Below are 72,089 nucleotides of genomic sequence, written 5' to 3'. Positions count from 1 at the left end.
GGCACGATACAGAAAGACAAGGATGTTTGCTGAGATTAGGTCAACAACTGAAATTTCATGGTCAGGTGCTCAGTCTTTTGAATTTAGCTTGACTGTCTCATGTACAAAGATACTATATTTATTCAGCAAACATGACTTAAGTACCAATTGTATGCCAGGCGCTGTCCAAGACACCAGGAACACAGAAATGAAAGACACATAATCCCTGCCTCAATTTGTCACCAGTCCTAGGAGAGTAGCATATTCTCAGAAACAACTTCATAGTACTTAATTTATCTATGTTTTCCTAGATGACTGGAAGGACCTGGGACAGTCTCCAAGCAGAGATGAGTGAGGGAAAGAGTTAAAGAAAAATGCCAAAAGGGAAAAAGGAAGAGATACTGAAAGAGGTGCCTTCTTGCGGCAGCCTTCCCTGCATGGCCACATCGTCCTAGGATCAGCCCTAACCTAACCAAGATAACTGAAGTTATTAGTAAGGTGAGGGACATAAGACTGTTGGCAAAACACAGATCCACCAGAGTAGCTTTAGTCTTGGAAAGAATGAAAATATAATACTTCTTCTCTGAGTATTCATGCTCTTTAATATGTTTGTCCCAAATCCTTGCAATGAAAAAGGGCTTCTTCCTTTCTGTTTCCATAGACCAAATGAATTCAGAATCATCTGGTGTTTGTGTTGCACAATGTATGCAATGAAGCAGAGGTAGATGAAAGTAAAATACATCCTGTACTTCCTGCCAAGTTAGAAAACAGGCCCAGATAGGGGCCAGATGTGTGAATCACACCATATCATACTTTGCCATTCCAGAGCCCCGCTGCTCTGAGTCACTTAGAAATGGAAGCAGGTAGGAACTCATTTCTAACTTAGGAAACTAAGGAACTTTTCTGTAAGATGGAAGTACGAATTTTAGACTCAAGGAGAAAACCTGAATTTTCTGGTGCTGGGCATTAGGTTTACCCTCCGCAAAGCACTTAGAACTGCTTGGAAAAAGTCAAAAGACTTGTTAGACATCAAAAACTCAGAACAATGCTTTAATGATTTTAAGTGTAAATGAATTTTTGACACATATGGATTAAATTTCCCTTACAAGGCACATGCTAAGCACTGAAGAAAAATGTTCCTGACAAGTCACATGTTCAGTTTACCAAATGAGTGCAGACTATGTGATAGATCATCCATGAGGCCCAATTGTGTACCATCCCACAGGACACATGCTGCCTGCAGGTGGACACATCTCAGGTGGACACATCACAGGTGGACTCATCTCCTTTTCTCCGGGAAAACCAGATATCCACTTGCAAAAGAATGAAATTGGACCTTACCTTACACCATACACAAATACACAAAAATCAACTCAAAATGGATTAAAAATTTAAACATAAGACCTAAAGCCATACAACTCCTAGAAGAAAGCATAGGAGAAAAGCTCCTTGACATTGGTCTTGGTGATGATTTTTTGGATTTGACACCAAAAGTACAAACAACAAAAGCAAAAATAAACAAGAAGGACTACATCAAATTAAAAGCTTCTGCACAGCTAAAGAAACAACAAAATGAAAAGAAAATCTATGTAACGGGAGAAAATATTTGCAAACCATATATCTGATAAGGGGTTAATATTCAAAATATATAAGGCACACATATAACTCAATAGCAGAAAAACAACTAATCAGATTTTTTAAATGGGCAAAGGACCTGACTAGATATTTTTCCAAAGAAGACATACAAATGGCCAACAGGTGTATAAAAAGATGCTCAACATCACTAAGTATTAGGGAAATACAAGCCAAAACCACAGTGAGATATCACCCCACGCCTGTTAGGATGGTTATTATCAAAAAGTCAAAAGATAAGTTTTGGCTAAGTGTGGGGAAAGGGAACCATTTTACACTGTTGGTGGGAATGTAAATTCATACTGCCTTTATGGAAAATAGTATGGAGGTTCCTCAAAAAAATTAAGAATAGAATTATATTACCATATGATCTAGCAATTCCAATTCTGGATATAACTATCAAAGAGATAGCTGTACTCCCATGTTCATGTCAGCAGTATTTACAATTGTCAAGATATGAAAACAGCCTAAGTGTCTGTCAACAGAAAAATGGATAAGTAAAATGTATAAAATCTATGTATATAATGAAATATTATTCAGCCTTAATAAAAGAAAGAAATCCTGCCATTTGCAACATCACGAATAAACTGGAAGACGTTGTGAAAATTGAAATAAGGCAGAGAAAGACAATTATGGAATGGTGTCACTTACAAGTGGAATCTAAAAAAGCTGAACAGAACTTTTTACAGAAGCAAAGAGAAGAATGGTAGCTGGGGGATGGGGAAAATGGGGAGATGTTTGCCAAAGTGTACAAGAGTTCAGTTATAACATGAAAAAGTTTGGAGACCTAGTGTACAGTATGGTGACTATAGTTAATAATTATTGTATACTTGAAATTTGCTAAAAGAATAGATTGTAAGTATTCTTGCCACCAAAAAAAAAAAAAAGGTAACCATATGAGGAGATAGCTATGTTAACTTGATTGTGGTAATCATTTCACAACATGTATGTATATACAATCATCACACTGTACTTTATATACAATTTTACTTGTCAATCATATTTCAATAAAGCTGAAAAACAGTAGGAGTATAATATTAAAGGTAAAAATGAGATGAAGTAAATTGGAATGAAATTAAATGGAAAAAAAAAACCTATGGGCTATGAACCATAGACTTGTGAGTCCTTTTTTTGGTTCAGTGGGTCCTAGAATGACCCCAGAAACTCAGAAGAAAACATTTTGAAAGCTGATCAGTCTAGGTTCAGCCTGGGACAAAAGACTGTCTTTTTGAAAAAATATGGATACACCGTAAGGGCTGCCATATAAATTGAAAATCCATAACTTTGTGACATCATAATTTATGTACACAAGAGAAGGTCTGCCAGAAATATGTGAGTCCAAAAGATCAATAGGGAACAAAATTATTCTGGGAAAAAATAAGTTTTAGGTTTGTATCAATCCACAGTAGACAAAACAGTCAACTATAGAAAGTAACAAACTAAGGTTTCTTAGAAAGTAACAATAAGGTTGACACATTACAAACCTGGATGAGTGACTAAATATCTGAATCTAAAGTGAAACCTGGGTGAAGGTATGAGATGCGGTGCCATGAGATTTATAGACTATTGAAGAGCAAAAAACAGCTGCAGAGTTGTCCTGTTATTCTCCAGATTTAATGTCCCTAACACTTCTCCAAACACATATAAAAGCTGTGAAAATGCAATAAGAAAAAAGTCAGGAATCGTTACATATTAAATGGGTTTACTGTCTCATCTTTGGATTCAGCCTGATTTTTATTTTCATATCTTCTAGAAAAGGTAATCGTAACACTTACTAATACCTAACAGTCTGCCCTAAGAATTTCTATGATAGTTTGTGTGAAGGAAGGAAGGGAGGAAGGAAGGGCTAGTAACGCACCAGATTTGGAGCATTTGAGGAATTATAAGTGACTAGACTGAACTTAAAGCTTTACCATTAGACTGTGTGCTTCAAAATCAGAAGTAAGATGAAAATATAGGGGAAAACTGAATAAAGCATATAAAAGTAAATATGAATGATCTGTTTCAGAACATAATTATTCTTATGGAACAAACCAGAAGGGAGTTTTAGATGGAAGAAAAGGTGGGGAAATCCCAGCTAATTAATTTTGATTTTTTTTCTGGTAAATTTTACAGTTTCCACACTAAATTTCTAAAAAATTTTAAACTGCCCACACCATTCCCAAACTATTTGATTTCATGTTTCATCATTTGGTGAGTTTAATCAGTTCTGTAAAGGAAGCAACAAATGATGGCCAAATGAAAATATAAACTTCAAGAGCTTGGGAATCATTAATGAGGGGTCATGCTTCTTCCCAGGAAGCCTGCTCAGCTGTGGGCTCTGGATACGAGAATGAGAATCTCCTCTGAATTTACATAACCTTAAGTTAAAGAATGAAACACAGCTAATAGGAGAGAGCCAGATTAAAAAGGACAAGCTCTCACTAATTACTCAGCCAAAGTTTTTATGGGAAGTAGCAATAAAGGTTTCATGTATTTCACACTTCTCCCTAGCATAGGTTTTACCAAATTTTAATAAAGACACACGGAAAGATTTCTTTCTGAGCATTAACTTAAATCTCATTTTCAATTCTTATTTTTAGACACTGAGTCCTGTGGTTGGCATTACAGAAGTGTTTCTGGAGGGTGGCCCTGTTACTGATGATTTTTAATGGATGCCAAAGAAGAAAAAACATTCTAACTTGGAAAGAAGAATTCAGGCCAAAGAAGAAAGCACAAGGTACACAAACCATCTATGTTAAACAAATGCAGCCATGCTGAAACAATATAATTTGTGCTTCAGACAAAAAAATATTGTAATTTTCTTATGGGTTACAGAAAAATCATACAATAAATATTATAGAAATGATGCTTTTTGGTACTGGGGAAAATTAGAGCATTTGCCTCTAACATTGTGCTGTGGGCACAGACCTATACCTAGTCCCAAAGCCTTTTTTTCTTGCCAAACTAAAGCAGATCCATGAGCTGGAGCAGGTGGGGGACGAGGCCTTGGACACTTGGGCATGTGAGCAGAGATGGGATAAAGTAATGAGAATATCACACAAGAAAAGTCCAAAGACCTGGGATTTAGTTCCACATATGCCATTTGCTAAATATGAACCATGAGTAGGTACCTGTCTGAGCCTCTACTTCTTATTAATAAAAATGGGATGATAATTCTTGCTCTCTCAAAGTCCTCAGGAGGATCAAGTACCATATCAATTACAAGGTGATAGTAAATTTGGGGACTAATAATAAGCCCCCAAACCTCTTAAAAAAGAAATATGTCTTTCTGGCTTAATAAAGCAAGATAGAGCTTCAGCTTTCCAACAAACTGTAGCAGAACAAGTAGGAAAGGTATCAGAGGTACCAACTAGTGTTTAAGAACTGCAAGATAGTAAGAGTGAAATTTTAATTTGATTGTTGGGCAGAGTTAATGAATGTTTCTTTGGTGCCCAAGGCACTGACAGGTAGTTGATTTAGCATTTAGGCAGACCCACAGGCACTTTTAGTCTCATATAGTATCACTCAATGCCATGTCACAGATGACATAGAGAGTCTTACTAGACTCCATCAACCTGAGTCTTTCTCAGGCTCCATCCTTCTCAGTCTCACTTGGACAAAGCTCTCAAAAAAAAAGTTTGGCTTATCTGAGTCCAACAGGGTGTTGAGTTTCTTGTGTCAGAGCTCTAGAAATAAGACACTATTCTTAGCTAGGATTACTTGGGAAATGTTTAGCAGTGATTGTTAGCTATTCTAGGAATGACACTGAATTTGGATGGGATCAGGTTGGCGCCTCCACTAGAGGAATGTCTGCTCTGGTGAGGAAGGGAGTATGGGGATTGTAACTTCAGTTTGAATGTTTTAAATCATCCTGTGGGTAAAGAGAAGTTCCTGCAACCCAATTCCTCAACATAATTTACCCGTAGCTCTGAGTTTTCTCATGAAAGGTGAGGGGTACTTCCAGTCAGCAGGAGCCTAACCATCATGTTAATTGGTTAAATTCACTACATCGTCCACTGCTGAAAGACAAAAACTTCAGACACAAGAATAATCACTGGACACCTTCCCAAAACACATCCCACATAGCTCTGTAAACAGCTTACCATAATACCTGGCACCCAACACTGGCATCAGTGTGCAGCCTACTCCAGTGTCTTAGACATCACAGGTAGATAAACTCAATCAGGAAACCAGAGAGAGAGGCTTTATGAAGCAAAAAACAATCTTAGGGCTCAGTTGACATCAGAAGGCAAAACAACATGTAGTCAAATTTTGCCTACTTGACAAATCTACATGGAGTGCACTCTGGACATGAAAAATAGTAGATCACAGTCCATTTCTAGGCTTTCGTAAATTCACAGTACATATCCAACCTCTCATATTCTTCTGCTCAAAAGACTCACATATAAAAGTCCTACATAAATTCACTTCAATAAAGGGTCCCTGGGGCTTCCCTGGTGGCGCAGTGGTTGCGCGTCCGCCTGCCGATGCAGGGGAACTGGGTTCGTGCCCCGGTCTGGGAGGATCCCACATGCCGCGGAGCGGCTGGGCCCGTGAGCCATGGCCGCTGGGCCTGCGCGTCCGGAGCCTGTGCTCCACAACGGGAGAGGCCACAGCAGAGGGAGGCCCGCATACCACAAAAAAAATAAAAAATAAAAATAAAGGGTCCCTTAATCTAGATGAGTATAGGAGTTAATATTTATAAAGCACCTAGAAAAATCCTGAGTACATAATATTCTTTATATATATAAATGTTTGTTAAATAAAAAATTTAAGAATTTAGTACATCTATTTTTAAAGGTCAGCATAATTATAAACTCCTTGGAGCTTTTTAAAGATTTTCCTACTGTTCTATTGGAGTTCTAGGAACATACTAGACATGTAATAAACACTGCTTCCTAACTGATTCATTTCAAATATTTATTGAATACCTGTATGGTTATTCAAAATTAATTGAACACTTCTGAAATTTATTTTCAGTGCCTAAGCTTTATATGAACATTCAGTCAAACCAATTTATTAAAAAGCCTTCATGGTTATTTCTTTACTCCTGCAGATGTTCATTATGCATCCTGCATGTCACCTGGCAGGGCTCAATCCCGCATCTAATTCATCTCAGACTCTGTGTAGCATCACACCATCAATGGTGGAAATGGCAGCCTTGATGTGGTCCTTCATAGCCTCAGATCTGAGAGGATGAAATAGTCAGAATACAAGGTTCAGGACACACCCCCAAAAGAAGAAGTCACTCAGTGTACAACCTGAGGGGTCAGGGGGGCCACTGCTCCTGAGATAGTTAGGGGCAAAGCTCTGTACTCTACACATTTTGGATTCCTTGACCCCTGGCGGTGTTACCTATTATATGGTCTAAAATAGCCCTCTTATTTAAGCAGCTTTACTCTGAGTTTTAAAAGTTATTGCTCTTTCTCCTTCTCAACATACTTACCATATTTGAAGTATAATTCTTCCTGGCAGGAATAATTATTTATAATATATAAAATAGACTGAGGTAGACAATGAGTTCCTTATGCTCACATTATCACCTTTAGTTCTTCTACTTGCTTTTGTTTTGTTTTGTTTTGTTTTTTTGCAGTATGCAGGCCTCTCACTGTGTGGCCTCTCCCGTTGCGGAGCACAGGCTCCGGACACGCAGGCTCAGCGGCCATGGCTCACAGGCCCAGCTGCTCTACGGCATGTGGGATCCTCCCGGACCGGGGCACGAACCCGTGTCCCCTGCATCGGCAGGCGGACTCTCAACCACTGTGCCACCAGGGAAGCCCTACTTGCTTGTTTCTTTCAAACATTTCTCACTTTCCCCATCTGAATTGCTCATTTCTAGAACTTCTCTCTGTCCATCTGCTTTTCTTGAGAATCAACGTTCAGGTTAAAAGAGTCATTTTCCCAGTACATAGAGTTTGCCATTCATCAGTGTCAACATAAGCATCAGCTTTGTGTCCAGTTCATCAAATTTTAACCTCTATCCCCTCTTTCTCAAATGAGCTACACTTTCCAAACATCACCTCCCAAGCTTCAGACTTTTCTGGCTGCCTCTGCATACTGGCATTGGAAGGCTCTCCTAATACGCTTCTTCACCCAATGTCAGTTATGTGTTATTGTCTTCTTTCAGCAAAACATTTCTAAAGATGTTCAATAAGCCTGCACCTCACAACCTCTTCAATGCCTAGGACATCTGTCTCTCCACAATGTGGTAGACATCTATATAGTCTCAGCCCTTGATTCTCGCAGTGTGTCTCCACCCATAGGTCAAAAACCCCATATTGTCCAGCACATCCATAACTCGCTTCATAGGTCATATTTCATCAAATCTTAAAAAAGATGCTGCACCAAAATCTAGTCAAATAATCTACTGTTACTCTCTTCAGTCCCCTAACAAATCTATTGTACAAAGAACAGTTCTCAGCATATCCAGAGAGTTGTTCATTTAGAAACACAACTATGGGCAAGATTATTATCTCCAATTCATTAGTGGCAAGCCCAAGAAATTCAAGAGACTAGAGAGGGGTTAACACATATATTCCTTTCAGAAAAGTGATTTCCTTTATTTCATTGGCCTTAAGGCATCTCTTTTACTCCTCATTCCACAGAGGAGTAAAATCAATAAAGATCTCAGAGAAAACACAATTTTTTAGACAATAGAAGAAATGGAAAGACCTCAAAACAGAAGACCTCAGAGGTATTTTTCCAGAGTGTGTATTTCCCAGTCTGGTGTGGACATTCCTTCAATCACTAAAAGACAAGGAGATTTGCACTTTGCTTTTCCTTAATCTGAACACAATCATCACCTTCATGTACCCAACAAACACATAGAGCTACATTCACCCTCCAACAAAAATAAAGCCATCCCTACCATGAGCTTCCCAAGGATAGTTACCTACTCTTCCACTCACATTCCCACCATGTCACCTTTCCAAGCCCTCTGCTCTCCACGTTCAAGGGTGTGAGCAAGGAATAGGTGGGCTCTCACTTTTATCACCCTCACTTCCACCAGGATTAAAGAATCTATAATATAATTGAATGGTTCCTAGATTTGTAGAATGTCTGAATTCTAAAGGTAACTGGAGATTAGATGTTCAATAAATGTTACCTATTATTCCACTAAACTCTAAGCAAGGCCTGTATCTGAATTTTCTCATCAGTGTATCTCAGCATGCACCAGAGTATCTGGCACATAGTAGGTGCTCAATATCTATTTACTGAATTAATGAACAAATAAGTAAATGAATGATGAATAAATGAGAGATCACTTATTCCAAATATCTATTTTAAGGATGACAAATGCTATATAGCATTAATAACAGACACTTCATATTTACTGTCTTACAACAGTCTTACTTTCAGTCTTAAATAATATAAAACTAATTTAAATGACTTGCCCAGTTTCTCACAATTCTTAATACCAAAATTTCAGTGCTCCTAATCTAAAAAAAAAATGCCACAGTTGGGAAATCAGCTCCATCAAGAAGGTATTAAATATAATAATAGGGCTATATGAATCTATATGAGCTTATGGGCACAAAGCCCAAAATCAAAAGTATGTGTGATATATTAATAAACTATATAAATATTAATAAAAGATGTACTATAATTTAACATATGCACTATAATTTAGATGATATTATGATACTCAAGCATTTGATAATTCCTGAATGCATAATCAGTATCACCTTGATATTGATAAGAGAATGCCAAGCTGATGACAATTTTGCTGGTTAGTCAGTGTTTGCATATTGATCATTTGTTTCAAATTAGCTGTAAAAGCAAGATGTCCTTTGGGAAAAGTACAAATAATGGGGTGATTAAAAACAAATAAGGTGTTTTTATATCAGTAAGTGAAATACATATTTCTATTTCAAAATTGCGGTATTCAATTATTCAATGCACTGAATTCAATGCAGAATTCGATATACTCACTAAAGAGGAAAGTGGAGAATTTCAGCAATTATCCACCTTTTGCAAAAGGGGAAATATGTTTTGCTTATTCCATTAGATATCTCATACAAAACTAAGGGATGGTTTTGTTTCACCTGATCGGAGAAATAGTCTCAGTTTGCCCCTGAAAAGCTGGTAGTTATACGTAACGAGTAATCTTTATTCCACAGTAAAACTTAATTTTAGTGTGAGTCACTGGTCACCTACGTGTTACATTTATTACAAAATGCATTACTTTTTATTATATTACTAATATAATACTGTACTAACTATATTATATTACTAATCAAAAATAAAAGAGCATATAAAATGAATATATTGATCTAGAGAGAGGGAGGAAATACCATTGTTAATTCACCCAAATATTGCATAGTAAATATCATTTTTTGACTCTAAATACAAATGAATCTGACTAGACACAAAATGCCTTACTCCACTCCTTGCTGTCACATGGACTTTGAGAAGTTCACCATTTACATCATGAGAAATAAGGCCTACTTCATTCTATTGTGAGTCAAATACCAGCTGATGGAAAAGCAACGAATCATTAACTTAGTCTTCTCTGAGTGAGGAAGAAACAGAGTGAGTGTGTTAATCCATCCACTTAAAAGGGAAATATTTTGAAGATTTTCAAAAGGAACCTTGAATCCCAAAAACAAATAAATGCAAATTTGGGGGAATCATTTATAGGAAAAGACTGGGTGTGTCTACATTTTCCTTACTGATGACTTCAACCAATCAATTTAATCGGCAAAACTTGCTAGTAGGACAGAACTGGAAATAAATTTACTTATTCTGACAAGTTTTCTATTAGAGATATCAAGGAACAACTGATGTCTCTTGGAAATAACTAAAGACAACACCCTCTTTGGCATCAGCTGTGTGTTTTCTTTGGTTTGATTTTCCCTGGTTTTCCATGGCAAACAGTATTTGCTTAAAGACACCTCTCCCTGCTCCGCCTGACTATTCTCCATGGGAATCAGATCTCCCTATCTGATGATAAATCTGGTTTCCTACAGCAAATGGAGTTGATACCCTAAGGCCTGTGAGGCCTGTTCCCCCAGGGCAGTGAGTCTACTGAACAGATGAACCATAGAAACAGAAAATGTTTTCCATCTCCAAAAGCAGATACAGAAAACCAGTAGGAAAGAAAAACCCTTGGTTCTGAGATTGTAAAAGTTGTTTCAGAGAACATCTGCTGCCTTCTAAAGAATATATTATGGAGGACATGATTTCTTTGTCTCAATGGACATCTCCCAAAGTCGATGCAGCAAAACCCCCAAAAAGCTGTGAGTGTGAGGACACAGTGCAGGGGTCTAATTCAGTTTCTATTTTGACATTCAAACAAAGAAATGTAGCTGTTTGGGAGAACTCTCCTGACTACAAAGGAACCATCTGGGACTAATTATGATATCCAGGCTTATTTAAAACCATCATTTCATTTGTATTTTGAGTTTCTAGTGTAGTTAATTAAGGTTTCCCCTATCCCTACCATACCATAATCATACACACACACACACACACACACACAAAGCTTTTGCAGAGTTGTGTAAGGATTACCACTATGAATAGCAGTGAGTTACAAAATTCTCCAGGACTTCTTATTTATTTATTTAATTTGCAGAGTTGTATAAGGATTACCACTATGAATAGCAGTGAGTTACAAAATTCTCCAGGACTTCTTATTTATTTATTTAATCAATTTATTTATTTTATTTGATCTCCCTATCTGATGATAAATCTGGTTTCCTACAGCAAATGGAGTTGATACCCTAAGGCCTGTGAGGCCTGTTCCCCCAGGGCAGTGAGTCTACTGAACAGATGAACCATAGAAACAGAAAATGTTTTCCATCTCCAAAAGCAGATACAGAAAACCAGTAGGAAAGAAAAACCCTTGGTTCTGAGATTGTAAAAGTTGTTTCAGAGAACATCTGCTGCCTTCTAAAGAATATATTATGGAGGACATGATTTCTTTGTCTCAATGGACATCTCCCAAAGTCGATGCAGCAAAACCCCCAAAAAGCTGTGAGTGTGAGGACACAGTGCAGGGGTCTAATTCAGTTTCTATTTTGACATTCAAACAAAGAAATGTAGCTGTTTGGGAGAACTCTCCTGACTACAAAGGAACCATCTGGGACTAATTATGATATCCAGGCTTATTTAAAACCATCATTTCATTTGTATTTTGAGTTTCTAGTGTAGTTAATTAAGGTTTCCCCTATCCCTACCATACCATAATCATACACACACACACACACACACACACAAAGCTTTTGCAGAGTTGTATAAGGATTACCACTATGAATAGCAGTGAGTTACAAAATTCTCCAGGACTTCTTATTTATTTATTTAATCAATTTATTTATTTTATTTTTATTTTTGGCTGCATTGGGTCTTTGTTGCTGCGCACGGGCTTTCTCTAGTTGCGGCAAGCGGGGGCTACACTTCGTTGTGGTGCGCAGGCTTCTCATTGGGGTGGTTTCTCCTGTTACGGAGCACGGGCTTCAGTAGTTGTGGCACGCAGGCTTCACTAGTTGTGGCTCGTGGGCTCTGAGCGCAGGCTCAGTAGTTGTGGCGCATGGGCTTAGTTGCTCCGCGGCATATGGGATCTTCCCGGACCAGGGATCGAACCCGTGTCCCCTGCATTGGCAGGCAGATTCTTAACCACTGTGCCACCAGGAAAGTCCTCAGGACTTTTTAAAACTGGAAGTCATTTTCCAAGTCTTCTTCAACTGATAACAATAATAGTTCCAGAACAAATTAGTGGTTTACATCATTAGAGCATTACATCTGGACACCAAAAATGCAATGCACTCTTGTCCCTACAAGTGTATGAGCTTTTGCATTCAAGAAACACTCCAGATCCAGAATAAGTGAGACCCTGCCCCTCCAGTCTATTGAAAACCCTTGTGGGAGCCATGAGGCCACAAAGAGTTTATATATCATCTCCTTCTCCCACACAGTCAGAGACTGAACCAAATAAAATAAATCCTTTCTCTTGCAGGCTACTGGCTAGATGTAGAAGGCTCTGTGGTAGCATTCTTCCTTCCCATTCAGCTATATTTCAAATCTTCCCATTTTGAGAGAATAGCTTCAAAGAGGCTTCAGAATTCTCTAAAATCCTTTTACTTCTGTTTTTCAGTTACAAACTGAAAACTGAATTTGGAAAGGAGGTAACATGAGTTTCGGTGTATGATTCTCTCTTAAATCATAAGGAAAGACAAGACACCTTACTAAAGGAACAGGAAGACTGTCATCCTCTTTTCCTATAGAGTAGTTTCCTTTTCCCACAAAAGAGCTATAGTCAACATGCTGAGAAAACTCTAATGATCATGAGATTTGTGAATAAGTTTTTTGATTCTACCCTTCTTTCCTGCTGGCCATTTCTCTACCCCAGAGTTTGGTGAACCAGGAGAAGGAGGGAAAAGAACAACTTGAGTACTTGTGGATCTCTGGCAAAAGGTTTAGTGTAGGACAAGGTTCAACCTAATTTCTAAAATAAATTTTTCAAATATTACTGGTACAAACTCTGTCTGTTACCCATTACCATAGATACCAGGAATTAACTGTAATTTTGCTTCCATTTGATTCCCCGTAGGGACAAAACCACAGTTTTAATGCCAACACATGCACATTCTAACATTACAGTAAACGTTTTTCTGACGCATTTACAGATTCACAAAAAAAAAAGAGAGATAAACTGAAACATTTGGCTAAGGCTTAGTTACTTTGCTGAGAATCAGTAATATTTCAGAAAGTGGTACAATGTTGAAATTACAAAATCCATTCTTTAAAAACCCTCAGGTTAGAGTTTGAGTTACTAGAAAAAGAAAGAAATGCAAATTGTTTATTGTTTTCACATGTACAGTAAATTCAGAAAATTGTACTTCTTTCAAGAACCATATGGTAGAGAGAGACTTTCTTTTCATCAGGGGTGGTTTTGCTTATTGTGCCAAGAGCTAAAAAGATGTTTTTAATAACCAAAGCCAGTTTGTCATACAATCTGTCTGGATCTTGCTTGTAAGAGATGAAGATCCCTTGGGTAGGAAATAGAGGGTGATGGGGGAGTTGTCTGAGATAGAAAAGTTGTGCAAGAAACACAATCCAAAGGGAAGATCTTTAACTCATGGTTGATAGAAAAACTGGTTTGCATATTTCATTGCGGAACCATGGGAGGTTACTGAGGCTCCTTTTATAAATGTAACCATGTTCTTCATGAGGGGGAATGTGACAATGAATTGAGTGCTGAAAACATGTCCCCTAAATACCCAAGTTTGGTGCAAGTGAAGGATTTACCCAACAACAGTCTGAGAGGGCATCAGAGAGAAGATGACGGCTTTTTGAAAATGACTTTGAATCAAGGGAAGGCCAGAACCCTGCCTCGGAGGCTAGGAAAAAAGCATTCTTAGGAATGAGAGGGATCCTGAGAGGATCACACAGATGTGTTTCCCCAGACCTGTGTTTAAAAAAAGGACACATCAAAAACTAGTGCCAGACCATTATAAAGTGTTCATGGTTCATGGTGAAATAAGAAAATTAAGGAAAGTGTAGTGTATTTTTCATAAAGTTAAATAAGCTCACTATAAAGGTCAGTTCTTTATTATAAGAGTATATCCTTCCTACAGTTCTCAAGTTAAAATATGCTTCAATATATTACACTGAACCACAGGAAATTGCCAATATTCAACTGTTTTTGACCTACAAAAATGGCAATTTCCTTGGTTTCAATCTAACATTAAATGATGATTGGATATGGGAGCTTGTAATGGCTGTCTGTGGCAAAATATAGACCTGGCAACCATATGTCAGTACCCAGATTTATTTTTGAAAATTTTCTATTCCATAAAATCCATATAACTATAAATTGCTATTAGAGAGTGTCTCGTTCAGCAGGCTTCTAGATTTTGACTACTGTAAAATAAAACAAAACAAAACACAATTTTTTTAACAAAGGAAAACAGACCCAGATGCTGAGTAGAATGTTAAGGACACTGGAAGCTAGCTTCATAGGAAAGAGAGGCTGGAAGTCCTGAGTCTTGGGACACCAGGAGCATCATAAAGACATAAGAGGCAGGACTCAGGGCTAAGAAAGACTTTCCAAGCCCTGCCCCAGCCTGACCAGGAAAGGAAATTGCTGATTATTGTCATTCATATTCCTCCAATGGAAGGATGCAGAAGTTGATCCTCCACTGGAAAGCAAAGGTAAAAATCTATTTGGTAACTTGGTAAAAAAGGAGTTCCAGAAAGTAAGGTGTAGTTCCTGTCAGTAGTAGAAATTAAGAATATTAATGCAGTCCTCTGGTTCTTACAAAAGATACCTGCCCAATGTCAAAAAAAGTGGGAAGCAGCCTCATAGCACAGGGAGATCAGCTCCGTGCTTTGTGACCACCTAGAGGGGTGGGATAGGGAGGGTGGGAGGGAGAACACAAGAGGGAGGGGATATGGAGATATATGTATATGTATAGCTGATTTACTTTGTTATAAAGCAGAAAATAACACACCGTTGCAAAGCAATTATACTCCAATAAAGATGTTTAAAAAAAATAATTAAAAAAAATTTTTTTTTTAAAGCAAAACTGTTTTTGACCTACAAAAATGGCAATTTCCTCCTTGGCAATAATCTATTAAATGATGATGATTGGATATGGGAGCTTGTAATGGCTGTCTGTGGCAAAATATAGACCTGGCAACCATATGTCAGTACCCAGATTTATTTTTGAAAATTTTCTATTCCATAAAATCCATATAACTATAAATTGCTATTAGAGAGTGTCTCGTTCAGCAGGCTTCTAGATTTTGACTACTGTAAAATAAAACAAAACAAAACACAATTTTTTTAACAAAGGAAAACAGACCCAGATGCTGAGTAGAATGTTAAGGACACTGGAAGCTAGCTTCATAGGAAAGAGAGGCTGGAAGTCCTGAGTCTTGGGACACCAGGAGCATCATAAAGACATAAGAGGCAGGACTCAGGGCTAAGAAAGACTTTCCAAGCCCTGCCCCAGCCTGACCAGGAAAGGAAATTGCTGATTATTGTCATTCATATTCCTCCAATGGAAGGATGCAGAAGTTGATCCTCCACTGGAAAGCAAAGGTAAAAATCTATTTGGTAACTTGGTAAAAAAGGAGTTCCAGAAAGTAAGGTGTAGTTCCTGTCAGTAGTAGAAATTAAGAATATTAATGCAGTCCTCTGGTTCTTACAAAAGATACCTGCCCAATGTCAAAAAAAGTGGGAAGCAGCCTCATAGCACAGGGAGATCAGCTCAGTGCTTTGTGACCACCTAGAGGGGTGGGATAGGGAGGGTGGGAGGGAGAACACAAGAGGGAGGGGATATGGAGATATATGTATATGTATAGCTGATTTACTTTGTTATAAAGCAGAAAATAACACACCGTTGCAAAGCAATTATACTCCAATAAAGATGTTTAAAAAAAATAATTAAAAAAAATTTTTTTTTTAAAGCAAAAAAAAAGGGTATCTTTATTGGCCTTGCCAACCACCACTCAAGCACAACTGACTGGCCCACAGTGGACCAAATAGGATTCTCCCTGAATGGGAATTTGCATTTATGGAAGGTGAGCTAGAAGGTCCTGAGGACTGGAGTCTGAGCCTGCTATTTTGGAATGGGCACAATGAAGCTATGTGCCAGCAGAGAAGTGAAGAGACAAAAAGTGAAGCAAACATACAGAAGTGATGAGGTTCCAAACTATATTCCAGTTCTAGAGCCAGTCACTCAAGAAGACCTAGCTGGGTCTTGGGATCCAGACCCTTGGGATCCATGACATACCCCTGAGACTAATTTTCCTTTACTTAAGCCAGTGTGGGGGAGATTCTGAGTCCTGTAAAGAAAAGATTCCAGTTGAATTGTAAAGTGATCCATTTAGTGGGAGAAGAAACTGGATTATAATCAGAACTACCTGAGAGTAATATCAACCTGCCTATATATTCCTCCTTTTATATCTCTTCTCTTCCATATATGGTTCATCCTTTGCCTTTTCTTTCCTCTTATGTGGCAGGTGTGATAATTCAGCAGTGCATGTAACTTGTAATTTGGAAATGCTTCTAACCTTGATGACAAATCAATACACTTTGGCTGCATAACAAACCACTCCAAGCCATAGTGGCTGAAAACAACCAACTTTTAGCCATAATTCTGTAGGTGGGCAATTAGGTTGACTTCAGCTTGGCAGTTCTTCAGGTCTCAGCCAGGCTCACTAGACATCTGTGGTCAGCTGCTGGGTCAGCTCGGCACTGGCTAGTCTAGGGTGACCTCTGCTCAGATGGCTTCTCTCTCTTCCAGGTGGTCTCTCGCCCTCTAACAAGCTTTGCCCCCGTGATTATTTACTTGGCAGCTGAGCAGTGTTCCAGGAGAACAGGCAGATCCTTAGGCTCAGAATCGACCCAGCAACACTTCTGCTGCATTCCAAAACAAATCATCAGGCTAGCCCAGATTCAAATGCTGGGGAAATATACTCCACCTCTTAAGGTAAGCAACTGCACAGTTACATCACAAGGGATGCAGATAAAGAGAGGGGAATAATAGTGGCCATTTTGCAAAAAGTCCACCACAGGTGGCCTCCCAGGCTTAGGGTAGGGTCTATTAACAAAAGAGATGTGGAATGGTGCTTAGTCCATCTCTGCTCTAAGGCCCCAGAAGAAAAGCTATTTTCCATTTCCCTACTGGCTTCCTCCTGTCATATACAGAGTCATAGGACACAGAGGACCAAATTCAGGGCATGGGCTCACAAAGCCGAACTGTGGACTGGGATGGTTGCAAGACTGAAGACTAGAAACTGGAAAGCCTTAGAGATCTGGTTTTAATAGTCTAAGAGAAGACTCTATCCAAAGAACAGCATTGCAAACCCTGTCAGGGTGGAGATGTTGCATTGTGACCATGGCAATTTAAAAGTATCTCTTTAGGGACTTCTGTGGTGGCGCAGTGGTTAAGAATCCACCTGCCAATACAGGGGACACGGGTTCGAGCCCTGGTCTGGGAAGATGCGACATGGAGCAACTAAGCCTGTGTGCCGCAACTACTGAGCCCGCGTGCCACAACTACTGAAGCCCACGCGCCTAGAGCCCGTACTCTGCAACAAGAGAAGCCACAGCAATGATAAGCCCGTGCACCACAACGCAGAGTAGCCCCTGCTCGCTGCAACTAGAGAAAGTCCACAAACAGCAACAAAGACCCAGAGCAACCATAAATAAAAAAATAAATAAATTTATTTAAAAAATAAAAATAAAACGCCAGCACCAAAATAAAAAAAAATATATCTCTTTAACTATAAACTTCCAGTTATAAGATGAATAAGTTCTGGGGATCTAATGTACATGTTTATTATAACTAATAATACTGTATTGTATACTTGAAAGTTGCTAAGTAATTACATCTTCAATGATCTCACCACAAAAAAGATATGGTAATTATGCTACACTACAAAGGTGTTAGCTAACACTATGGTGGTAATCATTTTGCAATATGTAAGTGTATCAAATCAATAGGTTGTACACTCTAAACTTACAAAATTACTATATGTCAATTATATATCAATAAAGCTGGGATAAAAAAAGAAAATCAAAGTATAAAAAACAGTATCTCTTTGGTGTGCTATTTCAGTTGACATTCCTTGGCTACAAAGATGGAAGAGTGCATCTTCCTTAAGCACCTCTCCCATTCTTGCATGGACTCACAGTCTTTCCAGAACCACTAACACAAACTTTACTCATCCAGGCTACCAGTACCAAGGAGACCAGCAACAATGATTTGAGTGACACAGAGGATGGAGCAGCAGAAAATGTCTTACTGTCACATCTAACAGAACCTAAGAGCAAAATAAACTAGACAAGATAAGAGAACTTAGTTACTTCAGTGAGCTGTGGATCCTAAATAACATCCCAAATGCAAGTTTGTACATGAACAGCAAAAACCTTTGAAAATTTTAAGATTTTCCAGACACAACAACAGGAAACATTAATGGACACTTGGGGATAAGCAATAAGCAGTCATAAAATGCCCTGCATGTAGACTGGCATTTACCTGAAGTAATTTGAAAGACTCCAAATTTCCCAGGATTAGCTTGCCACAAAACTGAAATTTTTCATCGTTAGAGTAACTCCTTCTGTGACTTAGAGTCTGCAAGAAACCACTATAGAAATATAAATGTGTTTCAGATATATTTGAAAATAGAAGTCATGGATTCATTAACAATTTATCATTTTTCTATTAGAGTTCAAATCCTGAGCAAAAGAAGAATTTAAAAGGAAGGCTTGATGAAAAAAAGTTGATGGGACAGAGGAAGAACTCAGGAACCTCAGGTAGCCAGGGGTTTACATAAAGACACAGGGCACAGAAGGGGTAGAAAGAAGAGTCTTGCAATGACTTTGTGTCCTTCAATAGTTTGCCTGGAGCCAGTCTTGTGGAGAATGATGGAGACTGGGAAGGGGAGGAGGAGTGCACAGGGAGGGAGAGGACTCTACCCAGACACTTGGCGTTTCCTTTTGGGTCCAGTTTCATGTCAAGATTTCCTACTGCTACTGTGACAAATCACCCCAAACTTAGTGGCTTAAAACTCAAATTTATAATCTTATAGTTCTGGAGGTCAGAAGTCCTAAAATCAAGGTGACAGCAGGGTTGTATTCCTTCTAGAGCCTCTACAGGAGAATTTATTTCCTTACCTTTTCCACTTCTTAAGGCCACCTGCATTCTTTGGTTCATGGCTCCTTCCTTGTATCACTCCAGCCTCCACTTCCGTTGTCACATCCACATCCTACTCTCTGATTGTCTCTCTCCTGTCTCCCTCTTTCTCTTATAAGAACTTTGGCAGTTACACTGGGTCCACCTGGATAAAAGAGAGTAAGTTCCCCACCTCAAGACCCTTAACTTAATCACATCTGCAAAGTCCCTTTTGCCACGGAAGCTAACACATTCACAGATTCCAGGGGTTCGGACATGGACAACTTCGTAGGAGGGACATTATTCTGTTCACCACAGGGTCCATATCAAACACACACACCAAGAGTTTAGGAATTATATATCCTTCCCCTAGAAGTAAGTATAATTAGGAGTAATGAGAAACAAAAGCTGAAATCCTGGGAGACTGTGCATAAGGAGTCAGCTTGAAGTGTCAGTGATGGGTAAGGATGTTGTATGGAGCCTGTGGCAGGCTGCTCTTAGTGAATCACAATGAAGACCCTTAGGATTTTGAAGCAGAACCACGCTATCCTGTGCAAATAACTACTCTCCTTTTGAGAAACAGCTTTTGGCTTTCTACTTGACCTTAGTAGACCTGAACACCTGACCATGGGCCACCAAGTTACCATGTGACCTGAGGTGCCCATCATGAAGTAGATAGTCTGACTCACCAAGCCCATAAAGCTAGGCATGTACAGCTGCGGCATTCCATCATAAAGTAAAAGTGGTATATAGAAAGCAGGCTCAATAAGGTCTTGAAGGCACAAGTCAGCTGCATGAGAAAGTTGCCGAGATGCCCATGCCCCCACTCTTGATAACTGCCTTCTCTCTCAACCCACACCTATGGCCTTGTGGGGAGTTCTCTATGAACAGTTAACTAAGAAAGAAAAAACTCAGGCTTGGTTTACAGATGGTTCTACTTAACATATGCAGGCAGAACCTGAAAGTGGGTGGCTATAGCACTATAGCCCTATGCTGGGATGGCCTTCATGAACAGTGGTAAAGGGAAATCCTCCCTGTAGAAAGAACTTTGAGTGATGTACCTGGCTGTTCATTTTTCCTGGTAGGAAAAATAACCAGAGGTATGGGTCTACAGTAATTCTTGAGGTATGGTTAATGGTTTGGCTGGGTGGTCAAGGAATTAGATGAAACACAATTGGAAAATTGGTTTATAACGATCTGGAGAAGTACTGGATAAACATCTCTAAATGGGCACAGAATGCAAAATGTTTTGTCTCCCATGTGTATGCTCACCAAAGTGTGACCTCAACAGAGAGGGATTTTAATAGTTGAGTGAACAGAATGAGATATTCTGGGACTGTCGGTGAACTTCTTTCTCCATCTACTTCTGTTATTGTCACATGGGTTCAAATATAATGGCCATGTTGGCAGGGATAGAGGTAATGCATGAACCTAGTAAAATGGACTTCTACTCATCAAGGCTTATCTGGATACAGCACTGCTGAGTACTCAATCTGCCAGCAGCAGAGACCAAAACCGAGCCCCTAAAATGTCACCATTCCCTAGGGACAATCAGCCAGCTACCTGATGGTGGACTGATTACATTACCACTTCTGTCATGAAAGGAGCTGCACTTTGTTCTCACTGGATAAGCACTTACCATAGGCATGGATTTCTCTTCCCTGCCCACAATGCTTCTGCCATTGTCTGTGGCCTTACAGAATGCCTTATCCACCATCATGGTATAATACAGCATTGCTTCCAGCCAAGCATTTCACAGCAAATGAAGTGCAGCCAATAGGCCCATCCCCATGGAATTCACTGGTCTTCCCATGATGCCCATCATCCTGAAGTAGCTGACTTGATAGAACAATGGAATGGCTTTTTGAACACTCAGTTATAGTGCCAGATAGTTGACAGTACCTTTCAAAGCTATGGAAATATGGACCAGGAGGTAGTATATAACCTGACAACAAATGTACAGTCCTGTTTCTCCCATAACCAGGATTCATGAATCTAGGAATCAAGGAATAGAAATAGCAATAGCAGCTCTCACTAATACCTCTAGTGATTCACTAACAAAGTGTTTGCTTCCCATCCCTGCAACTTTAGGCTCGGCTGATTTGGAGGCTGTAGTTCCCCAAAGAGCAATGCTTTCAGCAAGAGACAAAACAGTGATTCCATTAACTGGAAATTGAGACTACCACATAGCCACTTTGGGGTCCTTATGTCTATGAATCGACTGGCAAAAGAAAAGGGTTACTGGGGGCAATTTTGTCCAGAGGACATTTGTGACGTCTAGAGACATTTTCTGTTGTTGTTGTGATAACTGCAGGAGGAGAGTGAACTAGTACCTGGTGGTTAGAGGTCAAGGATGCGGCTAAACATCGTACAATGCACAGGACAGCCCACTACAACAAAGAATTATCTAGCCCAAAATGCCAATAGTATGGAAATCGTGGATTGCTCAACTCACCCTGGTGACTCAGCGTCACTATCAAGAGGAAACTGGATTGCTGCTGCACCGTGGGAGCAGAGGGAAACCCTGGGAGAGCCTCTCAGCACTCCTTTGTTATGTGATTATAGTCAATGGAAAACTAAAACAAGTCAGTTCACGCAAGACTACTAATGGTCCAGAAACTTCAGGAATAAATGTTTAGGTTACCTCACCAGGAGAGGAACTCCAACCAGCAGAAGAAGGCAATTATAAATACCAGCTAGACCATGTAACTAACTGCAGAAATAAGAAGTATGGTAGTTGTATTTCTTCCTTATTTTGATATGAATGTATAGTATCAAAATACTATACACTAAACAAATACTTTTAGTTTCTTTCCTACTCCCATTTCCTGAGCAACTAACATAAGATATATGGATAACTGTTAACCTTATATCTCAGTATTTAAGTTACAGGATAACAAAGGGGGAGTCTGAATAACTTAAGAATGAACATGATCAAAAACACAGAAGGGAATTAGTATCCACTTAGGGGGGAAAGGGTTAGCATATTTTCAGTTGTACATAGGGTAGTTGTATCAGGTTAGGCAGAAGTATGACTTTGTTAATGTATTTATTTTTAAAATAAGTATAGTTTACAGAGATGTATATGGGTGGCAAGGTGACAATGGGCAGACTATGGTGGTTTTGTAATACATCAGTATATCTAGGCTGAACCATGTTTCCTAGCATTCACTTCCCTGTATGTTTCTGGTTATGGTGAACCATATTTGAGAGACCTATTTGCATGAGATTTAGAAGGTGGAAGTGAAGCAGCAGCCATATTATATTTAACCTTCAAAGGGTGGAGTCAGGTACATTTGTAGCTCAAGCACATTATCATTGATCTGCTGGTTTACCTTGTTGGCCACAGGGCAGCACCCAGGCCTGCAGCTGCTCTACCTTCTCCTGGGATCCTCCTTCAACATCTTCCTGAGACATTTGTTTAGCTCTGTAAAAAAGGGCACTATTTTATAAAGATGAAGGCAGTGAAAACTGACACAGGTCCCAGTTCATTCTCATGATCCTGGCTCCTCTTCGTGGATTCTAGCTTGTCCTTGCTCTCCCCCACTTTACATCCATCTCCCCTTCCCAATTCTTTGCTATGCAGACTTCAAGTTTTAGCATCTGACATGAAGACAACAGGCCCAGAGAGACTATTTAACCAGCATCCACAGTTGTGTATAATGTCAAATCTCTGTAAAAATCCCATACACACACACACACACACACACACAATTTATACAGGTCTCGTCCATGGCCCTAGAAGGGTCCCTAGCATTACATTCTCATGAAAGTATGTTTTTGAAAAAGTTGTAAAAATAAACTATTTCAAACTCAGTCAACTTTTAAAATTTTTGTAATTATTTGTTTTCTCTTTCTAAATAGATAATCACCTTTATGCCTAATTTATATTTATAATTTTATATTCATTTTCCTAAAGAGGGTCTTCTAAATAGTGCTTCAAAATCTGCATCTGTCCCTGCAGAGGTCTTCCTGCACTCGAGGTCAGTTCAGAATTGATCTCCCTGAAACCAAATCAGAAAACCCTTTTGCAGCTGCAGGGTGAAACAGATGCAAACTGAAAACAAATGGAGAAGGCTGGCAAGTCCTGAGTTCTAACCGCAAGGCATTTAAACATGAAGTGAACTCATTTCAGTCTGCTTTAAGGAAAACATCACTGTAAGAAGGAGGGCTGTACTGGAAAATCAGGCTCAGTCTTGGGAACATGCACATCCTCAACAAGAAGAGGGATGGAATCGAGGGCACAGGAGCTGCAGAAAGGGGGGAAAGACTAATTAATGTTAGAACATTTAATCCAAATCTCCACAAGCATAATCTCCTGGACCTTGGATCCTCCAAAAAGCAGGAAACTTTGTAACACATAAAGAGATTTTCAGAAGTCACTGAAATGATTCATTGAAGTAGGAACAAGAGTATGCCTTGTTTAAGGAGAAGAACTGAGACTACTGAGTAGGTTTCTAAATCCAATGCCTCACATAAACGTGACAACAAACTCTTAAGGCCAAAGATGAGTTTTGCTCAGAATGCCATTGCTGGATAAAAATGAACACTTTATCACTGTAATAGGGTTGGAAAAAAAATTTAGCTTCTTAAAAACTGTGATAATATGCATTCTACAGTTAAGTATTTTACTAAGAACACAAAAATTTCTTTGCTTCATATTTCCTAAGCTTTTCTGTGATAACTTTTGAAGAGTTAGTATGCATCTTTTACAGCCTAAACATATAGACTTTTAAAACATCTTTCAAGTTTTTTTAACATTGTAAAACCACATTCATCTTACATATGTACCAGATGGATGGATAAAGGAAAGAGAGAGAGAGATGGGTCAAAAGATGAAGAGATGTTATTTTAAACCTGACTGCAGTTTAATCCAGGTAGATTAAAAAGAAAGAATTCTGGGCTTCCCTGGTGGCGCAGTGGTTGAGAGTCCGCCTGCCGATGCAGGGGACACGGGTTCGTGTCCCGGTCCTGGAAGATCCCACATGCCGCGGAGTGGCTAGGCTCATGAGCCATGGCCGCTGAGCCTCCGCGTCTGGAGCCTGTGCTCCGCAACGGGAGAGGCCACAACAGTGAGAGGCCCGCGTACCACAAAAAAAAGAGAAAGAATTCTGAAGAGGGAGAAAGGCTCTTTTCTTTAAGAGCTACACCATATATTATTCCCTAACTTTCAGCAAAAGTCTGTGACACTCGTGTCAATGTCAGACAGCAGCTCCAGGAACTGAGAGCAATGGCAGAAGGTGAGGCCACCAAGGGGGTGTCTGAAAATCAAGAGAGGCAAGAAATCAGAACTAGAAGAAACAACAAGAATACAAGTCACTACTGCTCATGCCACCAATCTACCCTCCTGCTGAATTCCCAGCTATCTTGGGGAACAGACTTATTTCTCATATTAAGAAGACTCAAGCCACTCTATTAGGAGAGTAAACTAAAGGATGACTCCAGAGGGTTTGGGGACATCCAGGTGGCCACCATCAGGGTTACATGTGTTACAAAATAACAAACATTAGAACAACTAAATTTGACTACCAACATTTGTCCTATTTTTCCTTCATAAAATATCAGAAGGTCCAAACCACATTTTAAATTCCACTTATTTGGAACTAGAGGTTTTGCTCTTTTGGTCCTTATGAAATGTTGTTGATCTCATCTCAGTAACTGAAAGTATCATATAGCAAACATTTTAAGTTCTATCATAAAAAGAGGAATCTGAAATAAAGACAGATTGTCCCAAAGAGTTACAGGAAAACTGGATCTGTTCATTTCATTACCGTCTAACTCTTAAAGGTGAGGTCATGAAAAGCACAAGCAGGGATAGAGACAGAAGGGACAACTGTTCAGTATTCTCCCTGCAAGGTTGTTCCTTCTATGTGTCTCCACTGAAGAAGCACAAGTACCTTCTCCACCCCATCCCCAGAAGAAAATCTATAACACAGAGGACCTTGTTCCACCAATTTTCTCCCCTCTCTGGAGTATATATTTTTAACCTTTCTCTACACCCTGGACTCTATATCCTTCCTTCCAATTCAAGGGTTCCTAACTATAGAGGCAATCAACTTTATGGGATGCCCATACAACTTGTTGGCAATGATTGTTTATACTATTTGCATAAATCAGAGAATAGTCAAGGGCTGCCCTATAATAACACACTCTCACATTCCAATATGCTTTTTTAAGTAAGAAAGCCTCAGTTTGTTACCTGGGAATTGTCTGTAGCCTGTAGCTACCTATTTCTGTTACCCATGGACCTTTATGCAGAAGGGATCTCAGAAGACTACCAGGCTGTAGGGCCCTGAAAATTGGTGCACAGAGTAACAACATGTGGGCATGTCTATGGGAGAGTATTACACATGTGAACATCATTGTTCACAATGTCACAGGAGGCAAAAAAAAAAAAAAAAAATCCACCACAACCTCAGAACTGCTAACTTATCCTACAACATACTAAAGTTTCTTCTATCTTATTAAAATATGTTTTAAATTCTTTCTGAAAGACTGCTAGCTATAAAAAATTGCAACAAATAAATTTTAATTTTTCTAAACCTCTGTATAAGTCTGATTCCCAACAGGAAGCAGGCACCCTCAAAATAGGATAATTTAAGGAGGGTTTATTTACAAAGAAACCATTATGCAGGTCCCAGTAGGGTACAGGAGATCCATAAGGGACAATGCAGTAACCTGGGGCTACTATCAATGGCGTTGTTACCATCTCTGAGTCTAAAGAGACAAGGGAATAAGAAATTACTGAAAGCCAGGAGAGAGACATGTGTAGAAGGCCATGCTAAAAGAGGCAGTGACCTTCAGAGAAGGGATACAACCAGTCCAAGGTATTCCCTCCAGCAGAAAACTGGGGCAATAAATACCCTGAGTATCTCTAATCTCTCTTTTTCCATGAAGTTTGATGTTCATTGATGACCTCCTATTGATCAATCCAAGGAATAAACACTTCTTAAGTTCTTTTCTTACTTGATCTGTCTCCAGAATTTGACATAACTGACTACTCCCCTCATCCTGAAAGCCTTTTTCCCTTTAATTTCTAAGACGATGTTCTTTTCTTGGTTTGCCTTCTTTCTTCTCCGATTGATCCTACTCCAGCTCCTTTACAGAGTTCTCTTTCTCATCCTACTCCGTAAATAATGGCATTCCCCAGAGATCCATTATCAAACTACCCTTTCTCCTTGGCTGATCTCGTTCATTTCTCCATCACCACTACCACCTTGTTTTCAACCTTCCCCCTATGACCACTACTGCTTGTCTTAGTTTGGGTTTCCTGAGAAGCAGATCCCAAGACAAGGATTTGAATGCAAGCAGTTTATTTTGGAGGTGATGCCAGGAAACATCATTAGGGGAGCAGGAAAGTAAGACAGGGCAAACAAGGGAGTTACTAAAATGAACAATATCAAGCAAAGATGCCCCAATGGGCAAAAGAGCATAGTCTTTGAGGAGCTCCAGGAAATGGTGTAAACACTCTAGAATTATTCCAGTCAAGGAGAAAATGAGCTGGGGTATTTATACACAAGTCCTGAGAGTCATTATATGAAGGCTACTCCCAGGGGACATTAATTCCTCAGCACTTCCAGCCTGCTATGAACACAGGCAGAGCAGCCTCTGAGGGCAGTTACTGGCAAAGGAGAGATGGGCCAAGATGCACGGAAATGGTAAGGTGCAAAGGTGGACACTGACAGCAGCTGCTACATTTCCAAATTTCTATTTCTAGTCCAGACCTCTTCATTGCACCCCATATTCATACATTCAACCACCTACTTGGACCTCTGCTACAGGACCTGCCTACAGGAATCTCCCATTTCCCACTCCCACCCTCACCTGTTTCTCCCTGATTGCAGACATCGGCATTACCTTCCACCAGCACCCAAAATAAGTTATCTACCAGTCATTTGTGACTTGCCACCTGGTCTTTATGTCTTATTGAATCAACCTCTGAATCCTCCAAAATCCTCTCAGTGGCCTCTCCATTAACTCAAGTCATGATTCTAAGTCTTTAGTTGAGCACAATGATCTGTTTCCTCTCTCCATTTCCAGCTGCATCTCTCTTTCACTCTCCAAATACATCGTATGTGCCAATCCATATACATGTATTTATCATGTTCTCTGCACATGATAAGGTCCAATCTTTGCATATGTGTTTCCTTCTGCCATATCTGTCCCTTTCCATGTTACCTGTCTGGTTAACTGCTATTCATGTCAAACATCACGTTCTTGCCATATTTTTCCAGACCTCCCAGGAAGACAGACATCTCTTAGGCTGTGCTCCTGCATCACTAACAATTACAGGACAATAATCACATACTTACTAGGTCAATAATAAAAGTACCCATGGGAATAGTGTCAGTTCTTTACCTAAAGGTCAGAACATACCAGAAGTGATACAAAAAGACAGATACCTGATGGACAAACATAAAATTGTTCATGATAATACCAACATTAGATATGCAGACCAAAGACCTTCTTTTAATAGGTCTCTTCTTCAGTCAAGGGCTCTCTTCTTAAGTCATGAACAGACTCAGCTCCATGAGTCCACCATGATGGCTCAAGTAAGGTCTTTTTTACACCAGAACTAGATCATTTATTATTATTATTATTATTATTATTATTATTATTAAGATAAATAAGTATTCCAATGGACTGTCTAGCCACATCTACCATAGAACACTTTACCACTAATAAACATAACCTAATCTGATTAACACTCCTGCCCTTCAGCCCTTTAAGGCTGCTCTGCTGCTATTTGACCCCTGCCACTCCAGGATCCCAGCTTCCCTATGAGACTAAGTGGAATCCTTAGTTCAAGGATAGCACCTCTTACCTTCGCCCATAGACTACAGAGGACAGTTGCTGGAACACTTTTCAAAAATGCTGATACTATGTTCCCAATGTATTTCTCAGTGCTATGACAAAAGGAGTATCCTCTGGTCCTTCACAGAGGAAAATAGTTATAAGGATGGAGAACAGGTCATACATGATAAATCCATTCCTATATCCCAATTTTCTAAGTTAAAATTTTTTTTTCTCCATAGTATACCAGGAAATTTCTGGCCTATTTTATTTTGTGTCTGTCACTGTTGAGTTTCAGATTGTAATCAACCAACTGAGAAAACTGTTAGAAATACTCCCAGCTGCTCAAACCACCACAATTAATCCAAAATCTGGTAAGAGAACCTATCTCAAAAGATTCAGCCTGATCTAAAATTATACACCTCACTCTCTGAGCTAGCACCTCCAGAATCCATTCACACATATATTCCCCAAGTCTTATGCTGCATAAATTAGCAAAACCTTGCAATTTTATTCTCCCATATTTAACTTTGTAATTGGTTCCCTGGGATATGCTAGAATATGACACTAATTGTCTAGAAGCATTGAGGAAAATGGGCAAGGTAACTGTCTCTGATGAGGTCATCACAGGACCTTCAAGCAAGGCAAGAATCATTTCATCTCAGAGAGGATGCTTCTGCTAGCAAGAAAAACTTAATGGAGTTTGGGATTCAATATACCTTAAGTTGTCTAAATTCTCCCAACAGTTACCATTCCTATTCCAGTCTCCTTCTATTTTGAAACAAATGTTCTCATGTATATGTAAGAGACCTGGCAAGGCTGTGAATTCCACATGCAATGCAGTTTACCAATTTGCAGGATCAGACCTGTGTCTGATTTTCAACTATGTCAGCCCTTTGACAAAAGGTAAGAGATCCTTGCAGATCAGTTACAGAAACTCCCTGGATTTTTTTTAACCATGCCTTGAGCTGTGAATTTAAAATCCTGAGCTATTATTTTCTTTCTGTAAACCCTCCAGCACAGCTAGAAAGAGCTAGCCTACCTTACAGGGTTACCACCATACCCAAGATGACTATATACCCCAGTTTGCCTGGAGCCATCCCGTTTATGTCTGTTATCTTAGAATGGTCAATGACACTCACTTTTACTTTCAAAAGTGCCCCACCTTGAACAATAAATTATGTTGACCCTTCATGTACTTACAGCCTCTCACAGCAACCATTTATACCACCAGTGGACACTCAAAGCAACCAGAGTGAAAATTTCTTTATGGAATGGCATGGGCTCTCAGTTTCCATCCTCTAATGCTAACAAAGTCCTCTCTAATTTTAAGCTAAACAGAGTCAGATAATCAATCCTAGATTCCCATTTTCTTGAAGGTGTGCTCCCTGTAATCATCTTTGGTACAACTAAGTACATAAATTAAGATTCTTAGTTGCAGGCTACAGAATCTACTCCAGGTATTAAAACAGAAAAGATGTAAATCAAGTACGCTTCAATTAAAAAAAACAAAAAGGAATTCACTACAGACTAATAGGAGCTTACAGAATTCTGAGAGGGCTGCAACCAAATCTACATTCACAGCCAAGAATAATGCAGCCAAAAGAAATGTCCAACATGAGACTGCATTATCAGAAATCCCACAGTCATGATCAGTCCCACTTGGCATCAAAGATGAGACTAGACTAGATACCCATCACCACAGCTGCCCAGAGGATCCAATTTCTCTGTGCATGACCCCCTATCTTGCATTGTTCTCAACTGCTTTCGAGGTTTTGTGCAGGGTATCTTAGTAGAACCTAGCTCATGTGTGAAACCCTAGTTAGGGAAATGCAATGTAGTTTTTACACATAAGATCTCTTTAACACAGAAGGCATACTAGAGAAGCTTTGGTGAGGACGCAGGGTGAGCCATTCTTCAGTATCTGCCAAGAACTGAAAAGGATTATGGGGAAATCCATGTGGAAGAAAATGGTTATAAGAAGATCAGTGGTGGTTCCAGAATTTCTTTAGGGAATGCTATCTCACTGGAAGGGGACTTGGAGATGTATTTGCATAGTAAGCAAATTGTTTTTATTTAGCTTAGTTGTTTATTTTAAGTGGTACCTAGGAGAGCTGATGGAAGTCTAAATCAGACACATGAGGCAAGTCTTGGCACCACAATGAAATAAGAAAGGTAAGATACTGCCAAGACTATTATTGCTCCTTCAGAGACTGAATCGGGCTGCCTCTGAATAGCAAAGAAAAAGACAAGAATGCCCTTGAATAAAGTGTTCCACCATATTGACAGGAGTCTTCCCTAAACAGTTCTGTGACAGAGAAAAAAAAGACTATTTTTTAAAACAAAATTGGGACATAACTTCTGAGAAATGCAAACTATGTTACAAAATACTTTAAATTCTGAACTTCCAGATAACCTTATATTTATCATTTCTATATTTATCACATCCAAACTGACAAAGGCAAGGAAGACCAAGTGTGTTTTCCCTTCTTTATATTGCATCATTCTTTTTTTTTGGGGGGGGTGTCCCTAACTTGAAATATTCTTTTACTTTCAAGACACCTTGGGGCAGCAATCGTATTTATCTCCGTGGGATTCCTGAGATACCTTTATCATTGCTCCAAGTCTATCTAAGAAGGCCAGTGGATGTTCCAAAATGTATTCTTTGCATGTATTTCCTTTAAAAAAAGAAAATCAAGCCTTTTGGTGAAAATCTTATATCACAAGTCAAAGAGCACAGAACAGGAACACCTCCTTTCAGAGCCTATCATGGACTTCCTGAGGGAGAGGGACCTGTGCTGTTAAACATACATTTTGCAGATCCGTTGGCTTCTCAGTTCATAGCATTCGACTCCCTGGCTCCTCAGCAGCTCCTTCTCTTCTGATGCATCTCGAGCTTCCAACTGGCAGAAGTGAGCCGGAGAGGCAATGAAGTCATAGTGCCAGTCCAGACAGCGCAGGTAGATGAACATGTGCAGGGCACAGGCCAGCGCCAGCAGCAGGATCAGGGACATTGCCAGGCTGATTGGAATGGCTGGTGAGAAGGAAGAGGTGCAGTCTCGGGCCCTGGCAAACTGTCCCCCACTTAATGGTAAAGCCTTGGATCTGTCAGGAGAAAGAAAAGAGCTGAAGTGACAACTCTTTCCTCTGAAAATCTGCTTCACAGTTGGGCTAGGGGTTCTAGAGCCCTCGTCAGTCAAATTTAAATACTGGGGCCATACTTGCTGAATAATTTAAACACATTATCTAACAAATGTGTGTGTGCTCTTGGGGACAGTGAAACTTAATTTTAAATCAAGACTGACCCAGAAACTCTGGGATATATGGTTGTCATAATTAAGTGGCCAGAGAAATTCAAGGCTCTGAAATGAAACCTCTTTTATCTGATCCTTAGTTCACCTAAAACCAAGTCTGTTGTCTCTAAAATTCAAAGCCTACTCAAAATTTTATGTGTTAATATAAATTTCGCAAAGAATATTAATTCTCACTTTCTCTGCCTTTGATTCTGTTAACAGGAAGTAGATAGGAAGAGTCTTTTAAGGGAAGATATGATTCCCAGTGACGTAAAATATAGATAATAAAAGCTAACACTTGTTGAAGATTTTATTTTTACATACCAGACACTGCCTTAACTCATTTAATACTCACAAGAGCCTATGAATAAGTTACTATTTTATCCTAATTTATGGATGAGGAAACCGGCACAGAAAAGTTAAGTAACTTGCCCAGAGTCACACAGTATTAAGTACAATGAAGCTGTAATTCAAACCTTAGCAGTCTGGTTTCAGAGTCACTTCTCGGTTTACAACTCCATAACTCCTGATATATTGTGTCTCTTTTTCCCCCCATCACTAACTCTCCTTCTTTATCAGTTGTACCATGCAGACTTGGTACTGTTTTTGGAAGAGCTGTATACCACTTGCAGTCTGCTCAGAGAATAGAAAGAAAAGCTTTCTCATATGCGCAAACGAAGTGATTTAATTACTTGGAACTAGGAGAGGTTCAAATCGACAACTGGCCCCGTTATCTAAACACTATCACAATAAAGAAACAGGGGCTACAGAGTCTACAGAGTAATGATTCTAAATGAGAACAATCATTTGTAGAAGGCAGCTTCCACATTCAGCTGGCTTTTAGAATATAACCCTACAGTGTCACCTCATTCAGTCACCTAGTTGGTTTTAAAAGGGTACATCAGAAAATTGAATTATCCATGAATGCTTTACTGAGGATTCATTTTTAAGACTTAGGTGGGCACTTTACCATGTTTCCATGCTAAAACGATTGCAGCCACCCATCATACCATAGACATTAGGGGCCTTGCTTGCCCAACAACCTGTGCTTAGACTGAACCAAAACAACTACTGAAGGAGACTCTTGGCCTGGCTTTTAGGATACTTGGCCTGCCCACTCTATGAAGAGGAAAAGTGGCCTTCTCTTCAGGCACTGGCCTGAAGAGTCAAGCTCATCAATGACAAAAGATGGCCTCATTTGATGCTACAACTCCAGCCAAAGAGAATGTCCTCACATTGACTGCCACTTAACTCTTAAGACTTGACTGAGAACAATATCTGTGGAGGATGCCTGAGGGACACGTTGTCTATCCATATTCTGGACTAGAGATTGCAAACACTCTTATCTAGCCTACAGGTAAGTTTTGTTTGGCCCAGAGTTCTGAACATCCTGAAAACCTTCCCCAGGAATCTACATTTCTATCTTTAATTGAAAAGTCAGAAGATCCAGCAAGATTGGGCCTGCATTCCTACAAAGCAAACATTAGCTGAAGTTTTATAAAATATACCTATTGTGATGCCGGCTACATTTTGCCAAAGTCCCCAGGTGGCCCACCTGAGGCATGTGAGCTTTCACCTGAGGCACCTGAGTTTGCCATGCATGTGACATCACTCTATACTTTATTCCTAGAATAAACCAGATAGATCAGCAAGGCTGTAGATGTGGAATGCAGCCTTTTGTATGCATACCTTAACCCCCATCACCACCAGCACTACCTCGTCCCTGGACTGGGCTTGCTTCTGTATCTGTCCACATGAAGAGTGTTTTACAAGGTCCACCTCTGACACCCAGTGCTCTGTCCTCCATGAGGCTGCTGCTGAGGATGTTATCACGCATTGCACAACACCAGGGAGGGATGAATGTGCTCCTCACAAGGACATTCTCAGTAGTCTTATGAACCCCATGAACACGTAAAGGGTGATTCTTTCTTATGCTGGCTGCTCAAGAGCTTCAGAACGAAATTACTGTGCTGCTTCCAGCCAGGGCAGACAGATGGTCTCATGGTTTTGTGTACCAACTTCACTAGTGGTTTAGCTGATCTTTTCTTCCTTTTGTTTTCCTTAATCCCATGTCTTCCCATTTTTTGGTTTATATTTTTTATTGTAAAATACACATAAAATCGACCATCTTAACCATTTTTAGGTGTACGGTTCAGGGGCATCAAGTACATTCACATCGTTGTGCAACCATCACCACCATCCATCTCCAAAATTCTTTTCATCTTGCAAAACTGACACTCTGTACCAATTAAACACTAACTCTCCAGTCCCCTCTTCCCCCAGCCCCTAGCAACTGCCATTCTACTTTCTGTCTTCAAATGTGACTACTCTAGTACCTCATAAGTAGAATCATACAAATATTTGTCCTTTTGTGTCTGGTTTATTTCACTTAGCATAATACCCTCAAGGTTCATTCATGCTGTTGCATTTATCTGAATTTCCTTCCTTTCTAAGGCTAAATAATATTTCATTGTATGTAAATGATAGATTTTGCTTTTCAATCATCCACTGATAGACATTTGGGTTATGTCCATCTTTTGGCTGCTGTCAATAATGCTGCTATGAACATGGATGCACAAATATCTGTTCATGTCTCTGTTTTCAATTCTTTTATTTTTATTTTTATTTTTTATTTATTTATTTATTTTTTTTGTGGTATGTGGGCCTCTCACTGCTGTGGCCTCTCCCGTTGCGGAGCACAGGCTCCGGACGCGCAGGCTCAGCAGCCATGGCTCACAGGCCCAGCCGCTCCGCGGCATGTGGGATCCTCCCGGACCGGGGCGCGAACCCGGTTCCCCTGCATCGGCAGGCGGACGCGCAACCACCGCGCCAGCAGGGAAGCCCTCAATTCTTTTAGGTATATAATTGGAAGTGGAATTACCTAATCACATGGTAATTCTATGTTTAATTTTTTTGAGGAACCACCACACTGTTTTCCATAGTGGCTGCACCATTTTACATTTCCACCAGCAATGTACAAGGGTTCTAATTTCTCCACATCCTTGCAATAGCCGTTATTTTCAGTTTGGGGGATTTTTTTTTTTTTTTTATAATAATCAACCTAATGGGTGTGAAGTGGTTTGCCCATTTTTCAAAATTATTTTTCTTGAAGTATTTCTATAAGTCATTGTAAGTCATTTCTGGAACAAGGTAGAGATATAAATCAGTCAATTCATCTGTTAGGCAAGATTATGTGTGAATTATTCCTTGTTTTCATTATTACCTCCTCATTGCCCTTTCCACCTACTTCTCTTTTAAAAGTGCGAGAGAAATAGATACAATATATACTTTATAAATATTATATAAATAGATATATACATTACATGTATTATAAATTGTCTTTGGAGCCAGTCCACAATTCAAATTCTGCCTCTACCAGTTACCAATTATATCACTTTGAACAATTATGTAATCATCAGAGTTTCTCATCTCATTTGTAAAACAGGGATAATAACAGCTATCTTGCAGCATTATGATAAGTTTTGAAGATAAAATATGTAAAATAACTACAACAGTGCCAACACACAAAGAGGACTCATAAGTATTAGTTGTTGTTAATCCATGCCTAACACGGTCCTGGGTGTTGCCACATATATATTAGGCCATGAATTCTTTACATCCATAAAGATAGGTCAGAAATCGAGAGGGTGGAGTAACTTGCCCAAGTGGCTGAGAAGTAATTCAAAACCATGTCTTTCAAACGCCAAAAAGCAAACTCCTTCCCTACACCAAACTACCTCACCACACTTCTCCAAGCTGGGGGGAAGGGGAATAAATATATATTTATATATGGAAAAGATTGGGAAGAACCAATAAAAGGGACATGTAAAACCCTGCCTATTTCAGGGAGTTGGAAGAACAAGTTAAGCTTTTTTCACAGGTAAACAGGTCAGAGGAAGTTGACAGATGTCTCTCAGCCCGAGATTCTTTTGGTGAAAAGGAACTTCTTATGCCTCTATGCCTTTCCCCAAATACTTTCAAGAGGATCTTTAGGATATTTTTGACTCCCTGGCTGACAGTTCCATTCCTATGCTAAATGCCAAAGCTGTCACTCACACTTCAGATGTACTTCTTATCTGCCCTGATAGGATCACTGCTCCTCTCCCTGAAGGAAATAAAATAATTGTCCGACAATTCCTCTCCCCAGAAGGGCCTCTTGCTCCAGGAAGTGTCAGTCACTGGGCTCATGTCACAGCTTCACTCTGGCTTACATTGCTGGCATTCCTCACTGATAATTATTAGTGACTGGATAAACCTTTATATAAAAGAAAGTCCTTGTGGGGGGCAGGGGGGATCACTGTGCAGGAAGAGGAAATACTTGATCCTATTCTATTTCATACCTTAGAAGATAAAAAACATAATTCATACCAATATAATTTTAAAGATATCTACTCCTCTCTTTTCCTTAAACATCTATGTTTTCAAACAATTTCTTTGGCACCAAACACACAGGTGCATTGAGTATATGCTTTAGTTTATTACCTGGAAATCAACAAAAGTGACCTCCCACAGGCTTGACATATCATTGGTGTCGCTGGGCAACAAAAGGGCATCATACCGCTGCAGGCTGCTGACACGCTGGCAGTGGTAGGAGTAACTTGACGGAGCAAATACGCCAGTTGCATTAAAAGTTGCTGGAATTGAATTATTGAAAATAACCTCGACTCAGTGCAAACTAAACCAGCTCTGGATGGACAACTTGTTGTAACTGGTAAGGGTGAATCTGACAATAATTATAAAACAGCATTACCCCAAAAGCACTTTTACATTTGCTGATGCAGGACACTGTTGACGAACAGTACAACTGCGCCCTCTTTTGTCAGGTAGTAGAACTGGCTCAGAGAGAGGCTTTTACTATCTAGTTCTGAACAAGAGCCTCCTGATGGGTGGGAATGAAAGCAAGTAACAGGAGAACCCCCCAAAGTGAGCAATACAAATTCCTACAAAAGGAAAAACACAAAAAGCTTAGGAATATTTTTCTTTTTTAAAATTAAAATAATTTTATTATTGCAAAAAAATTGAGAAAAACTAAATGGACAATAATATAGAAGTAGCTAAATAAATAATGGTCAAAAGTAAATAGCTCTTACTATGTGTCAAGCATCTCTCTAAATTCTTTATGTATATTTTATTTAATCTTCACTACAACACCATGAGATAGAGAATATTATTATCCTCATTTTGCAGATGAGGAATCCAAGACACAAAGGGGTTAAGTAACTAACTTGTGCAAGTTTACTCAGAGAGTAAGCACTGGAGCTGGGCTTAGAATCCCATTTGAGACCAGAGCTCTTACTCTTAGCCATTTTGGAATGGAATATTCTCTAGCAATAAAAAAGTTATAATATGCATATGTCATGATCACTTTTTTTCATTAAAAATGTGTGACTGCATAGAAAAAATTTCTGGAAAGATCAAAATGTTAATATGATTACCCACTTTGTTATACACCTGAAACTAACACAACATTGTAAACCAACCATATTTCAATTTTTCTTAATGGAAAAAAGAAAAAAAAAGCAGCTGAGATCAGTATAGCTCCAGGTGAAAGCTTGGGTTTTGATCCTGGCTCTGCCCACCTGTATGTTATGTTCCTGCTCCCTCTGGGAACAGCATCTTGGTGTTTATAGGGCTGACCCTCTCCCCTCTCAGTGAAGTCTCCCGGACCCTGCCAATCAGTGTATTGCGGCCCTTTAATCACTGTGATAGGTTTAGAGAGAGGCATATGCCCCAGGCTGGGTCAATAAGATGTAAGCTGTGCTATAGCTATCAAGCAACAGAGTTCTTTTATGTTGCTTAAGTGGATAATTGTCAGCTGGCCACCATCTTTCCAGCCTGAGAATGAAACTGACACGAGGACAGCAGAGCCAAGAGATGGAGAAAGATGCTGCCCTGGTGAGGTAAGTTAAGTATCTGAAGCTAACACTTTCAATCCTATTAATCAGTTACCTTTTGACTTTATGCAGCCAAAAGAGTTCTCACAAATACAGCTCTTATTAGTGGTATGGTAAGTGCTGTTAAACAACCTAACTGGGCCTTGCTTTCCTCATTTGTAAAATAGGTTGTGCTTGTTTAAATAGAGTGCTTTGTGCTGGCCTGGTGTTATAAAACATTCGACGTTATCTGGGACAGCCCCTGCTCACCCTGGGCTTCTGACTCAGATACAGAAGGGTTTTTTCAGGGATGCAATTGAGCCTGGCCACCCCCGCCCACTGCAACAATCCACCGAGAACGCTGAAGGCCAGAAGCATGGAGGTGGTGGACATCTCAGATCTGGACTCTGGAGTCAGCTGTTCCACAGGGCAATGGGAGAGACAAACCATTCCCAGAAAGGGCAGGCTGGCTCTGGATTCCCTGGAAGTGACTTCTGTTGTGCTCGGGGCTGAGTGGAGCCTGCCACATTGTTTGCAGCCCTGTTTCAGATAATGGCCTGAGACTGAGGCTGTTCTGACACAGCCTCAGTGAGGTGGGAACATTAATGCACCAATGGAACTGCTCGAAAAAATCCTTCCTGGTGAAAACACTGGGTCGTTTTGCCAAACAGCTGTCCAGCCCACAGGGTCTTTGGTTCTGTGTCTCTTGGCCCACTTGAGGGCAGGAATGGCATGCCCATGGGCCTGGGGGACATGACACCCTCTGCCCCGGCCTCTCAAACCTGTGCTGGTTCCTGGAGCAGAGCCTGAGCAAGGATTTGTGGGAGAGTGATTTTTTAAGAAAATGCCAGGAGGACAGGAGAGGAAAGATGTGAAACAGGCGGAGGGAGGGGAGAACAAGTAAGGGCGTGCATCCAGCAGGGTCCCTGGAGTGCGACTCTGGCTCTGTCCTGCTGGGATATCTGGAAACGCCTGTTGGTTAGGGCTGCCCTGGGGGATGTCTGGCCCTCTGGTGGACATGCAGGCAAAGGGTGCTCCAGCAGCCCAGGAGAGCCCCTGGCAATCACACAGGGTGCCTGTTGCTAAACAAGGAGAGGGAGAGAGGGAAGTGGATGGAGCAGCTCAGTGCCTACTTCTGTTCCTGCCCTTCCAAGTTGCTCTTTTAAAAGGATACGTTGGAAAAGTCAGACATAAAAGGTCATATGTTGTATGATCCCATTTATATGAAATGTCCAGAACAGGCAAATCCAGAGACAGAAAGCAGACTGGTGGTTGCCAGGGTCTAGGAGGGGGAATGGGGAGTGACTGCTAAGGGGTAGGGAGTTTCCTTTTGGAGTGATAAAATGCTCTGGAACTAAACAGAGGTGATGGTTGTACAATATTGTGAACGTACTAAGTGCCACAGAAGTGAACACTTTAAAATGGTAACTTTCATGTTATGTAACTTTTACCACAATAAAAAAAAGTATAAATAGAAAAAACAAATGTTAATTCTGATGACCAATGGTGGTTGGATTATGAATGATTTTCATTTTCTTTTTATAGCTCAGTATTTTCCAATCTTTCTGTTTTCAACAGATATATATATATAACCTTGTCTTAGTGTGGGCTCCTACAGAAGGAGACCCTGAGACAAGGATGTGAATACAAGTATTTTGTGGAGGTGATCCCAAATTTATTGGGGAATTTAGTCATTCAAAAAATGTAGAATATCATATGACATTTGTCTTTCTCTTTCTGACTTACTTCACTTAGTATGATAATCTCTATGTCCATCCATGTTGCTGCAAATGACATTATTTCATTCTTTTTTATGGCTGAGTAGTATTCTATTGTTTTTTAAAAAATGGGGTACAGTTGTTTTACAATGTTGTGTTAGTTTCTACTGTACAGCAAAGTGAAGTAGAATTCCCTGGGTTATACAGCAGGTTCTCATTAATTACCTATTTTATACATATTTTAGTGTATACATGTCAATCCCAATCTCCCAATTCATGCCACCCCTCCTCTTTCCCCCCTTGGTGTCCATACATTTGTTCTCTACATCTGTGGCTCTATTTCTGCCTTGCAAACTGGTTCATCTGTACCATTTTTCTAGATTCCACATATATGCGTTAATATACGATATTTGTTTTTCTCTTTCTGACTTAACTTTACCCTGTATGACAGTGTCTAGGTCCATCCATGTCTCTACAAATGCTCACTTATATGTGGAATCTAAAAATTGATACAAAACAGAAACAGACTTACAGACATAAAAAACAAACTTATGGTTACCAAAGGGGAAGGGGTGGGGAGGGATAAATTAGGAGTTTGGGATTAGCAGATACAAACTACTATATATATAATAAATAAACAACAAGATCCTACTGTATAGCACAGGGAACTATATTCAGTATCCTGAAATAAACCATAATGGAAAAGAATATGAAAAAGAATATATATACACACACACATATATGTGTATGTGTATAACTGAATCACTTTGCTGTACAAAACTTATACAGCATTGTAAATGAACTATAGTTGAAGTATACTTTAATTAAAATTTTTTTAATGAAGTATTCCAAATAAAAACAAACAAACAAACAAAAGTATGTAGAAGAGAGAGAAGAGAAATGACAGAGGAATGGAAGGCAGCTCCAAAGGACAAAGGTAAGGAAGTTTCCACCATGAGCAACAGGGGCTTAATGCCCACAGGGAATCCTGGGAGACAGCGTAGAACACACACCTCTGAGTTATCTCACCTGAGGGTGAGGGAGCTAGGATATTTACAGACTTCTTTCAGTCATTGCTGGGGTACAGATGGGAGGCAGTGGGCCCCTTTGGCCAGAGAAAGCTTTTAGGAAAAGAAAGGCTAGCAGTTGAAAGTTGAGCTGGTGGGGACTTCCCTGGGGGTCCAGTGGTAAAGAATCCACCTTCCAATGCAGGGGACATGGGTTTGATCCCTGGTCAGGGAACTAAGATCCCCACAAGCCATGGAGCAACTAAGCCCGTGCGCCACAACTACTGAACTCACACGCCTCAACTACAGCCCCCGTACCACAAACTACAGAGCCCACGCACCCTGGAACCTGTGCTCCACAACTAAAGAGAGAAAACCTGCATTCCACTAGAGAGAAGCCCACACACTGCAATGCAAGATCCTGCATGCTGCAACTAAGACCTGACACAGCCAAAAATAAATAAAATAAATAAATAAATGATAAATAAATCTTTAAATAAATAAATAATTTTTTTAAAAAAAGTTGAGCTGGTGGACTATAGTGCTCTCAAATGGAAATGCCCAAGAGGATATAGACAAGGTACACTGACAATGTCAGCCACATAGCTTTATAATCAGAAAAAATAATAATCAAAAAGCTACTTTCCTCTAGGGAAAAAATTTTTAAAAGGTGCTATTTGAATCAAAAATATTCCCATTCCTATATCAAACAGATATGTATATATGTCTGGTCACCTTGTGAGATTCTATAAAGTGTCTCTGAAAGATGATGGCACGTATGTTCTAAATTATGACCAGTGAAACATTCGTATCCCATGATATGTAGGCACATGTTGAGGAAAGAGCTTTCCAAGGTTAAACATAGGAAATGCTAGGTTAGAGGCAAAAAAAGAAAGAAAGGGGGACTGGAGACAAGAGGGCAGAGTAGAAGGACTTGAGCTCATCTCCTCTTACGAAAACATCAAAATCACAACTAACTGCTGAACAACCATCAACAACAACAAAAAAAGACAGGAAATGCTAGGTTAATCAAAGTCACCAAGTGCAGCAATCTCCCTTAAGAGCACGTCCTCACAGAAACTTCAATATACAGATTTATACCGTGAATCTCCAAGACGACACGCTGTGCAGTCTTTCTCAAACACGTTTGACCACAGGACCCCCTTTCTGGAAATATTATAAACACTTACACAGAGCAAAAGTGTTCCATAGAACACAGCTTAGGAAAGACTGCCCTAGCACATCCTTCTGGTTTTTCAAGAAATGTTAAAGACACGGCTGCTTATCTCCACTAAAAGCTTGCTCCTATAGGAAAGGAAACATTATAATTTTATATGAAAAAATTTTTTAATGCCTTCAAATTGCTCCCCTCCCCTGGAGCAGTTCCTAACTGCTTGGAAACGCCAATGTTGGCAGATGCATTATTCCATACATAAACACAGAAAAATGCAGGCCTATGCTGATTGTCTGCTGGGGAATTCAGCTAACAGAGAATTTTTAGTTACAGTTAAATGATAAGTGTGACTCAGCTGTAAGGAGCTATACAGAAAATAACTTCATACTAGAGCCTCAGTTTTGGAGCTTTAAACATATTTTATTCTTTGCTTAGAGGAAAGAGGTATCACATTCTCAGGTTCATGTATTTTCTAGGTTGCTAAAGGAAGAAGGAAAAAGTATAGTTGCTTTGGTAGAAACTAAAGAAAGTATTACTATAGGATCCCATCATAACATCACTGACTTTTCAGTGTAATTAGATAAATGTGGCATTTCATGTGTCACAATACTGGGCACACAGCAGTCCACTGATACTTACATGTTGAATGAATAAATTATATGGAGCTAATCTGAAGTGCTGAACCTATGACATTCCAAAGTGCTATCCATACCTACCTTATATCAATACCTCTGGGATTTTCAGCATCACCAAACTTCAGAGACAACCTTAGAAAACAGAAACACAGTCCATCAAAATAGGAATAACCCTTACTCCACACTATACTCAAAAATTACCTCCAAATGGATCACAGGTCTGAATGTAACAACTAAAACTATAAAACACATAGAAGAAACATAAAATAACATTTGTGCAATCTTGGGGTAAGAAACAGCTTCTTGAAAAAATGTAAAAGTATGAACTATAAAAGAAAAAACTGATAAATTGCACTTTATCAAATTTTAAAAACTTTTGCTCTTCAAAAGTTACTGTTAAGAAAATGAAAAAGGCAAGTCACAGAATGGGAGAAAATATTCACAACACATATACACAAAGAATTTGTATCTGAAATACAGCAAATAGCACAAACAACTCAATAATGAGACAACCCAACTTTAAAGTGTTCAAAAGACATGCACTTCACAAGGAAGATATACAAATAACCAGTAAGTACATAAGAAGATGTCAATATCATTAGTCATCAAGCAAATATAAAATGAAACCACAATAAGATGCCATGGTACAGTAATCGGTATGGTTAAAACTTTTTTCAAAAAAAAAAAACACTCTTAAGCTTTTAGTATCTATATATATTCACATTTTTTGGAACATTAACACAAGATTTCCTGGAGAGGAGATAGATTATCACTAACCCAGAGCAATAACCACATTGGTTCCCCTTTTAGCCCAATTCTTCCCCTGTTGAAAGCCAGATGCCATCCTGCACATACTGGGATTTACAACACAGGTAAGGAACACTAAAATTATGAACCTGGGAGCTCATATAGGAGACAGTGGTTCCTCCTTCAACTCCTGAGAGAAGGAGAAAGACATTTGCTGCTTTAGTGTCAGAAATTTTCCTTGGAAAAATAAAAGTGTATGAGTTTTATTAGCCTTTGGATGGGAGCGAACAGCTCACCATAAAGGAAACAAATGGGTGCATGTCTAATACCCATGTAGGTAAATAAAGTCTCCAAGGAGACGATAAGAAACTTCTCTGGGTTTCCAAGCCCTGGAATATCTCGATGGTGCTGAGCTTCATTACTCCTTGACATGTAATCACATTCCTCTGAGGAGGTACATCTCTTACTAACTCCAAGACTTATCTTTTAACCCAGGTCCGAGCAAAATTTGTTTAGAAATTGCTAACCATACAGAAACATAATAATATTTTCTCTGTAGTCCCACACTGATCATACCTAATGTTGGTAAGGATGTGAAGTAGCTGGAACTCTCATACAATGCTGGTAGAAAGGTAAACGCTACAACCACTTTAAAAAACCATTTGGCAGTTTCTTTTTTTTTTTTTTTTTTTTTGTGGTACGCGGGCCTCTCACTGTTGTGGCCTCTCCCGTTGCGGAGCACAGGCTCCGGACGCGCAGACTCAGCGGCCATGGCTCACGGGCCCAGCCGCTCCGCGGCATGTGGGATCCTCCCGGACCAGGGCACGAACCCACGTCCCCTGCATCGGCAGGCGGATTCTCAACCACTGCGCCACCAGGGAAGCCCTAGCAGTTTCTTAATAAGCTAAACAATACACATACCATATGATCTAGCCATTCCACTCCTAGGTATTCACCTAAGAGAAATGAAAATATATGCTCCTATAAAGACTTGTACATGAACACTTACAGCAACTTTATTTGGAAAGTTATCTAAAAACTGGAGGAAAAAACAAATTTCCATCAAGATAAATAAGTTGTGATATATCCATACAAAGGAATACTTACTACTCATCAGTAAAAAGAAATACACCTTTGACACATGCAACAATGCAGGAGAATATCAAAATCATTATACTAAGTGAAGGAAGCTAAACTAAAAAAGAGTGTACACTATATGATTATAGTTATATAAAATTCTAGAAAATGCAAACTAATCTATAACAACAGGAGGCAGAAGAGTGGTTACCTAGAAAGGTGGGAGCGGCAGAGGGATGCATTACAGGGGCACAAAGAGGCTTCTGAGCGTGATGAAAATGTTTGCTGTCTTGCTTGTGATGATGGTTTCACAGGTATAAACGTATGTCAAAACTGACCAAATTGTATACCTGAAATATCTGCAGTTATTATATTTCATTTAAATTTCAATAAGGTTGAAAAATAAGAATGATGAAAAGCTAAATACAACTGAAATGGGAAAAATGTGAGAAATTTAAATATATAAAGGATGATGCTGATATGTGACATTATAATGTCTGGAAGTTATAACACCTCAGTATACATTATAAAAACAAAAAAGCCAAAGTAGATGGTTATAAAATGTCCAATGACAAATTTGAAAAAAATCACACAAATATAATCTCATCAATTTGGTCCCACTTATCAAGAAATAGCAATGCCAGTGACTGAGCTCGTTTATCTTCCTACTACTTATGGAGAAAGGGAAGGAGTATTTACAAAATTAACCATATTAATAAGATCATTAAAAGAAATATCTTTATTTCCTAACACCATAAACTTAGATACCTTAGAAGCACTCATTTACAAACACTTTATATGCTAATTTACTCGGTAAAGCAAGTTTTCAAGAGGATTTTTCTCTAACAATATTCTGATAATCTGTTACAAATTACTGAAAATACTTTAAAGAAATGAAGTGCATTACTTGGATTGTACTTTATAAATTTGACTGGTCACTTACTCTAACAGAAGTTCTCTAGTTCTTCCAAGGAATCAGAATAGCTTAGTTACCCACAAATTGGCTCTCCAGCTAATGAACTGAAGCTCCAAGCAAAGTCACAGTGCGCCCACCCGAATCTCTGGTGGAGCAGCTCAATGGCCTCCACGCTTCTGATGACCCAAGAGCTTTCTCCAGCAGTCCTGGTTTCAATGAAAGCTGTTAACATGCTCTGCTGTGGAGTAAAGAACATGAGGCCCAATTTCAACAAAGCAAATTCAGCAATCATTCAGTGAGATTTTTTTATGTGCCAAGCACTGCACCACATGCTGCACCATAAAGGGGAAATACAACCTAGGGAGTCACTCAAAAAAGAGCTTCATTTACTCTTCCAAGCGCCCTACCCTCCCATGTTTAAAACAGATTCTGAATTCTTGAGACTTTAATTGCCTAAATTCAAAATACACACAGATGCTGGGATTATGCTCTGTTTGTAAGGCTTTCACTATTTAAAAAGACTTCTGTAGCAAATCTGTCTGCCAACAATTTGTCTTTCCCTGAACATTTTGTTTCCAAGCACTAAAACATGGTCATTTTTTTTTTTAATCTGTGCTTTTGACCTTACATGGTTATGTCTTAGCTTGGGTTTGTTCTTTCCACAACTCCCTTTCCAGTTCTTGAATATAAGATTTCCTTGCCAGCACAACAAAGGCATCTCACTAATCTATGCAATTCACAGGAATCAGGGACAGTCTCAGCAGCTGCTCCTTGAATGCCTCACATCCTGGGAAGCCTCCCCCTCATGCCCTTGGGTGGGCTCTCCAGGATGCCTGCACGCTCACCTATCAGGACTCCAAAAGGCAGATGACACACGCTCAGAACTCACCCACTAGAATTCTTGGGCAGTGACAAGGGAAAAAAAAAATCATTAATTTGTGTATTATGAAAACCAAAGGTTCCTTAGGCCTCTCTACCAGGTAACTAGACACTATTTTACTCTAGTTGTCATTGGTATCTTATACTTTGATTAGCACTTGGCAAAGTTCTCATGCATACATTTCCTCATTTGATTTTCACACCGCAACGAGATAGGGCCAAGAGAGAGGAGGGAAAATGGCATTGTTAAAGATGTTTTAGACCCCAGCTCTATTACCATACAGGCTGTATGATCTTAGCAAGTTTCCTAACCTCACGAGCTTTGATTTCCTCACCTGAAACAGCGATGATGACTGTACCTGTGACTCAGGGACTTACTCGCAATAGCATTGTGAGGAATAACACATAACATACCTGTGAAGTCCTCACAAGGTGCCTGGCCAATTCCAAGTGCTCCAGTCCTGTTAGCTGCTAGTAATAGATGCCACCATCTCCATCTCACACATGATGATCCTAGAGTGGCTCCTGTTTATAAAGTCACAGAACTCACTGGCAGAACTGGGCCTAGAAGCTAAGTTTTCATTCTTTCTGTCTCTAGGTTCCCAGTGATAATCAAGGTTTCTAAAGTCCAGCAAAAAGCTGTGGTGCCCTGATCTTCCCCACAAATTCCCTGGGGTCAGGATAAATGCAATCAAGGAGGGCCAGTCAGCCATGGACAGGCAAGACTATCCCCAGGCAATCAGCCTCTCTCCCCGCAGCTGACCACAAATAAAGAGCACTGTAGGGAATTAATTAGAGGCTGAGGAAAAAGTCTTGAGCTCTCAGCAATGTTGGAATCTCTTTGATAGTTATGCTGTAACAGAATAAACAAATCCGAGAGGACTCTGGATTTTGCTTACAATTCCCTAGCTCTCTGATAAGAGATAGTCATTGTGAATAGCAAGGTACTTACTAAAACTTGTAATGTAACTTGTAAGCATACATGAATCCATTTTTCACCCATCATCAAGAATTTTTAAATGAGAAGTAAAGTTCAGAAATAAAAAAGTGTTTCCACCAAAGTATATAAGAATAATACAGAGAAACACACACACACACACACACACACACACACACACACACACACACACACACACACAGAGCATGTTATGGTCTATACAAAGCATTCTGCCCATCTAAACCAGGCCAGAACAAATGCAAAGAATCTTCCAAAAGCCTCCATTATGCCAACAAATGTTGAAAGCAAGGAGCTTTATAGAAAGCAAGTGGGACATGCCAGACTTCCTCCCTCTGGACCAAAACAAATACAAGCAAAAAATATTTGCTTGGATGGCTGAAAAGCAGAGAAAGGTACTGGAAACTGACTTCCTCTTCGAAAGGGATAGTTGTTTAATCTGCTTATCTCAGGTTAAAAATAATTATTCTAATCATTTTTTAAATGTCCTAAAGAATTCTCTGCAATTTGGCCATGCAAAGGTACCCTTGCACATTTGCAAACAGGCAATGTTCCATAACTTCAGAACACTTCCTAGAATCAAATATCTGCCCTGGCTAGATGGAATCAGCTTTGTTTCACCCACTAGAATATGTATGACTCTGCTCACCGATATGCAATTTCCTTCCTGCTGGGACAAAAGTAGTTTGACAACTCACATTTGGAGTTGACACAGAGCCTGGAATCCTTTCTCTTTTTCAGAATGAGTTTGGGAAACTTCATTTTCAGAATCCTGAACTTCCACAAAGTATTATAACAATTAGCTAAAGTGTTCAGAAGAAAATAACTGGGAAAAAAAATAAGAAATTAAAAAAATTAATTTCTGACTTGTTCTTTCATTTTAGACATTAGACATTTCCTCAGAAATGTATGTCAGGGTCAGGTACAAAGGAGCCTACTTCTACTTTCAGAAATGACAGAAAACTGGACCACCCAGTTAACAGGCTACACTCGCCCTAAGGGCTTGCTCCAGCAAAGCAGTCAACTTACATGGCACTTCCTTCACCGCAATTTGAGTTGCCAGCATCCACTGTTGCCTTCCGGCCAATGGCTTCATCTGTAAGGTCCAGCCAGGTCTGATTCTTAAATTTAATTGTTATTCTTTTGGACCAAAAGAGAATGCAGGGAATTCCATCCACGGAGACATCAACCAGGCTATGATGGCTGAATGCATTCCAAGGTTCTTTTTCTAAATCTTTGTCTGCTCAGATTGTAGTTGAGAGCCTAATTAACCAAATAAATGAAATTGAAGATACGAATTTGTATCCATGGTACAAAAGGCTTCTTGGAAGTAAAAGAGCCAATTCAAAACCTGTTGAAACTCTGCTAGCTCCAGAGTCCATGCTATTGAGGGGAAAAGATGGGTGGACCTATCAAGCTTAAAAATGATAGGTATACCTGAAAGGCACATGAACCCAGTTCCACAAAGCACCAAAAATGTAAAGGACCAAATTATAAAAACAAACAAACCAAAAACCAACTTTGAAAGTAATAATATTAGCAATAATGACTTTAAAAAGTCACCAGTCACCGTGCTGGGGGAGGAAGAGGGGATAAATAGGTGGAGTGCACCAGATTTTTAGGGCCGTGAAACTATTAGTCCTTATAATACTGTAATAGTAGATATCATTACACATTTGTTAAAACCCATAAAATGTGCGACACGAAGAATGAATGCTAATGTAAACTATGGACTTTAGTTAATAATGTATCAGTAGTGGATTATCAGTTTTAACAAACGCATCACACTAATGAAAGATTTTAAATACAGGGGAAATTAGCAGGGGGGGAGCTGCAGACTGGAGAGGTATACGGGAATATTCTGTACTTGTGGTCAATTTTTTCTGTAAACCTAAAACTACTAAAAAAAAAGTCTATTAATTTTTTTTTTAAGTTCACCATGCCTTGAAACTAATGGCGGTAATCTTTTCAAAAAATAATATCATAAGAACCCAAATAATTCAGAACTTTAAATAAATTCATTAATATATTAAACAAAGAAAAGAGGTTTCTGAAAATGAAGCGTAATTCTCCAGACCATTAATGTCCATCAGAACTTCCTGTGATATTGGCTATTATGCACTGGAAATGTAGCCAGTACAATTGAGGAGCTTAATTTTTAATTTTACTTAACATTATCCAATTTGAATTTAAATTTAAATAGCAGCATGTGGCTAGTGTCTACTGTCTTGGACAGGGTAGTTCCAGGTCATTTAATATACATAAACTAGCAAGGTATTCTAACCTTATTCTACATCTTAAGAAACCTTTGCAGATTTCCAGGAAGCCCAAGACAATGCACTTCAGTATGTCACTCTGGATATCATAAAGGCAGGTCTCTATCTGAAAGAAGATCCACTTATCTAGAGCAACTATTCCATACCAATTACTCCAGTGTAAATAGAGATAAAAGAGAAATTGAACAGGCAGCAACAACCCAAGTTTACCAGTAACCAAAGATAAACTGTTACTACGGTGATCCTATCTGGAAAGCAACAAAAGTAAAACTGAATATCGTAATGAAAATACTGTTATGACAGCAAGTGAAACTTTAGTGTTTTCTCATCTATAAGATTACCATAATACATTTCCTCACCTAAAGTTCAAGCAAGAATGTTAGTTATTAATAGAATTATTACTTATATTTTCACAGTGGCTCTGACCTGATTGAAATGTGTTTACTTTTTTTTATGATACAATCTAGTTTCCTAACATGTTCATACCTGTGTGATTCGTATTGTTGTGAAATCCTGCACTGGTTTCATACCTCCATTATTCTGCTGATCTGTCAAATAAAATGATATGAGTACAAAGGCTAAGTGTCATATATTTATTAATGTAATTGAGTGACAATAATATGCTAAGCACAGGCTTAAGTCTCTTTTGGCTCATAATTTAGAATACTGTAGTTTAAGAGATTTTCACATCAGACTGCTGATGCCAGTACTGGTGTTCAGGGAAGCCCATCACAGACAGAACCCTTCCTCAACCCCCCAAGGAATCATAAGGGAAATTACAAGTCTTACCATTGTTCATAACCACTTCTTTATTTGAAGATGTCGGAGAGCTGAAACTAGAAGAAACAAAAATAAAAAGATGCTGAACAAATATCTACATTTTAGATTTTATATGTAATTTTAAGGACACTTTGGTTTATTACATCTCAAAGTAGAGGAGCAGAACCTTAGCCTGTCAAAACTGTTCACTTTTGAATAGTGAATTTCTGATTTAAAAAGTAATACTATATATGTTCTTCAAAGAAAATAAGGAAAAGACTGAAAATTTTTTTTTTCTTTTTTTTCTGGTACACGGGCCTCTCACTGTTGTGGCCTCTCCCGTTGCGGAGCACAGGCTCCGGATGCGCAGGCTCAGTGGCCGTGGCTCACGGGCCCAGCCGCTCCGCGGCATGTGGGATCTTCCCGGACCGGGGCACGAACCCGTGTCCCCTGCATCGGCAGGAGGATTCTCAACCACTGCGCCACCAGGGAAGCCCTGAAAATTTTGAAGTAGAAAAAATTTTTAAATATCAACCTTAATGTTCATTCATTGAATAAACAATCTACTCTTAGAGTTTACCATGTGCCAAGCAGTATGCTAGACACTAAGGTTTAACCAAAAATAAATAATAACCAAATAATAAATCAAATAACCACATAATAAAACATAATAAAATATTTTACAGTGAAATTTTATACCACATTGTACTGCCAACATATTAAAGCAAAAATATTCAACCCTTTTTATTTAAAAAAAAGACAGACTCTATTGCCAAAAAGGTATTTCTGAAAATTATGAAGATATAAATTATAATAATATATCCTTCCAGCATTTCACTCTACATACATGCATACACACCTTACACACAAATATAATTTATTTTTTATATCATTTAAACAGATTTTTATAAACATCCTGTTTTAAAGTGTGTAATTTTTTTTTACTTAAAAATATATCACAAATATTTTCCCACGTTATTACATATTTTTCTGACATAATTTTGAATTCCATGTGGTATTACATCATACAAATATACTAATTTATTTAACTAAAAACCTATTAAGTATTTAAGTTGTTTCCAATTAATAAACAATACTACATTGAACATTATCATGGATTATTTGTTCATACTCCTGAGAAGTCCCTTAAGATAAATTCCTAGAAGTGAAATTGCTATGTTAAGAAGATATATACATCTTTTTATCCTGGAATATTGCAAACATACACAAATTTAAACAGAAAAATATAAGCTCCTTCACCCTCCCCAAGTACCTGGGCCCATCATCCAGCTTTAGTAATTATCAAGTCATAACCAATCTTGTTTTACCTATGTGCCCATCCACTTCCCCACTCTAGTATTATTATGAAGAAAATATCAGAAATTATATCTATTTAGGTATGTATTTCTAAAAGATAAGGACTTTAAAAAGTAACAGCCCAATTATATCTAGAAAATATTAATAATTCTTTAATATTAAGTATCACATCAGTTTAAATCTCCAATTGTGTCATGTCATAAAAATTTTTAGTTTATTGCATATTTTTAATTTTTCATAAGTTGTACCTGTAATATATGAGAATGCAGATCAAATTCTATATTTAGAGATTCCTATCCAAGACCTATATATATAACTATCATATAAACTCAACGTTTTTACAATTAGAGAAATATGTATATTACACATTATTATCTATATGCAAAACATAATTTTGGATAAAGAGTTACTAAATCTATATTATAGTGAAATGCTTTAGAATTAATTATATGGAACCAATTACAAGTTAAATGCACCACTCTCCTTGTAATACAACCTCTAACAGCTAGTGAGAATTTCTTAAGATGATAAATTGATAACTATAATGTCTACTAGATGCTGTTAATAAATTCATATATGCATGCAATTATTTTTTCACTTTATCAGCTCTATTGACATATAATTTAAGTATAGTAAACTGCATTAATCCATTCAATGTGTACACTTTGATGGATTTGGGCATAGACATATACCTGTGACACACTGCCACAATAAAGATACAGAATATTTATTTACATACCACAGAAGTTTCCTCATGCACTTTTGCAGTGAAGAGATGTTTCCTCCACCTCAGCCACAGGCAACTACAGACTTACTTTCTGTCACTTTAGATTAGTTTGTATCTTCTCCAATTATAAATAGAAGCATGTAACATATTCTTTGGTGCCTGGATTCTTTCAGATTTATAATGACTAAAATTCACTGATGTTACATGTATCAATATTTCATTCCTTTTTATTACTGAGAAATATTTCATTGTATGGATATACCACATTTTGTCTATGAACCCATTGATGGACATTTATGGGGTTTTGTGGAATATGTTTTTGCTTCTCTTGAATACATACCCAAAGTAGAATGGCTGAGTCATAATGTATAAGTTTGTTTAACTTTTAACTGCCAATCAGTTTCAGCAGGTGAGCTTTCCTGTAGCTCCACATTCTTATGACAAAACATTTGGTATTGTCAGTCTGCTTAATTGTAGCCATTCTAATGGGTGTGGGTTGCTATCTCATTGTAGTTTTAATTTTCATTTCCCTGATGACTAATGATGCTGAGCATCTTTTCTTGTGTCTAATGGCCATTCATATATTTTCTTTTGTAAAGTGTGTGTTTAAAACTTCTTCCAATTTTTAAAAATAAGTTCATGGTCCTCTTATAAGTTGAAAGACTTCTTTGTATGTTCTAGATACAAGTTCTCTGCCAGATATATGCATTGAAAATCATTTTTTCCATTCTATGTCTTTTTTCTTGCATTTTATCTAGAAGTTTTAAAGTTTCAGCATTTACATTTAGCTATGTGAGGATCCATTTTGAGTTGATATTTGTGAGATAAGGTACTTGTAACATTTTGAAGACTGGAAGAAAGAAAATGTCCTATAAGCTTCCAGAAATAAAAAACAAGAATCATGCAAGGATTCAGAAAATGTATTTCTTACACCCTTTCAAAAGCTAATGGAGGACATGCTCCACCAAAGTAAGGGATAAAACCAAGGAAGAGGAAAGCATAGGTTCTAATAAACAGTGGATCAAACTCAGAAGAACAATGAAGAGAAACTTAAGGATGACTACTGCACATCAGACCTAGAGAGAATCAATCCAGATCGGAGAAACAGGACAAAAGGATTCTGAAGAAGGGAAACCCAGAGGGAGAACTCTACACAAAAGAAGGATCTGAGAGACCATGTTATATGTTAAATACTCTGTTGATAATAAAAGAAAGTTGTTACACAAGATCTAAAATGTATAAATTGAGAAATCATCTGCGTATATCATCTAAATAATAATATTTCATACATACAGTGGTGGACTGTATGATTGTTCCCAACTAACTCCCTAGGAACAGCAATCCCAGAGATGAATATATCCCTGTCTTTGGCCATATTCCTTGTAGTACCTCCCTGTGGGGGGAATATTTCCTGCCCCATCATCAGGCTTGGCTATATGTCTTGGAATATGGGCCAATGGAATATGAGTGGAAGCAATAATGTGCCAGTTCCACAGAAACTTTAAGAGATGTTACATGCGTCTGCCACCCCTTGCCCTTTTCTCTTTGATATGATAATGGCATGTCCAAATAGAGGCTGCTCTTTCAAGTCTGGGTCTTGAAATGAGAAGACATGGGAAACAGAGCTGGAGCAGGGCCATGGCAGCCCACCTGTAGCTGTCAACATGTAACAGGGGTGAGAAATAAATGTTAGAGATTGTAAGATTCTGGAATTTTGGAGTTGTTTGTTACTAGAGAAAAGCTGACGAAATAGGAGACAGTTTTTTAATAATTTATTATGTGTCTTGGTACCATTTGATTGTTTTAACCATGAATATGTATTACTTTGATAAATTTTTCTAATTCATTCTTTTTTAAAAGATGCCTTACTTTAAAAATTTATAAATTAGCATTCTGATTTATACTATGTCTCTCGTGAGTAGGGTTAGCATTAATCAGTCCTCTGAATCAAATCACACCTAAGAGCACTAAGAAATTAAATTTCCTGAGCAGCAAGCATGAGGCTCCCATCAAAATGATCATATAACCACAACAGAGATATGCTTTAGCCAAAAGATCTCCACCTACCTAAACTCCAAATTCTACAGTACAAGTTAAACAGTAACTGAATATATGAAAGAAACACTAATACCCCAGAAATATTTCTTGAAAAGTTTCAAGCTTTCTAATATCACCATATACAATTTTAAATTTTTTTAATTTGAACTTTATCCAAAAATCATAATTCATGATACAAGGTTAAGGATTCAATTTTAAAATGTTTTAATGAAGAAAAACAGAAAATTGAGATATATTTTACCTAAATAAGATAATAAGATATCAAGTCATTTGAAAATATATAGTCAGCAAAGGAGTTTAATGTTTACTGAATAAAAGTATACGAATAAATGAATGAGTTATCATATCATTAATATGCTTGGCTTGAGACTCTACTAATTAAAATTTTCCACATGTTCACTAATGAAAAGCTTTTAGCACACAAAATAGGCTTATTTTCATTTCAATGAATCTATGGACATACAATAATGCTGCTATACTTCCTTTTCAAATAAACTCTAATTTGGATAGGCCTTGCCCACACCCATAAGCCTAAACTAATGAGGTTTTAAAGGAAGCCATAATCTCAACCAAAGACAAAATACAGTACACATGCATTTTCACATCACTACATGATCTCTGAACTAAAGTGGAACTAAAGGATTATCTAGTTAAAATTATCCATGTGAATAAACTAAGAAACACTGATTTTTAATGTAAAAAAAGTAAACCTACATTAGCACTAAAATATTCAGACCCTTTTCCAGTAAAAGGGAACTCTGCAATACATGAAAAGTAATCAAGAGCCCTAGGCTTGCAGTGGCTGGTGAAATAGTTTTGATTTACCAGGTGTTCCATCATGAGTCTCCCAAGTATGCCTTCATGAAGATGAAGGTGAAGCAGCTCCTTCATGGTTCTGCTCAGGGTGAAGATCGGGTTCCTACCAAGGCCTGCAAGGCCCTGAAAGGCCTCAGCCTGCTAGCTGTGCTCATTTTGCCTCCGCCCCTCTCTCCTCCAGCTACACTAGCATTCTTTAGTTCAGTTCCCTGAATGCTTCATGTTCCCTTCCTCCCTCATAAGAGTCTTAGCACCTGCTGTCCCTTCTACCTGGAATGTTCTCCATCCTGCCCTTCCCCTTACCTCGTTGTCTTGTCCTCCATATTCTCCAGATCACAGCTCAAATATAACTTCCTCAGAAACACTGTCCTTAACTTTTCAGACTAGTTCAGATCCCCCTATTATATGTGTTCATAGTCTACCATACTTTTCTTTCAAAGCACATTTCACAGTTTATTTGTAATAATGTCATTCATTTGATTAATGAGCACCTTTGCTCTAGATTTAAAGGTCCATGAGGGCAGAGACTATATCTGTTTTGCTCACCATTGTACAACCAGCACCTAGCACTGTGCCTATTTAAAAGTATCAAGTATTAAAAATATGTGTTACATGCATAAATGAACAATTTAATGAACGAACAAACTCTGAAAGGCAAGTGGGAAATGGGAGATCACAGGGGGTGCTGTGTGAGAGGGAAAAGATTTCCTTTTTGTTTAAGTATAAACCCAATTTGAGGAAGGAATATGTAAATGAAGAGTGATGACCCCTACTTCCTCTAAGCTTAGGTAACATGTATCAGGCTTAAAATACAATCACCCTTCCTAGAGACTTAAGAATCTTGAATTACTCATAGAATTGAAATATATTTTAAATTCCAGATCTATGATTTGAAAGAACATTCACAAAATAGCAACTGTTGTTTCCTTCATAATGAATTAATATGACATATTATTAGATTCAAATGATCATTGATTTATATGATTTCTAGGGTCTCTTCTGGAGCTAAAATTATTTAAACCCATTAATCTTGCTTCAAAAACAGAATTGGGATTTTTACAATTCTTGGTGTACATTTTACCAGTGTAATACACAAATCAGTCATTTCTGTATAAACCAGGTGAGGAAACATTACTAAGCTTTAACCACCTAAGGAGTATAGGTCACTTATTACTTGAAAGTGAACCTGAAGGAAAGCACTAACTGATTTGGAAACAATGTGGGGAAACAAATAAAAAATACCTGTACTTACTGTTTTTATTAGCTGATGACTTAAGAATTCCTTAACACAAGTTTTGGCAGATCATCCTGCTTGACACCTTCCTTTGAGCTCACACTAAATCCCCTGATGGATTTATTGCGAGAGCACATAATGAGTAATTGGGGGATATGACATAAGTTAATTGCTATTCAGATTTTGCATGTTCTTCTTTATACAGAAATCTCTATATGTTCCCTTACATGGTATGAAAAGAAGCCAAAAGGACAAAGGAAATAGAAATAGAAATTTTGCTTGTTAGTTTTAAATAGTATGTACTCCACACAATTACCATCTCCTACCAGTTAAAATGATTTAATACCTGTTCTTTGGGGGACAGGTAACATATTTCTGAGGTTTTTAAATGTTTTCTTACTCTCTTCTCACATAAAAACAGCAGGAGAAACCGAAATTAACATTTACTTATATGTATAAAAGAAACATGAACACTGATTTGAGTCATTTTCTCATAGAGATATACTTTGATACATAATACAAATGTTTCTTGGATATTTTGAACAAATAAATTAACTCTTCCCTCGTATAATAAAGATTATATTTTAATCTCTTATTTATAAACTCTCGTTCAATGATTTTAGTTGCTACCAAATGATCTAATCTAGTATATCCATTTTGAATTGTTAACAAATGTAGCTGTGCAACAATATAAAGAAATTACAGAACCACCTAATTTCATACTTGCACTGAAGTTCGCAGATGCATTATATTAAAAGATGTGCAGTTACTCACCTTATGTTCTTCCTGGCAAGTAACTGGTCCAAGGTTAGTGAAAACCCCATACATAAAAAAATAAAGTGAAAAACTAAAGATTTTTCTTCCCATCAAGAAATGAATCCGTTTTTTCAAACCAGGCACATCTGTTAATTCATAAATGCAAACAGAGCAGAGGCAGTACTTTTTACGCCTTGTGACTAATATATTCAACCAATAAAAAGATAGCTCTTCCAGGATGTATTATGTGTGGGAGAGGGTGGAAGGAGGGGCCTGATACTGCTTAATTTAGAGTACAGAGTGAAACTAATGAGTCTGTTTAGGTTGTTTGATATTCATCGCAATGAAAGATTATTAAGCTCTTTTTAGAAATTGGCATAGTTTTGGTACTCTCTTAAGAATCTCATAATGCTTTTCAGGAAACAAATTCTCCTCAAAAATCTATGAAGTATACAATATCATATGCATTTTTCAGGTGAATAACTAAGTAAAACTCTCTGAGGCTAAACTAATTTTATGTATGTGTCCTAGAACACAGTTTCCCATTGAATTCATGATTCTCCATTTGCTGAGAGGCATGGAATGCAATGGTAAAGCACACTGGCTTTGGAGTCAGACAGCACTCAAGTGCATTCCCAGCTCTAGCTCTTACTAGCTATCTGATATTAGGCAAGTTACTTTTCTGCATTTGCAGAGTGGGGACAAAAGTACTTAACTCAAAGAATTGTTGTGAAGATTAAACAAGACCCTGAATAGCCAAATCTACCTTGAGAAAGAAGAACAAAGCTGGAGGCATCACACTTCATGATTTCAAAATATATTACAAAGTTACAGTAATTAAAACAGAACAGTACTGGCATAAAGACAGACATATATAACAATACAGAACAGACTAGAGACCCTAGAAATAAACACATGCACATAAGGGTAATTGGTCAACAAGGGTGCCAAGAACATACAATGGGAAAAGGACAGTCTCTTCAACAAATGATGCTGGGAAAACTGGATATCCACATGCAAAAGAATGAAACTGGATCCTTATCTCACACCATGCACAAAAATCAACTCAAAATGGATTAAAGACTTAAAACCTAGAAGAAAGCATAGGGGAAAAGCTTCAGGACATTGGTTTCATCAATAATTTTATGGCTATGCTCCCAAAGCATGGGTAATAAAAGCAAAAACAGACATAGGACTACATCAAACTAAAAAGCTTCTACACAGCAAAGGAAACAATCAACAGAGTGAAAAGGCAACCTGTAGAATGAGAGAATATATTTGCAAAACATACATCTGATACAGGGTTAATTTCCAAAATATATAAGGAACTCCTACAACTCAATAGCATAAAACAAATAACACAATTTTAAAATGGGCGAACGATTTGAATAGACATTTCTCCAAAGAAGACACACAAATGGCCAACATGTATATGAAAAGTGCTCAGTGTCATTAATCATCAGGGAAATAAAAATCAAAACCACAAAGAGACATCATCTCACACCTGTCAGGGTGGTTATTATCAAAAAAAGAAGTGTCAGCAAGGATGTGGAAAAATTGGAACCCATGTACACTCTTGGTGGGAATACAAAATGGTGCAGTTGCTATGGAAAACAATATGCAGACTCCTCAAAAAATTAAAAATAGAACTACCATATGATCCTACAATTGCGCTTATGGATCATTATCCACAAGAATTGAAATCAGGATCTCAAAGAGATATTAGCACTCCCATGTTCACTGCAGCACTATTCACTATAGCCAAGAGGTAGAAGAAACCTAAGTCTCTGTTGATGGATAAATGGATAAACAATATGTGATATATACATACAATGAAATATTATTCAGCCTTTAAATAAAAAGGAAATTCTGCAATATGTGACAACACGGATGAACCTTGAGGACATTATCTAAGTGAAATAAGCCAGTCACAAATACTACATGATTCCATTTATATGAGGTGTCTAACACAGGCAAATTCATAGAATCAAAGAGTGGAATGGTGGTTGCCAAGGGCTGGGGAACGAGGAAATGGGACTTGCTAATTAACTGGCACAAAGCTTCAGTTAAGCAATATTAATACATTCTAGAGATCTGCTGTACAAGACTGCATCTATATTTAACAATACTGTACTGCACACTTAAAAATTTGTTAAGAGAGTGCATCTCATATTGTGTTTTTATCACAATATAATAAAATTTTAAATAAATAATGAATACAGATGAAAGCCTTTTCTTACTTCAATGCCTAGCTAAATAAAGAATATCTATTGTTATTCCTTCTTTGCCAGCCCCCACTTCCACCCACCACCACCTAAAAAGCATCAAACAACAAAATTCCTAACAGTTGTTTTATATAAAAACATGCAATTAAAAAGCCACAATAGGGGGCTAATGACAGACTCTGGGAGGGCTCATATCACGGAGTACTTCCCAGAACTTCTGCTGCCAGTGTCCTTGTCCCCACGGTGAGCCACAGCCCCACACCCCGCCTCTGCATGAGACCCTCCAACACTAGCAGGTGACAGGCACTCATGATACAGGGAAGAATCAATAGGAGTTCCTTGGGTATATCGTATACACTATATAATCTACTGGCTTCACCACAACCCTGTGAGATGATGGAGCTAAGACCCTGAGCAATCAAATAACTTGAGAATGGTGACATCATGACTCATCTGCATAGGAGCTGACCCTCAACACGAGCACCTAAGCTGTACTCTGTTCTTGTAGTGCAATATGACATTCCATGTAGGCTCATTTTTATACATAAATAAGATAATCATCTAAAAAGTGGAAAAAAAAAAAAAAAGCCACAATAAAGAAAATCCTCCAAAATGAAAGTGTCAGCATTTTTGACACTTAAGAACCTTGATCTTTTTAATGGCAAACTACTGGTAGCTGAATGGGGCTATTTGTAAGTGGCATTTCAGAGAGGATGCATTATAGGAAGACTTGGGTCTTGACCCTGATGAGATACTACCTTCCTCACTGTCCACTTTGCACAAATACCATCTTCTAACATGGCTCTAGGGAGCCCTATAGAAAATGAGGAGATTAAATCACAATGACTGGGAGAAGTGGGAGAAAACAGAAATAAGGAAGAAAAATGCTAATAAAAATTATAAAATAAAAAAGGTCTGTTCATGCCCCATCTTATTCCTACTTCTCAGCATGTATTTCTTTTCTTTTCTGTTCTTTCACTGCACCCAACTTCTACCCTTCACCTTTTCTTTTACCTTTCTGTCCTCTTCCTGATTCCATGGAATTTCAAGGAGCAAGACAGGTCTGGGCAGGAGGAGTTTTGTCATAGGCAGTGTTGCCAAATAGAATTCGGGACACTTGGTTAAATGTGAACTTCAGATAAAAAAAAACAAATAATTTTATTACTAAGTATGCCCCATGCAATACTTGGGACATATTATACTAAGAAATTATTTGTTGTTTACCTGAAAACTAAATTCCATTGGACATCTTGTATTTTTATTTGCTAAGTCTGGCAATACTAGTCTTAGGGACTCTCTGCTACTCAAATTTTAACATGCATACAAATCACATGAGATTTTCTAAAAATGCAAATTCTGATTCAGTAGGTCTGGGGTGGGGCATGAGCTTCTTTGTTTCTAACAAGTTTCCGGATGATGTTGATGCTGCTTGCTTGAGGACTGCTCTGTAAGTAGCAAAGATCTAAAACATTGTTCAGCAGAAATAATATAAAAGCTATTGTACATATGTAATTTAAAGTTTTCTAGTAGCCACATTGAAAGAATTAAAAATAAGCAGGTGATATTAGTTTTAATAATATATTTTATTTAAGCTGATACATCCAAATATTATTCCAAACGTAAGTAATTTTTAAAATTATTAATGAGATATTTTACTTTCCTTTTCTGCCCTAAGTCTGAAATCTGGTATATTGATTTAATCTACACTTATGCACATCTCAATTCAGACTAACCAAACTTCAAGTGCTCAGTAACCACATGCGGCTAGCCTTCTTTTCAACTGAAAATACTTGGATTTGCTTCATTTTCTGATTTATTATATATTATTAAATGAAATGTTACCTGAAAATATGAATATCAAAAATCTATCTTCCATAATCATATATAACTATACAGAATTGAGTTCTCATGGGAAAAAAATGGATCTATCTTCATTCTAATATTTACTTCAAGGAGCATCTAGCGTTTGTCAGACCACAGCCTCTATTCATTCAAATGCTCTCAGACTGAAAATCGCATTAGTCAAATGTTCAAATCAATTACAATGGTCTTTGCCCACTGATTCAAAATCCAAATCCATATACCTCCTACAAAGCCTGCATGACCTGGCCCTTGCTGGTCTCTCTCGCCTCATTTATGGCCGCCCTTCTCCCACCATGCTCCAGCACACTGGCTTGCACTCAGCTTCTCAACACCTTCCATATGCCAAGCTTTTTTGCACCTCAGTGACTCTGCACATATTGTTCCTTCTGTAGGGATCACCTCACACCCCTCTAGCTCTCCCTGACTTCTGTTCACTCTCATCATAACATATATCACAATTTGTACCAAGACATTTATTTTCTTGTTACTTATTTACATTGCGTTTCCTCATCAGAAGGCCTGCTCCATGAGGGCAGGGAACATGTCTAATTAACTGATGTACACCAAGACGCTGCTGGTCCAAGTTGGTGCTAAATAAAGTGTACAGAATAATGAATAAACCTATCAAAAATGTTACCTAATTAATTCCCACTTCATGCCACATGGCTGTGACTCCTTGCACCTGAATATTTAGGCAATTGTAGCTAGAAAATCAACTAATTCAAGTACTCCATCAAATTCAGTAGCTTGAAAATGCAAATGGACAAAACCCACATTACATTAGTTTATTAGCAAAATACCATAGTATGTATGTACTTCTTGCTCCTTGTCAGGGGTATGACTCTGTGATGGTTAATGTGTGTCAACTTAACTGGGCTGTTAAGTACCCAGATACTTGGTTGTGTCTCTCAGGGTGTTTCTGAATGAGATGAACATTTTGAATCAGTAGATTGAGCAAAGCAGATTGCCCTTTCCAAGGTGAGTGGTCCTCATCCAACCCATTGAAGGTCCAAACAGAACAAAAAGTTGGAGTAAGGGAGACTGCACTTTCTCTACCTGTCTTGTAGCAAGGACATCAGTCTTTTCCTGTCTGACTCAGACTACAAATGGAACTATACAACATTGGCTCTCCTGGGTCTCTAGCTTGCTGACTATAGATGTTGGGACTTCTCAGCCTCTATAACTGCAAAGCCAACTCCTATTCATATGTGTGTGTGTGTGTATATATATATATATATATATATATATCTCCTATTGGTTTTCTCTGGAGAATCCAGACTAATACGGACTCTTTATCAAGTTCAGAGTCTAACTGCTGCCATGATTTCTACCAATTTTCATCAAATCAACTTGAGTTTATTAGAATCAGGTTAGCAAATGAAACACAAGTGCTTTTGATTTAAATGTTAATGTTTCTTACTTGAGATCCCCCTTTGACTTCGTGGAATGTGGATAATGTGCCAAATTAGTGGCACACTTTTACATTCTTGTTTCTCAAGCTAAACTGAACCAGGAGGCCTGATGTTTCCTAAATCTGTCCATTATGCAAACATTGATTGTCATATGCTAGATGCCAGGAATACAAGGTAAAAAGGACCTAGTCTTCGCCCCCAAAAAGATCTCAAACGAGTGATATGCAGAGATGTGAACACATAATTGCTGGGGTAAACATTTTGGGGACGTTTCGCCTAGCAAACTTCTCTGAAGTCCCACCTCCACTCCAAGCAACGGCTGATTAGATGAGGGGGAAAGAGGCAGGTATATAATAGATAAAGAGATAAGATATGAGTCATAACTATCTCTTTTGAAGAGTTGAAGCAGCTTTCCTAGGGAAGAAAATGCCTCTACTACTCTCAAAAATGCTCTCACAGGCACCTGCAGAGTCCTCACCTCAAAAGACAGGAATCAGAGTTTTAATTCATAAAATAAAACTCACATTGAGAATATGTGCTTTTGATTTTGCCCTATACTTTAGGCTCCCATTTATAGAAAGAGCAAAATGGATTCTTTAGACAAAAATTAATACTTCAGAGAGCATTATGTACAACTACTTGGTAAAAATCCAAGATGTTGTCTGCTACATAATCAACATAAACCTGGAAATTTTAATTGAAAACCTATATAAGTAAATTTCAAAATTCACTGGCACATAGTACAAGAAATGATCTTATATATGAACTGGTTATAGATTCATTCATTTGGGTTATCTTCATAATCAGTAATGACTGCTAGAACCAACAAGATCAAAAAGTAATGTTTTAGAGCAGTGGAAAAATTACCTCTGTCCTTTGTGTAGCTATAAAAACCCAGAACCCCTCACTTCTTCTTTTCTTCCTCTCTTCCTCCACTTCCTCATTCCTTCTTTTTCTCTTTTTTTTTTCAATTTATGGAAAAAAATCTTGTTTAACCTTATTTAAAGTCTTTTAAACAATAAAAATCTTAGTAACAGAAAATGCTCAAAATTTTACATACTTACTTTCATAAAAGTTTTATATTTATATATTATAATATTATTACATTCAAATAATCTAGAAATAGTCCTGGTGAAACTTCATTTTACTATGGAATGAAAAGGCAGAAAGAGTGACACCAGCCATTCTCCATCACAAACATCAACTGGTCCCCACTGAACTCAAGACAGCACAGATTTGGCCCATCTACAGGTTCTTAAACCTCTCCAGGGAATAAGATTCTAAAACTTAATGTTCCATTGAGTGAAGAAAGTTATTTTCTTTTCCTAGTGAGAAAAATTATCTTTCATTTCTTATAATTCAAAGGTCCCTGATGAAATAGAGGCCTATTTTCTTTTGTTTGGTTTTCAGCCAAGTTAGAGAACACCTGGAGAATAACTTTTAACATGCATATTAAAATGATAACTCTCTTCCAGGAACTTCACAAACGGCATCAAAGAACAGCATTGTCAATTCCCCTTAGATCCTACACAGAGGTTTAATTAAATAACAAGATTTTAAAGATCAGGCCTGAATGTTAGTAAGATTATATGGCAATACACATATTTCTTTAGTTCCACAGAATAGGTATATGAGAAGAAACAACAACTACATCAAAAAGTAGCTAGAATGAGAGGATAAGAAATCTCATTAATTTTGGATAAAGGAAAAGTGTTTAATAATTTAATCAGGTAAAATGAAGCACTCAACATTTATTAATAGTAGTTATATAGAGCGTATACGCACTGGTCTTACTTTTACTGCTTATTCTTCCTCACTTAAAGCTGTTATTTTATCTTGTCACATTTCCACAGCAACTAATGCCTCCATTTTTACAGCTAAAACACTAGGAGTAACTTCTAACCATTCCAAATGCTCCAGAATCAATTGTCAACATTGTTAAAACTCTTAGCCATTCTTCCCCAAAAGCTAACTTCTTCCCCATACAGAACAAAGAAACAGCATCACCCTTGACCTAAGTCTCCTCATCAACTGATCTAATTTATGAAGATCAATCTTTCTTCTTAGTTGGGGGGCTCTGAGAGAAGTCAAATAATAATACTCTTCTGCTCCACCTGAGTGCTAAACTAAATGAGATATAAAACAAGGAGTAAGACAAGCAGAGGCCCAAATACCATCTTTATTACTATGAAAGGCCAGGTTGGAGGACAAAGCTTACTGCAGGAGCAAAATGGATTGTAACTGAACCCCTCCCCGCAGAGGACAGACATGGCAGCCTACCACAGCAGCACTGGGCTCTCAATAGGGAAGAGAGGCCTGCCCCAGAAGAAACAGGAGGAAATGTGTGCTCCATGGCAGGCTGGGTACCAAAAAGGAAAAAAGGAAGAACTGAACATGCCTAAACTATTTTTTCTAAATTTACCACATGAAGAGAGATGTCACCTCGTCTCACCTGGCATGGAATGAGTAAATTGGCAGAGAAATAAGGAGTTAAACTAATTTAACACCTTCTACTTGGAGGAAATACTAGGAAAAACTTGTTCTCCTTCCTGCCCCCATTCCCCCAACATTTTAAGAACTACCAAATAGGATCTTTTGTGACACAGTGTCTGTCGGTTTTCACATATCTCTAGTAACCCATGGATATGGGGTTGCAATTTATATTAAGAATACTTTAATCTTAACAACTATACCCCTTAGGTTTCCTGGTGTTTTGCTGGCTAGAAAATTATTTCCCATCAATTTTGTACCATATTTACTTTACATTCATCAAAAATTTTTCTAAACTCTTTAAAAATCAAAATTGTGTCTTATAACTAATCTGGAAACGAACAAATGTGTTCTGGTTAAGAAAGTTAACTTCTTTAAGTCTCAACTTAAATGGTAAAATGGGTCTAATAACAGCACCTACCACATAGGAGTTGTTTTGAGGATAAAAGAAATTATGCATGTGAAATCCTAAGCCTGACACTAAACAGTACTCAATATCTGTTAGATGGTCATGATGGTGGTGGTGGTGGTGATAGTGATGATGATGATGTCAATGATTTTGCTCTTTCCAACATGATCTAACTCCAAATTATATCCTGACTCTTATGACATCTCTCCACCTCCAATGCTACTTATCTATGATCTCTCACCTATTCTATTGCAACAGTCCCCTCCTTGGATAGCCCGAGTCCTCTCTTGTCCCTCTGTGGTGGCCTACCATAGCAGGCACAGTGATATTTTTAAGATGCAGATCAGATCTTGTCATTCTTTCACCTGAAGCCTCCAGTGGCTTCTCATCACACTCAGAATAAAACCCAAACTCCTTATCCTGGCCTACAGGTTGGATGTGAGCTGATCCTGCCCACCTCTCAGACTTCACCTTCCTCTGTTTTCCAGCTGGCTCACTACACTTTAGACATGGTAGCTTTCTTTTCCTCTAATTCCTCATGCTGATTCTTGTTTGGGTACCCTTTTAGAATATTCAGGGTCCAAGGTCAAAGGAAATTCTGTCTCCTTTCAGGCTCCAAATTACATAATAAGTTCTTTATCACGAAGTAAAAAATTCAAAGCTCCAAAAACAAAAATTAAATCCCTTATAAAAAATTTTCATAGCTATAGTAATCAAAGTCCTTGGTTCATAACACATTCTGACCATTGGTTCATGCTTTATTTATGTGTTGGTTTCTATAATAATATAATAATTGAACCCACTACCTAAAGTAAACATAACCCAACATCCAATTATGATCCCCACTCTCTCCACAAAATGTCACTATCATCCTGAATACAGGATACAGAAGACCTGAAGAGCACTATCAACCACCTTGGGCTAATTAACATTTATAGGACATTTTTCCTCAGCAAAATATACTTTCTTTTCAAGTGTACATGGAGAATGCACCAAGAGTGACCATATTCTGGTCCATAAAGCAAACCTCAACACATTTTTAAAATACTGCAATCAAAAAAGGATGTTCTTAGACCATAATGGAATTAAATTAGAAATAAATAACACAGATATTTAGAAAATCTCCAAATATTTGGAAATTAAATAACACAATTCTAAATAATCCATAGGTCAAAAAGAAAATCATAAGAGAAATTAGCAAATGTTTTGAAATGAATTAAAACTAAAATATAACATATCAAAACTCACAGCATGCAGCTCAAGCAGTACTTAGGATAGTCATACTACATATATTAAAAAAGAACAAAGACCTCAAATCAATGACGTAAGCTTCCATTTAAATCTAAAACAAGCAGAAGAAAGTAAATAATAAAAATACCAGATATCAATAAAAATGAAAACAGAAAAACAATAGAGAAAATCAGTGAAAGCAAAAGCTGGTTCTTGGAGTACATCAATAAGATTACAAAACTTCTAACTGACCAAGAAAAAAGAGAAAGAAGATACAACTTATCAATATCAGGAATGGAAGATGAGACATCACTATAAATCTACAGATATTTAAAAGATTATAAAGGAATAGTACAAACAACTTTATGCCCATAAAGTTGACAACTTAGATGAAATGGACAAATTCCTTGAAAGGCACACATTACCAAAGCTCACTCAAAATGAAAGAGATAACCTGTATAGTACTACATAGTACTATATATTCACTGTTAAAAACCTTCCAAAAACAAATATATATAAAATACATATATTCATGCATAAGAGAATGTCATAACAGCTTTATGAAACAATTTTGAAAACTTAGATGAAATAGACAAACTCTTTAAAAAAATGACTTACCAGGTCTGACTCAAGAAGAAATCACAGTTCTCTGAATAGTTCTGTAAATTAAGAGACTTAGTTTAAATGAGAGATTTAATTAAAGAGATTTAAGCTGAGGTTTATAACCTTCCCACCAAGAAAACACCCAGCCCAGATGATTTTACAGGATGTTTTACTAAACTTTCAAGCAACAAACCATCCCAACTTTATATGAACACTTCCTGTGAATATCAACTCAGTTTGTAACTTGTTTTTTTGCTTTCTTTCAGGTGTTTTTGTTGAACAAAGGTTCTTAATATGGTCAAATGTATCATTCTTTTCTTCTTCTTCAGAAATATTTTCCTTTCCTAAGTTCAAGGAGATATTCACCTTTGTTTTCTTTTAAGAATTTTAAAATTGTATTGCTGACATACAGGCCCTCTATCTGCCTGGAGTTGAATTTTGTTTTTAGCCTGAGATGTTGATTCAATTTAATTTGGGTAACCACTTTTTGTGCGGTTCCATCTGTTTGACAATCCTTCCTTTACACATTGATCTGACATCTAATTCTGTCATTTAATAATATTCTATACTAATTCTATAGGAGTCTTTTGCTGAGCTCTCTATTCTATTCATTAGTCAATTTATCTACTTCTGTACTAATACTACACTATCTTACTTAGCCTCATAGAAATTTCTCATATCTGGTAGGGCCAGGCCTTCAGAACTGTTTTGCCTATCCCTGGCTCTTTACTCCTCCAGCTTCAATCTCATGGAAAGAGAGATTCCTTATAATCACTCTCAACTCCCTTGCCCTTCCTCCATCACATTCACCTAACTAGATCCCACTCCCAGGCCTGTTAAAAGCTAACTCTCTACCTACTCAGTCACTACACTGAATGAATCTGAATACACAAAACCACGCTAACTGATGTAACTTTGTAACTACGGTTTCAAATGGGTCCTCAAAATAGTTCAACAATCCTACATTCTCTTGTCAATCTATCCTCCCATACTTCTAAATTAGAAGGCAAAATTCATGTTGAAACCTAATCCCCAATGTGATAGCATTAGTAGGTGGGGGGCCTTTGGGAGTAAATTAGGTTATGAGGGTGGAGCCCTCATGAATGGGATTAGTACTCCTATAAGGAGGCTCCAATATGTCAAACATATCTCAATAAAACTGGAAAAAAACACACAACAACAACAAAAAAACAGAATATAAATAAAAGCGAGCCCAGAGCTGCCTTGGACCTTCTGCCACTTGAGGTTATTGCAAAAGAGTCTATGAACGGGGAAGCAGGCTCCCACCATACGCCAAATCTTCCAGCACCTTCATCTTGGACTTTCCAGTCTCCAGAGCTGTGAGAAATAAATTTCTGCTGTTTATAAGCCATCCAGTCTATGGTATTCTGTTACAGCAGTGTGACTGGATTAAGACACTATCCCTCAGTAAAACAGAGGTAATAAAAGTATTTACCTTTCAGAATTATGAGAATTAAATGAGTTAATATATGTAAGGCACATAAAATATGTGGCACACAGTAAATACTATTTAATGCTACCATTGTTATCCTACGTGATTTCACATCTTACCCCCTCTACTCAAACCTCTTTTCCCTACTCCTTCTCTTCACTGATGACCCTGCTAATTTCATTGAGATAAGAGTAGTCAAAAGAGAAGTTCCAGGTATTCTTATCAACAGATCTTCCAATTTACTTGCAGTTGTACCCCTATACTCTGCCTTCTCTATTACTGTAGATAAATTGTTATTATTCCTCAGGTCAATCCCTCCACTTAGGGACTTCCCTGGGGGTCCAGTGGTTAAGACTCTGCGCTTCCACTGCAGGGGGTGCAGGTTCGATCCCTGGACTGTAATTAAGATCACACAGGCCGCATGCGCAGCCAAAAAAAATAATTCTTCCACTTAGGCACCCCTCTAGTCTACTCAAGGACTTGCTTATGCAATCATCCCTTTTCTCTATGAATTATCTATTTTTTACTTCTCTACTGGAATAATCCCATCAGTATACAAAAATGTCATAAATGTGCTCTCTTAAATCCATCCTGGCTCCACAACCCTCTCCAGACACAGCCCCCTTTCTCTGCACATTATAGAAAAACTCCTTGCAAAAACTGTCCATAATTGCTGTCTATAGTTCCTTCTCTCCCATATTCTCTTGACTCCAACCCAATCAAGCTTACATCTTCACCACTTCACAGGATCCCCTCTTGACAAAGGCACCAACAACCTCCACACTGCCAAATCCAAAAGACAATTCTCAGTCCTCATCTTACCCTTCCTTCACACTTGCTCACTTCCACCTTCTTCACTTATCTTTGATTAGAGTACAGCATTGGCCACTCCTTCTCAGTCTATTTCGCTTCATCTGCTTCTCTTTCATACCACTAAGTTTCCGTGTGCCTAGGGCTCAGGCCTCCAACCTCTCTCTGTTCCACCTACAATCATCCCCTAAACGATCTCACTCAGAGCCATGGCTTTCAATGCTATCTATTCACTGATGACTCTCCTGAACACCATACCCGTATATCCAACTGCCCACCTCACATCCCTACCTGGAAGTCTAACAAGCTTCTCAAAATTAACGCATCCTTAACAGCACCCTTAATATCCCTTTCTAAATCTGCTCCTCTCCCAGTATTTCCCACTCTGTAAATAACACAAGTCATTCAGTTGCTCAGGTCGCAAATCATAATTAACTTCCCTCTCACATCCTACAGTCCTGAGCAAATCCTGTTGGCTCTATCATCAAACTGTAAATCTAATCCAACCACTTTTACCACCTTGGACTGAGAGGGGGCATCATCTCCCAGCTGAAGTAGCGTTAACACCCTCCCAACTGGTCTCACAGGTTCATCTCTTACAGTTTTTTTCTCCTCACAACAGCCAGAGTGAAACTATAAAAATATAAACCCTAACTTGTTACTCCTCTGCTGAAAACTTTCCAAAGGCATTCAATCACAGGAAGAGTAAACAAAGTCTTGACCATGGTCTACAGGCTCCATATGGCCCTGTGCACCTCTCAAACCTCACCTAGCACCACACTACTCTTCAAGAACTCAGCTCCCCCTTCCCTGATCCCTCAGTTCTTGAGAAGTGCCAGCCCATTCTACTTATGGAGAATCCCTCTTCTTGTAAGGCTTTACCCATACACTTGTCTGAATGGCTCCCTCTCTTTAGGATCTCAGCTCAAATGTAATCGCCACAGAGATACATTCTAACACCACCCTACCCAAGGCAGCCACCTACATCCCCAAGTCACTATCACCTAACCAATTGCATTTTCTCTATAGCACCTTATCCATATATAAAACTATCTTTTTATTTTAAATACACTTATATTTTGTCTTCTCGTACCTAGAATATAAACTTTATAAGAGCAGAAACCTTCACTCTCTTGTTAACTGTTGTATCCCCAAGTGCCTAGAACAGTGCCTGGAACAGAGAAGACATTTTAAAAACTAGTTGTGGAATGAACCAACATCCCAGAAAACTTTCATATCTATTTCATTCTCCAGGAGAAACTGAAGTTTAAAGACTCAATTAAATGAATCACCCAAGATTCCACAACCAAGACGGCAGCTTTGAGGTTTAAGGCCGGGTCTCTCACTAAAGCATGGGTTTTTAAATACTACGTCACCTTGCTTCACTAAATGTTTTTCAATTTACTGTTCTTCTTGTGAGTAGGAGTTAAGGATCCGAGGCCTAATTTTCCAAACTGTAAACATAAGACTCCCACTCGACAGCACTTAGACCCGCACGCCTGACCTCGCCGTCCTCCGACCCAGCGCCACAAAGCCCGCCCTGTGGCTTTGCCCAGAGCGCCTGCGCCATGAGCGGGGCTCGTGCAAAGGCTTCTGGGATTGGTAGTCCCTGTTCCTTCTGTCTAAGGCATTCACATAAAAAAAAATAAACCACAGTGCAAATTAGATATCTCTGAATTGCGCACATATTAAACACGACGCAGATTCTGGAAAGTGGTGCAGACTTCTCGTTTTCTACCGAGAGGCGCCAGCCGGACCAGGCGCTGCGCAAACAGCCGCAAGGGTCCTCATATGGGCGGGGCTTGCTCGCGATGGCTTGTGGCTCCTTCCTGCACTGCTTCTCTCTTTCGCTCAGGACCCTGGCGCCGGCAGTATGGGTGAGGTGTCCCGGGCCGGGGTGAGGGGGCTGCGCGTGCAGACTGGGGTTTCGGGGATGGGCGGGCAAATAGAAGCAGAACGGTGAGGGAGGGCCACGGTGGGGAGCAGATGGGGAGCGCCGGGGAGCGCCGCTGCCGCAGGCACATGGCCGGGCGGGAAGGGGCCGGGGCTGCTCGGAGGCCGCGGAGCCGGAGTTCGAGAGGGACGCGGGGGCGTTGGGGAGGGCGCCGCTTCCCCCCGAGCTTTGGCGAGGGGCTTCATTCGTTGGGGAGAGCACAGCTGTTGGAGCGCTTGTGTCCACGTCTTAGTTGGTTCAAGGGAAACTTTGCTGTTCGGACCAGGGCCAGGGTGTGATGTCAGAGCCTACCGGCCTGTAGTCTAGAAGAAACTAGTACCTGAGATAATGTAAAATAAGATTTGGGTGTTTTTACTGGGGATCTAAGGTGATTTTGAATTTTAGGCAAGTGTCGCGGTCTTCGTACTGCCAGGAAGCTCCGTAGCCACCGACGAGACCAGAAGTGGCACGATAAGCAGTACAAGAAAGCCCATTTGGGCACAGCCCTGAAGGCCAACCCTTTTGGAGGTGCTTCTCATGCCAAGGGAATTGTGCTTGAAAAAGTGTAAGTGAAAGTCCATCGCTGTTTCCTTCATGGTTTTAGTATGGTAGCTCGGGATAGATGCGCTTAAAGAAGGCTTGATGTAAATTCTAGGTCTTTGTGTATCTGCGTGTTTTGCGAAGTTAAATAACTCCCAGAGGTTTTTAAACTTTAAGCATTAGTTTGGAAGGAATTGGGGTGGCATTGGAGGGGAGAAAGTAGCAATAATGAAACAAGGGACATTATGAGAGCTTAATATGTGTGGAAACTATTCTAAGTAATTCGCACCCATCAACTATTTCATCTTTACAATTACTCACATCTTTCCTGGTGAGAAAACTAATATGGAGAAGTTTTTTGCCTGACGTTGTACAGCTAAGGTTGAGCCACATGAATTTGCCAGCACTCAACTGTTTTTTGACTTTACGTAATGATCCCATCAAATTTAGTGGTACTGATTTGAATCCAGGATTTCTAGCTCTATTTCTTGGTTCGTATTTTACAACTATAAAGAGGCCAGAAGTTTCCCCTATTGGTCTAATGAAACTAAGACTAAAGAAAAACTTTAAGTTTAGCAATTTAGGATTATGTTGAAAAGGTAGGAATACTACAACTTCTAATAAGTTTTATGCTTAATGAACTAAAATGTGTCCCTTTTCAGAAAGCCAGCTTACTGTGTTACATGCTGTTTATGTTTCAGAGGGGTTGAAGCCAAACAGCCAAATTCTGCCATCAGGAAGTGTGTCAGGGTTCAACTAATCAAGAATGGCAAAAAAATCACTGCCTTTGTACCCAATGATGGTTGTTTGAATTTTATTGAGGTAAGTGTTTTAGTCTGTTAGCTTCTGTTTGTGGGGTAGCAACTGTTTCCCTCAGTTGTTTATAGGATGAAT

The 72,089-nt window shown here is 38.6% G+C and overlaps 2 protein-coding genes across 2 annotated transcripts in view; one reads left to right on the top strand and one right to left on the bottom strand.

The window, feature by feature from the left end:
- Positions 1-30,811: 30,811 nt before the first annotated feature.
- On the bottom strand, positions 30,812-56,338 carry LOC102994076 (V-type proton ATPase subunit S1-like protein). Its single transcript, XM_007115021.2, is given in 10 exon segments — positions 30,812-31,102; positions 31,104-31,115; positions 35,786-36,026; positions 41,792-41,842; positions 47,314-47,519; positions 47,521-47,547; positions 49,047-49,108; positions 49,350-49,396; positions 56,246-56,307; positions 56,309-56,338. Coding segments are annotated over 10 exon segments (1,029 nt in total).
- A 14,141-nt stretch (positions 56,339-70,479) lies between these two features.
- RPS23 (ribosomal protein S23) overlaps positions 70,480-72,089 on the top strand; it is a 1,861-nt gene continuing 251 nt past the window's right edge. Inside the window, exons 1-3 of the mRNA XM_007115022.4 lie at positions 70,480-70,599; positions 71,061-71,220; positions 71,897-72,017. Coding sequence (XP_007115084.1) covers positions 70,596-70,599; positions 71,061-71,220; positions 71,897-72,017 — 285 coding nt within the window. The 5' untranslated portion in view covers positions 70,480-70,595. The remainder of the gene's footprint in view (positions 70,600-71,060; positions 71,221-71,896; positions 72,018-72,089) is intronic.

This window comes from Physeter macrocephalus, chromosome 8 (assembly GCF_002837175.3).
Source record: "Physeter macrocephalus isolate SW-GA chromosome 8, ASM283717v5, whole genome shotgun sequence".
Taxonomy (NCBI): Eukaryota; Metazoa; Chordata; class Mammalia; order Artiodactyla; family Physeteridae; genus Physeter; species Physeter macrocephalus.
Note: the sequence above shows the minus strand (reverse complement) of the source record. Positions and strands in the feature narration are given on the sequence as shown.